The sequence below is a fragment of the Tachypleus tridentatus genome, chromosome 2 (assembly GCF_004210375.1).
Source record: "Tachypleus tridentatus isolate NWPU-2018 chromosome 2, ASM421037v1, whole genome shotgun sequence".
Taxonomy (NCBI): Eukaryota; Metazoa; Arthropoda; class Merostomata; order Xiphosura; family Limulidae; genus Tachypleus; species Tachypleus tridentatus.
Genome location: NC_134826.1, coordinates 37,016,743 through 37,088,831, shown reverse-complemented (window position 1 = coordinate 37,088,831; position 72,089 = coordinate 37,016,743). Strand labels below are relative to the sequence as shown.

Here is a 72,089-nt window from a genome sequence, read left to right as displayed (position 1 = left end):
AACTGAGCCTTCGTGGTTGTTCTTTCTGTACTAGATATCTACATCTACAAGATTCTAATTGATCCTTTGTTGGTTTTCGTCCAGGATCACATATCACAATTTACCAGGTTTTAAATGATCCTTAGCTGTTGTTCATCTTGTGCTACATATCTCTATCTACCAGGTTGTAACTCATCCCTAGCTGTTGTTCATCCTGTTCTATATATCTCAATCTACCAGGTTTTAACTGATTCTTAGCTGTTGTGCAACCTGTATGATATATTTCAATCTACCAGGTTCTAACTGATCATTAGCTATTGTTGATCCTTTACTACATATCCACATTTGCCGTTTTCTTACTGATCTTTAGTTTTTCTTTATATTGTACTACATTTCTCAATATACCAGGTTCTGGTTGATTTTTAGCTGTTGTTTTTCCTCTAATACCTATCTCAATCTACCAGGTTTTAACTGATGCTTAATTGTTGTTTATCTCCAACTACATGTCTACATCTACCCTGTTCTAACTGATCCTTAGTTGATGTTTATTCTGTACTACATTTCCCAATCAATCAGCTTCTAACTGATCCTTAGCTGTTGTTTATCATGCACTACATATCTCAATCTACCAGTTTCTAACCGATCTTTAGGTGATTTGCGTCCGGTATTACATATCTCAATTTACCCGGTTGTAACTGATCTTTAGCTGTTGTTCATCCTGTGCTACATATTTCAATTTAACAGGTTGTAACTGATGCTTAGGTGTTGTTCATTAAGTATTGAATATCTCAATCTATCTTGTTCAAACTGATCCTTAGTTGTTTTTATTTTTTACTACATATCTCTATCTACGAGGTTCTAACTGCTCATTAGTTCTTGTTCATTCTGTACTATATATCTACATCTATCTGTTTCAAAGTGATAGTTAGATATTGTTTTTTTCTACTGCAAGGTTCCAACTGAGCCTTAGTTGTTGGTCATTGTGTACTAGATATCTACATCTACAAGGTTCTAACTGATCCTTAGTTGGTTTTCGTCATGTATTACATATCTCAATTTACCAGGTTTGAACTCATTTTTAGTTGTTGTTCATCCTGTAGTAAACCTCTACATCTTCCATGTGCTAACTGATCCTTAGTTGTTGTTCATTCTGTACTACATATCTACATTTATTAGGTTCTATCTGAGAGTTAGTGGTTGTTCATTCTCTACTAGATATCTACATCTAGAAGGTCCTAACTGATCCTTAGTTGGTTTTTGTCCAGGAATACATATCACATTTTACTAGGTTCTAACCGATCATTAGCTGTTCTTTATCCTGCACTACATATCACAATCTACCAGGTTCTAACTGATTCTTAGGTGTTGTTCATCCTGTACTACATATCTCAATGTACCTGGTTCTAACTGATTCTTAGCAATTGTTTATCATGCACTATATATTTCAATGTACCAGTTTCTAACTGATCCTTAGCTATTGTTCATCCTGTACTACATATCCACATCTGCCGGATTCTAACTGATCCTTAGATATTCTTCTTCCTGTACTACATATTCACATCTGCCGGATACTAACTGATCCTTAGCTATTGTTTATCATGCACTACATATTTCAATTTACCAGTTTCTAACTTATCCTTAATTGTTGTTTTTCTTGTACTACATATCTCAATCCACCAGCTTCTAACTGATCCTTTGCTTTTTTTTATGATGCCCTACATATCTCAATCTACCAGTTTCTAACTGATCTTTAGTTGATTTTCGTCCGGTATTACATATCTCAATTTACCTGGTTGTAACTGATCCTTAGCTGTTGGGCATTCTGTGCTACATATTTCAATTTCACAGGTGGTAACTGATCCTTAGGTGTTGTTCATCCAGTATTGAATATCTCAATCTACCTGGTTCTAACTGATCCTTAGTTGTTGTTTATCTTCTACTACATTATACAATCTACCAGGTTACGACTGATTTTTAGCTGCTGTTTATTCTGTACTACATATCTCTATCTACCAGGTTCTAACTGATCCTTAATTGTTGTTTATCTCAAACTACATGTCTACATCTACCAGGTTCTAACTGATCTTTAGTTGATGTTTATCCTGTACTACATTTCCCAATTTTTCAGGTTATAACTGATTTTTAGCTGTTGTTTATCCTGCACTACATACATCAATCTATCAGGTTCTAACTGATCCTTAGCTATTGTTTATCATGCACTACATATTTCAATTTACTATTTTCTACCTGATCCTTAGTTGTTGCTCATTCTGTACTAAATATCTCAACCTACCAGGTTCTAACTGGTTCTTAGCTGTTGTTTATCATGCACTACATATCTCAATCTACTTATTTCTAACTGATCTTTAGTTGGTTTTCTTCCGGTATTAGATATCTCAATTTACCAGTTTCTATCTGATCTTTAGCTGTTGTTCATCCAGTATTGAATATCTCAATCTACCTGTTTCTAACTGATTCTTAGTTGTTGTTTATCTTGTACTACATATCTCAATATACCAGGTTCTGACTGATTTTTAGCTGTTGTTTTTCCTCCACTACCTATCTGACTCTCCCAGGTACTAACTGATCCTTAGCTATTGCTTATCATGCACTACATATTTCAGTTTACTAGTTTCTAACTGATCCTTAGTTCCTGTTCTTTCTGTACTACATATCTACATTTACCATGTTCTAACTAATCCTTAGTTGTTGTTTTTCTTATACTACATATCTTAATCTACCAGCTTCTAACTGATACTTAGTTGTTGTTTATCTTTTACTACATATCTCTATCTACCAGCTTCTCTCTCATCCTTAGCTGTTGTTCATCCTGTTCTATATATCTCAATCTACCAGGTTTTAACTAATCCTTAGCAATTGTTCATCCTTTACTACATATCCACATTTGCCGTTTTCTAACTAATCTTTTGTTGTTGTTTATCTTGAACTACATATCTCAATATACCAGGTTCTGACTGATTTTTAGCTGTTGTTTTTCTTCTACTACCTATATCAATCTACGAGGTTCTAACTGATTCTTAGCAATTGTTTATCATGCACTACATATTTCAATTTACCAGTTTTTAACTGAACCTTAATTGCTGTTCATTCTGTACTACATATCTCAGTGTACCAGCTTCTAGCTGATGCTTAGCAGTTGTTCATCCTGTACTTCATATTTCAATCTACTAGGTTCTAACTGATCCTTAGTTCTTGTTCATTCTGTACTACATATCTACATCTACCATGTTCTAACTAATTCTGAGTTGTTGTTTTTCTTGTACTATATATCTCAATCCACCAGCTTCTAACTGATCCTATCCTGTTTTTTATGATGCCCTACATATCTCAATCTACCAGTTTCTAATTGATCTTTAGTTGATTTTCGTCCGGTATTACATATCTCAATTTACCTGGTTGTAACTGATCCCTAGCTGTTGTGTGTCTTGTGCTACATATCTCAATTTAACAGGTTGTAACTGATCCTTCGGTGTTGTTCATCCAGTATTGAATATCTCAATCTACCTGGTTCTAACTGATCCTTAGTTGTTTTTATCTTTTACTACATATCTCTATCTACCAGGTTCTAACTGACATTTAGCTGTTGTTCATCATGTGTACATATCTGAATTTACCAGGTTTTAACTGATCTTTACTTGTTAATCATCCAGAATTGAATATTTCAATCTACCTGGTTCCAACTGATACTTAGTTGTTGTTTTCATGCTACTACATATCTCAATCTAGCAGTTTCTAACTGATCGTTAGATGTTGGTTTTTTTTTGTATTGCCTATCTCAATTTAGCAGGTTCTAACTGATCTTTAGGTTTTCTTCATTCTGTATTACATATCTACATTTATTTGGTCTTAACTGAGTTTTAGTTGTTGTTCATTCTCTACTAGATATTTACATCTACAAGTTTCTAACTAATCCTTAGTTGGTGTTCGTCCTGTATTACATATCTCAATTTAACAGGTTTTAACTGATTGTTAGTTGTTGTTCATCCTGTAGTAAATCTCTACATCTACCATGTGCTAACTGATCCTCAGTTGTTGTTTTTCTTGTACTACATATCTCAATCTACCAGCTTCTAACTGATCATTAGTTGTTGTTTATCCTGTACCTCATTTCTCAATCTACCATGTTCTAACTGATCCTTAGTTGTTGTTTATCTTGTACCACATATCTCACTCTACCAGGTTCTGATTGATCCTTGTTGTTGGTTATCTTCTGCTACTTGTCTACATCTACCAGGTTCTAACTGATCCTTAGCTGTTGTTCATCCTGTATGATATATTTCAATCTACCAGGTTCTAACTGATCTTTAGCTATTGTTCATCCTGTACTACATATCCACATCTGCCGGTTTCTTACTGATCTTTAGTTGTTGTTTATTTTGTACTACATATTACAATCTACCAGGTATGACTGATTTTTAGCTGCTGTTTATTCTGTACTACATATCTCAATCTACCAGATTCTAACTGATCCTTAATTGTTGTTTATCTCAAACTACATGTCTACATCTACCAGGTTCTAACTGATCCTTAGCTATTGTTTATCATGCACTACATATTTCAATTTACTATTTTCTACATGATCCTTAGTTGTTGTTCATTTTGTACTAAATATCTCAACCAACCAGCTTCTAACTGGTTCTTAGCTGTTTTTTATGATGCCCTACATATCTCAATCTACCAGTTTCTAACTGATCTTTAGTTGATTTTCGTCAGGTATTACATATCTTAATTTACCTGGTTATAACTGATCCCTAGCTGTTGTGCGTCTTGTGCTACATATCTCAAATTAACAGGTTGTAACTGATCCTTCGGTGTTGTTCATCCAGTATTGAATATCTCAATCTACCTGGTTCTAACTGATCCTTAGTTGTTTTTATCTTTTACTACATATCTCTATCTACCAGGTTCTAACTGACATTTAGCTGTTGTTCATCATGTGCTACATATCTGAATTTACCAGGTTTTAACTTATCTTTAGGTGTTGTTCATCCAGAATTGAATATTTCAATCTACCTGGTTCCAACTGATACTTTGTTGTTGTTTTTCTGCTACTACATATCTCAATCTACCAGCTTCTATCTCATCCTTAGCTGTTGTTCATTTTGTTCTATATATCTCAATCTACCAGGTTTAAACTGATCCTTAGCAATTGTTCATCCTTTACTACATATCCACATTTGCCGTTTTCTAACTGATCTTTAGTTGTTGTTTATCTTGTACTACATATCTCAATATACCAGGTTCTGACTGATTTTTAGCTGTTGTTTTTCTTCTACTACCTATCTCAATCTACGAGGTTCTAACTGATTCTTAGCAATTGTTTATCATGCACTACATATTTCAATTTACCAGTTTTTAAGTGAACCTTAGTTGCTGTTCATTCTGTATTACATATTTCAGTGTACCAGCTTCTAGCTGATGCTTAGCAGTTGTTCATCCTGTACTTCATATTTCAATCTACTAGGTTCTAACTGATCCTTAGTTCTTGTTCATCCTGTACTTCATATTTCAATCTACCATGTTCTAACTAATCCTAACTTGTTTTTTTCTTCTACTATATATCTCAATCCACCAGCTTCTAACTGATCCTATCCTGTTTTTTATGATGCCCTACATATCTCAATCTACCAGTTTCTAACTGATCTTTAGTTGATTTTCGTCCGGTATTACATATCTCAATTTACCTGGTTATAACTGATCCCTAGCTGTTGTGCGTCTTGTGCTACATATCTCAATTTAACAGGTTGTAACTGATCCTTCGGTGTTGTTCATCCAGTATTGAATATCTCAATCTACCTGGTTCTAACTGATCCTTAGTTGTTTTTATCTTTTACTACATATCTCTATATACCAGGTTCTAACTGACATTTAGCTGTTGTTCATCATGTGTACTTATCTGAATTTACCAGGTTTTAACTGATCTTTAGGTGTTGTTCATCCAGAATTGAATATTTCAATCTACCTGGTTCCAACTGATACTTAGTTGTTGTTTTCATGCTACTACATATCTCAATCTACCAGTTTCTAACTGATCGTTAGATGTTTTTTTTTTTTGTATTGCCTATCTCAATTTAGCAGGTTCTAACTGATCTTTAGGTTTTCTTCATTCTGTATTACATATCTACATTTATTAGGTTCTAACTGAGTTTTAGTTGTTGTTCATTCTCTACTAGATATTTACATCTACAAGTTTCTAACTAATCCTTAGTTGGTGTTCTTCCTGTATTACATATCTCAATTTAACAGGTTTTAACTGATTGTTAGTTGTTGTTCATCCTGTAGTAAATCTCTACATATACCATGTGCTAACTGATCCTCAGTTGTTGTTTTTCTTCTACTACATATCTCAATCTACCAGCTTCTAACTGATCATCAGTTGTTGTTTATCTTGTACCACATATCTCACTCTACCAGGTTCTGACTGATCCTTGTTGTTGGTTATCTTCTACTACTTGTCTACATCTACCAGGTTCTAACTGATCCTTAATTATGTTTTTCCTGTACTATATTTCCCAATCAACCAGGTTCTAACTGATCCTTAGCTGTTGTTCATCCTGTATGATATATTTCAATCTACCAGGTTCTAACTGATCTTTAGCTATTGTTCATCCTGTACTACATATCCACATCTGCCGGTTTCTTACTGATCTTTAGTTTTTGTTTATTTTGTACAACATATTACAATCTACCAGGTTATGACTGATTTTTAGCTGCTGTTTATTCTGTACTACATATCTCAATCTACCAGGTTCTAACTGATCCTTAAGTGTTGTTTATCTTAAACTACATGTCTACATCTACCAGGTTCTAACTGATCTTTAGTTGATGTTTATCCTGTACTACATTTCCCAATCTCTCAGGTTATAACTGATTTTTAGCTGTTGTTTATCCTGCACTACATATAACAATTTAACAGGTTCTAACTCATTCTTAGGTGTTGTTCATCCTGTACTACATACATCAATCTATCAGGTTCTAACTGATCCTTAGCTATTGTTTATCATGCACCACATATTTCAATTTACTATTTTCTACATGATCCTTAGTTGTTGTTCATTCTCTACTAAATATCTCAACCTACCAGCTTCTAACTGGTTCTTAGCTGTTTTTTATGATGCCCTACATATCTCAATCTACCAGTTTCTAACTGATCTTTAGTTGATTTTCGTCCGGTATTACATATCTTAATTTACCTGGTTGTAACTGATCCCTAGCTGATGTGCGTCTTGTGCTACATATCTCAAATTAACAGGTTGTAACTGATCTTTCGGTGTTGTTAATCCAGTATTTAATATCTCAATCTACCTGGTTCTAACTGTTCCTTAGTTGTTTTTTATCTTTTACTACATATCTCTATCTACCAGGTTCTAACTGACATTTAGCTGTTGTTCATCATGTGTACTTATCTGAATTTACCAGGTTTTAACTGATCTTTAGGTGTTGTTAATCCAGAATTGAATATTTCAATCTACCAGGTTCTGACTGATTTTAGCTGTTGTTTTTCTTCTACTACCTATCTCAATCTACGAGGTTCTAACTGATTCTTAGCAATTGTTTATCATGCACTACATATTTCAATTTACCAGTTTTTAACTGAACCTTAGTTACTGTTTATCCTGTACTACATTTCCCAATCTCTCAGGTTATAACTGATTTTTAGCTGTTGTTTATCCTGCACTACATATAACAATCTAACAGGTTCTAACTCATTCTTAGGTGTTGTTCATCCTGTACTACATACATCAATCTACCAGGTTCTATCTGATCCTTAGCTATTGTTTATCATGCACTACATATTTAAATTTACCAGTTTCTATCTGATCTTTAGCTGTTGTTCATCCAGTATAGAATACCTCAATCTATTTGTTTCAAACTGATTCTTAGTTGTTGTTTATCTTTTACTACATATCTCTATCTACCAACTTCTAACTCATCCTTAGCTGTTGTTTATCCTGTACCTCATTTCTCAATCTACCATGTTCTAACTAATCCTTAGTTGTTGTTTATCTTGTACCACATATCTCACTCTACCAGGTTCTGACTGATCCTTTATTAATGGTTATCTTCTACTACTTGTCTACATCTACCAGGTTCTAATTGATTCTTAGTTGATGTTTATTCTGTACTACATTTCTCATTCTATCAGGTTATAACTGATTTTTAGCTGTTGTTTATCCTGCACAACTTATAACAATCTAAGAGGTTCTATCTCATTCTTAAGTGTTGTTCATCCTGTACTACATATATCAATCTACTAGTTTCTAACTTTTAATGAGCTATTGTTTATCACGCACTACATATTTGAATTTACTCTTTTCTATATGATCCTTAGTTGTTGTTCATTCTGTACTAAATATCTCAATCTACTAGATTCTAACTGATCCTTAGCTATTGTTTATCATATACTACATATTTCAATTTACCAGTTTCTATCTGATTCTTACTTGTTGTTCATTCTGTACTACATATCTCAATGTACCAGCTTCCAGCTGATGCTTAGATGTTGTTCATCCTGTACTTCATATTTCAATCTACGAGGTTCTAACTCATACTTCGCTGTTGGTCATCCTGTACTACATATCCACATCTAACAGGTTCTAACTGATCCTTAGTTGATGTTTATCCTGTACTATATTTCCCAATCTATCAGGTTATAACTGATTTTTAGCTGTTTTTTATCGTGTAATACATTTTTCAATCTATCAGGTTATAACTGATTTCTAAGTGTTGTTTATCCTGCACTACATATAACAATCTAACAGGTTCTAACTCATTCTTAGGTGTTGTTCATCCTGTACTACATATATAAATCTACCAGGTTCTAACTGAACCTTAGCTATTGTTTATCATGCAATACATATTTCAATTTACCATTTTCTAACTGATCGTTAGTTGTTGTTCATTCGGTACAAAATATCTCATTGTACCAGCTTTTAGCCAATGCTTAGCTGTTGTTCATCCTGTACCTTATATTTCAAACTACTATGTTCTAACTGTTCCTTAGCTGTTAATCATCCTGTAATTCATATTTCAATCTATCAGGTTCTGACTGATTTTTAGCTGTTGTTTATCCTGCACTACATAAAATAATATAAGAGGTTCTAACTCATTCTGAGGTGTTCTTCATCCTGTACTACATATATCAATCTACCAGGTTCTAACTGATCCTTAGCTATTGTTTATCATGCACTACATATTTCAATTTACCAGTTTCTAACTGATCCTTAGTTGGTATTCATCCAGTATTACATATAAAAATTTACCAGGTTCTCACTGATCCTTAGCTTTTGTTCATCCTGTGCCACCTATCTCAATCTACCAGTTTCTAACTGATCTTTAGTTGGTATTCGTCCGGTATTACATATCAAAATCTACCAGGTTCTAACTGAAATTTAGGTGTTGTTCATCATGTGCTACATATCTCAATTTACCAGGTTTAAACTGATCTTTAGGTGTTGTTCATCCAGAATTGAATATTTCAATCTAACTGGTTCCAACTGATCCTTAGTTGTTGTTTTTTTGCTACTACATATCTCAGTCTACCAGTTTCTAACTGATCGTTAGATGTTGTTTTTTTTTGTACTGCATATCTCAATCTAACCGGTTCTAACTAATCTTTAGGTTTTCTTCATTCTGTACTACATATCTACATTTATTAGGTTCTAACTGAGTTTTAGTTGTTGTTCATTCTGTACTGGATATTTACATCTACAAGGTTCTAACTAATTCTTAGATGGTGTTCGTCCTGTATTACATATCTCAATTTAACAGGTTTTAACTGATTGTTAGTTGTTGTTCATCATGTAGTAAATCTCTATATCTACCAGGTTCTAACTGATCCTTAGTTATGTTTTTCCTGTACTACATTTCCCAATCAACCAGGTTCTAACTGATTCTTAGCTGATGTTCATCTGTATGATATATTTCAATCTACCAGGTTCTAACTGATCCTCAGATATTGTTCATCCTGTACTACATATTCACATCTGCCGGTTTCTCACTGATCCTTAGTTGTTGTTTATCTTATACTAAATATCACAATCTACCAGGTTCTAACTGATCCTTAGTTTATATTTATTCCGTACTACATTTCCCATTCTATCAGGTTATAACTGATTTTTAGCTGTTGTTGATCCTGCACTACATATAACAATCTAACAGGTTCTAACACATTCTTAGTTGTTGTTCATTCTGTACTAGATATCTACATGTAGAAGGTTCTAACTGATCCTTAGTTGGTTTTCGTCCAGTATTGCATATCACAATTTACTAGGTTCTAACTGATCCTTAGCTGTTCTTTATCCTGCACTACATATCACAATCTACCAGGTTCTAACTGATTCTTAGGTGTTGTTGATCCTGTACTACATATCCACATCTGCCGGATTCTAATTGATCCTTAGCTATTGTTTATCATGCAGTACATATTTCAATTTACAATTTTCTAACTTATCGTTAGTTGTTGTTCATTCTCTACTAAATATCTCAATGTACCAGCTTTTAGCTGATGCTAAGCTGTTGTTCATCCTGTACCTTATATTTCAAACTACTAGGTTCTAACTGATCATTAGCTGTTAATCATCCTGTAATTCATATTTCAATCTATCAGGTTCTGACTGATTTTTAGCTGTTGTTTATCCTGCACTACATATAATAATCAAAGATGTTCTAACTCATTCTTAGTTGTTGTTCATCCTGTACTACATATATCAACCTACCAGGTTCTAACTGATCCTTAGATATTGTTTATCATGCACTACATATTTCAATTTACCAGTTTCTAAATGATCTTTAGTTGATTTTCGTCCGGTCTTACAAATCTCAATTTACCCGGTTGTAACTGATCCCTAGCTGTTGTTCATCCTGTGCTAGATATGTTAATTTAACAGGTTGTAACTGATCCTTAGGTGTTGTTCATCCTGTATTGAATATCTCTATCTACCAGGTTCTAACTGGTCATTAGTACTTGTTGATTCTGTGCTATATATCTACATCTACCTTTTTCTAACGGATCGTTAGATGTTGTTTTTTTGTAATGCATATCTCAATCTAGCAGGTTCTAACTGATCTTAGTTGGTATTCGTCCTGTATTACATACCTGAATTTACCAGGTTCTAACTGACATTTAGCTGTTGTTCATCATGTGCTACATATCTCAACGTTTCAGCTTCTAGCTGATGTTTAGATGTTGTTCATCCTGTTCTTCATATTTCAATCTACTAGGTTCTAACTGATACTTAGTTCTTGTTCATTCTGTACTACATATCTACATCTACCATGTTCTAACTAATCCTTAGTTGTTGTTTTTCTTCTACTACATATCTTAATCTATCAGCTTCTAACTGATCCTTAGATGCTGTTCATCCAGTATTGAATATCTCAATCTACCAGGTTCTAACTGATCCTTAGCTGTTGTTCATCCTGTGCTACATATCTCAATCTACCAGGTTCTAACTGATCTTTAGTTGTTGTTCATTCTGTATTACATATTTAAATCTACCATGTACTAATTGATTCTTAGGTGTTGTTCATTTTATTGTACATATCTCAATCTACCAGGTTCTAACTGATCCTTAGCTGTTGTTCATCCTGTGCTACATATTTCAATCTACTAGGTTTTAACTGATCCTTAGCTGTTATTCATCCTTATGATATATTTTAATCAACCAGCTTCTAACTGATCCTTTCCTATTGTTCATCCAGTATTCAATATCTCAATCTACCTGTTTCTAACTGATCCTTAGTTGTTGTTTATCTTTTAGTACATATCTCTATCTTCCAGGTTATAACTGATCCTTAGTTTTTGTTCATTCTATACTACATATCTACATTTATTAGGTTCTATCTGAGCCTTAGTGGTTGTTCATTCTGTACTAGATATCTACATCTAGAAGGTTCTAACTGATACTTAGTTGGTTTTCGTCCAGGATTACATATCACAATTTACTAGGTTCTAACTGATCCTAAGCTGTTCTTTATCCTGCACTACATATCACAATCTATCAGGTTCTAACTGATTCTTAGGTGTAGTTCATCGTGTACTACATATACACATCTGCCGGATTCTAACTGATCCTTAGCTATTGTTCATTCTGTACTACATATCTCAATCTACCAGGTTCTAACTCATTCTTAGCAATTGTTTATCATGCATTACATATTTCAATTTACCAGTTTCTAACTGATCCTTAGTTGTTCTTCATTCTGTTTTACATATCTCAGTGTACCAGCTTCTAGCTGATGCTTAGTTCTTGTTCATTCTGTACTACATATCTACATCTACCATGTTCTAACTAATCCTTAGTTGTTGTTTTTCTTGTACTACATATCTCAATCTACCAGGTTCTATTTAATCCTTACCTATTGTTTATCATGTACTACATATCTCAGTCTACCAGGTTCTAACTGATCCTTAGCTGTTGTTCATCCTGTGCTAGATATATCAATCTACCAGGTTTTAACTGATCCTTAGCTGTTATTCATCCTTAAGATATATTTTAATCAACCAGGTTATAACTGATCCTAACCTATTGTTCATCCAGTATTCAATATCTCAATCTACCTGTTTCTTACTGATCCTTAGTTGTTGTTTATCTTTTAGTACATATCTTTATCTTCTATGTTATAACTGATCCTTAGTTTTTGTTCATTCTGTACTACATATCTACATTTATTAGGTTCTATCTGAGCCTTAGTGGTTGTTCATTCTGTACTAGATATCTACATGTAGAAGGTTCTAACTGATCCTTAGTTGGTTTTCGTCCAGTATTGCATATCACAATTTACTAGGTTCTAACTGATCCTTAGCTGTTCTTTATCCTGCACTACATATCACAATCTACCAGGTTCTAACTGATTCTTAGGTGTTGTTCATCCTGTACTACATATCACAATCTACCAGATTCTAACTGATTCTTAGCAATTGTTTATCATTCACTATATATTTCAATCTATCAGGTTTTAACTGATCCTTAGCTATTGTTCATCCTGTACTACATATCCACATCTGCCGGATTCTAACTGATCCTTAGCTATTGTTTATCATGCAGTACATATTTCAATTTACCATTTTCTAACTTATCGTTAGTTGTTGTTCATTCTCTACTAAATATCTCAATGTACCAGCTTTTAGCTGATGCTAAGCTGTTGTTCATCCTGTACCTTATATTTCAAACTACTAGGTTCTAACTGATCCTTAGCTGTTAATCATCGTGTAATTCATATTTCAATCTATCAGGTTCTGACTGCTTTTTAGCTGTTGTTTATCCTGCACTACATATAATAATCAAAGATGTTCTAACTCATTCTTAGTTGTTGTTCATCCTGTACTACATATATCAACCTACCAGGTTCTAACTGATCCTTAGATATTGTTTATCATGCACTACATATTTCAATTTACCAGTTTCTAAATCATCTTTAGTTGATTTTCGTCCGGTCTTACAAATCTCAATTTACCCGGTTGTAACTGATCCCTAGCTGTTGTTCATCCTGTGCTAGATATGTCAATTTAACAGGTTGTAACTGATCCTTAGGTGTTGTTCATCCAGTATTGAATATCTCTATCTACCAGGTTCTAACTGGTCATTAGTACTTGTTGATTCTGTGCTATATATCTACATCTACCTTTTTCTAACGGATCGTTAGATGTTGTTTTTTTGTAATGCATATCTCAATCTAGCAGGTTCTAACTGATCTTAGTTGGTATTCGTCCTGTATTACATACCTGAATTTACCAGGTTCTAACTGACATTTAGCTGTTGTTCATCATGTGCTAGATATCTCAATGTTTCAGCTTCTAGCTGATGCTTAGATGTTGTTCATCCTGTTCTTCATATTTCAATCTACTAGGTTCTAACTGATACTTAGTTCTTATTCATTCTGTACTACATATCTACATCTACCATGTTCTAACTAATCCTTAGTTGTTGTTTTTCTTCTACTACATATCTTAATCTACCAGCTTCTAACTGATCCTTAGATGCTGTTCATCCAGTATTGAATATCTCAATCTACCTGGTTCTAACTGATCCTTAGTTGTTGTTTTTCTTGTACTACATATCTCAATCTTCCAGCTTCTAAATGATTCTTAGCTGTTGTTTATCCTGTACTTCATATTTCTATCTGCCAGGTTCTTACTGATCCTTAGCTGTTGTTCATCCTGTGCTACATATCTCAATCTACCAGGTTCTAACTGATCTTTAGTTGTTGTTCATTCTAAAATTACATATTTAAATCTACCATGTACTAATTGATTCTTAGGTGTTGTTCATTTTATTGTACATATCTCAATCTACCAGGTTCTAACTGATCCTTAGCTGTTGTTCATCCTGTGCTACATATTTCAATCTACCAGGTTTTAACTGATCCTTAGCTGTTATTCATCCTTATGATATATTTTAATCAACCAGGTTCTAACTGATCCTTTCCTATTGTTCATCCAGTATTCAATATCTCAATCTACCTGTTTCTAACTGATCCTTAGTTGTTGTTTATCTTTTAGTACATATCTCTTTCTTCCAGGTTATAACTGATCCTTAGTTTTTGTTCATTCTGTACTACATATCTACATTTATTAGGTTCTATCTGAGCCTTAGTGGTTGTTCATTCTGTACTAGATATCTACATCTAGAAGGTTCTAACTGATACTTAGTTGGTTTTCGTCCAGGATTACATATCACAATTTACTAGGTTCTAACTGATCCTAAGTTGTTCTTTATCCTGCACTACATATCACAATCTATGAGGTTATAACTCATTCTTAGGTGTTGTTTATCATGCACTATATATCTCAATCCACCAGCTTCTAACTGATCCTTAGTTCTTGTTCATTCTGTACTACATATCTACATCTACCATGTTCTAACTAATCCTTAGTTGTTGTTTTTCTTGTACTATATATCTCAATCCACCAGCTTCTAACTGATCCTTTGCTGTTTTTTATGATGCCCTACATATCTCAATCTACCAGTTTCTAACTGATCTTCAGTTGATTTTCGTCCGGTATTACATATCTCAAGTTACCTGGTTGTAACTGATCCCTAGCTGTTGTGCGTCCTGTGCTACATATCTCAATTTAACAGGTTGTAACTGATCCTTAGGTGTTGTTCATCCAGTATTGAATATCTCAATCTACCTGGTTCTAACTGATCCTTAGTTGTTTTTATCTTTTACTACATATCTCTATCTACCAGGTTCTAACTCATCATTAGTTCTTCTTGATTCTGTACTGTATATCTACATATACCTATTTTTAACTGATCGTTAGATGTTGTTTTTTGTACTGCATATCTCAATCTAGCAGGTTCCAACTGATCCTTAGGTTTTGTTCATTCTGTACTACATATCTACATTTAATAGTTTATAATGGATCCTTAGTTCTTGTTCATTCTGTACTTTATATCTATATCTACCAGGTTCTGACTGACTTCTAGCTGCTGTTTATCCTGCACTACATATCTCAATCTACCAGGTTATAACTGATCCTTAATTGTTATTTATCTCCAACTACATGTCTACATCTATCAGGTTCTAACTGATCCTTAGTTGTTGTTTATCCTGCACTACATATAACAATCTAACAGGTTCTAACTCGTTCTTAGGTGTTGTTCATCCTGTACTACATATATCAATCTACCAGGTTCTAACTGAATCTTACCCTTTGTTTATCATGCACTACATATTTCAATTTACCATTTTCTAACTGATCGTTAGTGGTTGTTCATTCTGTACTAAATATCTCAATGTACCAGCTTTTAGCCAATGCTTAGCTGTTGTTCATCCTGTACCTTATATTTCAAACTACTAGGTTCTAACTGATGTTTAGCTGTTAATCATCTAGTAATTCATATTTCAATCTATCAGGTTCTGACTGATTTTTAGCTGTTGTTTATCCTGCACTACATATAATAATATAAGAGGTTCTAACTCATTCTTAGGTGTTGTTAATCCTGTACTACATATATCAATCTACCAGGTTCTAACTGAACCTTAGCTATTGTTTATTATGCAGTACATATTTCAATTTACCATTTTCTAACTTATCGTTAGTTGTTGTTCATTCTGTACTAAATATCTCAATGTACCAGCTTTTAGCTGATGCTTAGCTGTTCTTCATCCTGTAATACATGTTTACATCTACCAGGTTCTATTTAATCCTTACCTATTGTTTATCATGTACTACATATCTCAGTCTACCAGGTTCTAACTGATTCTTAGCTGTTGTTCATCCTCTGCTACATATTTCAATCCACCAGCTTCTAAATGATCCTTAGTTCTTGTTCATCCTGTACTACATATCCATATCTGCCGGATTCTAACTGATCCTTAGCTATTGTACATACTGTACCTTATATTTTAAACTACTAGGTTCTAACTGAACCTTAGCTATTGTTTATCATGCAGTACATATTTCAATTCACCATTTTCTAACTTATCGTTAGTTGTTGTTCATTCTGTACTAAATATCTCAATGTACCAGCTTTTAGCTGATGCTTAGCTGTTGCTCATCCTGTACCTTATATTTCAAACTACAAGGTTCTAACTGATCCTTTGCTGTTAATCATCCTGTAATTCGTATTTCAATGTATCAGGTTCTGACTGATTTTTAGCTGTTGTTTATCCTGCACTACATATAATAATCTAAGATGTTCTAACTGATCCTTAGATATTGTTTATCATGCACTACATATTTCAATTTACCAGTTTGTAAATGATCTTTAGTTGATTTTCTTCCGGTGTTACAAATCTCAATTTACACGTTTGTAACTGATCCCTAGCTGTTGTTCATCCTGTGCTAGATATGTCAATTTAACAGGTTGTAACTGATCCTTAGGTGTTGTTCATCCAGTATTGAATATCTCTATCTACCAGGTTCTAACTGGCCATTACTACTTGTTGATTCTGTGCTATATATCTACATCTACCTATTTCTAACGGATCGTTAAATGTTGTTTTTTTGTAATACATATCTCAATCTAGCAGGTTGTAACTGATCTTTAGTTGGTATTCGTCCTGTATTACATACCTGAATTTACCAGGTTCTAACTGACATTTAGCTGTGTTTCATCATGTGCTACATATCTCAATTTACCAGGTTTTAACTGATCTTTAGGTGTTGTTCATCCAGAATTGAATATTTCAATCTACCTGGTTGTAACTGATCCTTAGTTTTTGTTTATCTTGTACTACATAAAACAATCTACCAAGTTTTGATTGATTTTTAGGTGTTGTTTATCCTGTACTACATGTCTCAATCTACCAGGTTCTAACTGATCCTTAATTGTTGTTTATCTCCAACAACATATCTACATCTACCAGGTTCTAACTGATCCTTAGTTGATTTTTATCCTGTTATACATTTCCCAATCTATCAGGTTATAACTGATTTTTATCTGTTGTTTATCCTGCACTACATATAACAATCTAACAGGTGCTAACTCATTCTTAGGTGTTGTTCATCCTATACTACATATATCAATCTACCATGTTCTAACTAATCCTTAGTTGTTGTTTTTCTTGTACTACTTATCTCAATCTACCAGGTTCTATTTAATCCTTACCTATTGTTTATCATGTACTACATATCTCAGTCTACCAGGTTCTAACTGATCCTTAGCTGTTGTTCATCATGCACTAAATATTTCAATTTACCATTTTCTAACTGATCCTTAGATATTGTTTATCATGCACTAAATATTTCATTTTACCATTTTCTAACTGATCCTGAGTTTTTGTTCATTCTTTACTAAATATATCAATGTACCAGCTTTTAGCTGAAGCTTAGCTGTTGTTCATCCTGTACTTCATATTTCAATCTACTAGGTTCTAACTGATCCTTAATTCTTGTTCATTCTGTACTACATATCTTCATCAACCATGTTCTATCTAATCCTTAGTTGTTGTTTTTCTTGTACTACATATCTCAATCTACCAGCTTCTAACTGGTTCTTAGCTGTTCTTTATCATGCACTACATATCTCAATCTACCAATTTCTCACTGATCTTTAGATGGTTTTCGTCCGGTATTACATATCTCAATTTACTAGGTTCTAACTGACATTTAGCTGTTGTTCATCACGTGCTACATATTTGAATCTACCAGGTTTTAACTGATCTTTAGGTGTTCTTCATCCAGAATTGAATATTTCAATCTACCTGGTTCCAACTGATACTTAGTTGTTGTTTCTCTGCAACTACATATCTCAATCTAGCAGGTTCTAACTGATCTTTAGGTTTTCTTCATTCTCTATTACATATCTACATTTATTAGGTTCTAACTGAGTTTTAGTTGTTGTTCATTCTGTACTAGATATTTACATCTACAAGGTTCTAACTAATCCTTAGTTGGTGTTCGTCCTGTATTACATATCTCAATCTACCATGTTCTAACTGATCCTTAGTTATTGTTTATCTTGTACCACATATCTCACTCTACCTGGTTCTGACTGATCATTTGTTGTTGGTTATCGTCTACCACTTGTCTACATCTACCAGGTTCTAACTGATCCTTAGTTATGTTTCTCCTGTACTATATTTCCCAATCAACCAGGTTCTAACTGATCCTTATCTTTTGTTCATCCTGAATGATATATTTCAATCTACCAGGTTCTAACTGATCTTCAGCTATTGTTCATCCTGTACTACATATCCACATCTGCCGGTTTCTCACTGATCATTATTTGTTGTTTACCTTGTACTACATATTACAATCTACCAGGTTATGACTGATTTTTAGCTGCTGTTTATCCTGTACTACATATCTCAATCTAACAGGTTCTAACTGATTCTTAGGTGTTGTTCATCCTGTACTACATATCTCAGTCTAACAGGTTCTAACTGATCCTTAGCTGTTGTACATCCTGTGCTACATATCTCAGTCTAACAGGTTCTAACTGATCCTTAGCTGTTGTACATCCTGTACTAGATATCCACATCTACCAGGTTCTAACTGATTCTTAGTTGTTTTTTATCTTTTACTAAATATCTCTATATACCAGCTTCTAACTCATCCTTAGCTGTTGTTTATCCTGTACTTCATATTTCTACCTACCAGGTTCTTACTGATACTTAGTTCTTCTTCATTCTATACTACATATCTACATCTACCAGGTTCTAACTAATCCTTACCTGTTGTTTATCATGCACTACATATCTACATCTACCAGGTTCTAACTAATCCTTACCTGTTGTTTATCATGCACTACATATCTCAATCTACCAGGTTCTAACTGATCCTTAGCTGTTGTTCATCCTGTTCTATATATCTCAATCTACCAGGTTTTAACTGATTTTTAGCTGTTGTGCATCCTGTATGATATATTTCAATCTACCAGGTTCTAACTGATCCTTAACTATTGTTCATCCTTTACTACATATCCACATTTGCCGTTTTCTAACTGATCTTTATTTGTTGTTTATCTTGTACTACTTATCCCAATATACCAGGTTCTGACTGATTTTTAGCTGTTGTTTTTCTTCTACTACCTATCTCAATCTACCAGGTTTTAACAGATCCTTAATTGTTGTTTATCCTGTACTACATTTCCCAATCAATCAGGTTACAACTGATTTTTAGGTGTTGTTTATCCTTCACTATATATATCAATCTACCAGGTTCTAACTGATCCTAAGTTGTTTTTCATTCTGTACTACATATCTCAATGTACCAACTTGTAGCTAATGCTTAGATGTTGTTCATCCTGTACAAGAAGTCTACATCTACCAGTTTCTATTTAACCCTTACCTATTGTTTATCATGCACTACATATCTCAATCTACCATTTTCTAACTGATCCTTAGCTGTTGTTCATCCTGTGCTACATATTTTAATCTACCAGGTTTTAATTGATAATTAGCTGTTGTTCATCCTGTTTGAGACATTTTAATCAACCAGGTTCTAACTGGTCCTTGGCTATTGTTCATCCTGTACTACATATCCACATCCGCCGGTTTGTAACTGATCCTTAGTTGGTGTTTATTATGTACAACATATCTCAATCTACCAGGTTTTGACTGATTCTTAGCTGTGTTTATCCTCTAGTACATATCTGAATCTACCAGGTTCTAACTGATCCTTAATTGTTGTTTTTCTCCAACTGCATGTCTACATCTACCAGGTTCTAACTGGTCTTTAGTTGATGTTTATCCTGTACTACATATAACTATCTAACAGGTTCTAACTCATTCTTAGGTGTTGTTCATCCCGTACTACATATATCAATCTACCAGGTTGTAACTGATCCTTAACTATTGTTTTTCATGCACTACGTATTTCAATTTACCAGTTTTTAACTGATCATTAGTTGTTGTTCATTCTATACTATATATCTCAATGTACCAGCTTCTAGCTGATGCTTAGCTGTTGTTCATCCTGTACTTCATATTTCAATCTACCAGGTTCAAACTGATCCTTAGTTCTTGTTCATTCTGTACTACATATTTATATCTACCATGTTCTAACTAATCCTTAGTTGTTGATTTTCTTGTTCTTAATATCTCAATCTACCAGCTTCTAACTGATCCTTAGCTGTTGTTCATCCAGTATTGAATATCTCAATCTACTTGGTTCTAACTGATCCTTAATTGTTGTTTTTCTTGTACTACATATCTCAATCTTCCAGCTTCTAAATGATTCTTAGCTGTTCTTTATTCTGTACTTCATATATCTACCTGCCAGGTTTTAATGATCCTTAGTTCTTGTTCATTCTATACTACATATCTACATCTACCAGGTTCTAACTAATCTTTTCCTTTTGTTTATCATGCACTACATATCTCTATCTACCAGGTTCTAACTGCTCCTTAGCTGTTGTTCATCCTGTTCTACATATTTCAATCTACCAAGTTTAAACTGATCCTTAACTGTTGTTAATCCTGTGCTACATATCTCAATCTACCAGGTTCTAACTGATCTTTTGTTGATGTTCATCCTGTATTACATATTTTAATCTACCATGTACTAATTGATTCTATGTGTTGTTCATTTTATTGTACATATCTCAATCAACCAGGATGTAACTCATACTTAGCTGTTGTTCATCCTGTAATTCATGTCTACATCTACCAGGTTCTATTTAATCCTTACCTATTCTTTATCATCTACTACATATCTCAGTCTACCAGGTTTTATCTGATCCTTAGCTGTTATTCACCTGTATGATATATTTTAATCAACGAAGTTCTAACTGATCCTTAGCTATTGTTCATCCTGTACTACATATCCACATCTGCCGATTTCTAGCTGATCCTTAGTTGTTGTTTATCTTTTAGTACATATCTCTATCTTCCAGGTTATAACTGATCCTTAGTTTTTGTTCATTTTGTACTACATATCTACATTTATTTGCTTATATTTGAGCCTTAGTGGTTGTTCATTCTGTACTAGATGTCTACATCTAGAAGGTTCTAACTGATCCTTTGTTGGTTTTCGTCCAGGATTACATATGACAATTTTCCAGGTTCTAACTGATTCTTAGGTGTTGTTCATCGTGTACTACATATCTCAATCTACCAGGTTCTAACTGATTCTTAGCAATTGTTTATCATGCACTATATATTTCAATCTCCAATGTTCTAACTAATCCTTAGTTGTTGTTTTTCTTGTACTACATATCTCAATGTACCAGCTTCTAACTCATCCTTTCTTGTTTTTTATGATGCACTACATATCTCAATCTACCAGTTTCTAACTGATCTTTAGTTGATTTTCGTCCGGTATTACATATCTCAATTTACCTTGTTGTAACTGATTTCAAGCTGTTGTTCATACTGTGCTAGATATCTCAATTTACGGGGTTATAACTGATCCTTAGGTGTTTTTCATCCAGTATTGAATACCTGAATCTTCCTGGATCTAACTCATGCTTAGTTGTTGTTTTTCTTTTACTACATATCTCAATCTTCCAGCTTCTATCTGCTCCTTAGCTGTAGTTTATCCTGTACTTGATATTTCAATCTACTATGTTCTTACTGATCCTTAGCTGTTGTTCATTCTGTGCTACATATCTCAATCTACCCTGTTTTAAATGATCCTTAGTTGTTGTTTATTTTTACTATATATCTCTATCTACCAGGTTCTAACTGATCCTTAGTTTTTGTTCATTCAGGACCAAATATCTACATCTACAAGGTTCTAACTGATCCTTAGCTATTGTTCATCCTGTGCTACATTCCTCAATATACCAGGTTTTAACTGATCCTTAGCTGTTGTTCATCCTGTATGATATATTTCAATCTACCAGGTTTTAAGTGATCCTTAGCTGTTGTTCATCCTTTGCTACATATCTCAATCTACCAAGTTCTAACTGGTCCATAGTTGTTGTTCATCCTGTATTACATATTCCAATCTAACATGTTCTAATTGATCCTTAGCAGTTGTTCATTTTATGATACATATCTCAATCTTCCAGGTTCTAACTGATCTTTAGCTGTTGTTAATCCTAAGCTACATATCTCAATATACCAGGTTTTAACTGATCTTTTGTTGGTTTTCGTCCGGTATTACATACCTCAATTTAACAGGTTCTAACTGATCCTTAGCTGTTGTTCATCTTGTGCTACATATCTCAATTTACCAGGTTGTAACTGATCCTTAGGTGTTGTTCATCCAGTATTGAATATATTAATCTACCTGGTTGTAACTGATCCTTAGTTGTTGTTTATCTTTGACTAGATATCTTTTCTACCAGGTTCAAACTGATCATTAGTTCTTGTTTATTCTGTACTTCATATATACATCTACCAAATTCTAACTGATACTTAGCTGTTGTTTTATCCTGTACTTCATATTTCAATCTATTAGGTACTAACTGATCCTTGGTTATTCTTTATCTTGTACTACATAGCTCAATCTACCAGGTTTTAACTGATACTAAATTGTTGTTTATCTCCTACTACATTTCCCAATCTACCAGGTTCTAACAGATCCTTAGCTGTTGTTTTATCCTGTACTTCATATTTCAATCTATTAGGTACTAACTGATCCTTGGTTATTCTTTATCTTGTACTACATAGCCCAATCTATCAGGTTCTAACGGATTTTTAGCTGTTATTTATTCTGTACTACACATCTCAATCTACCAGGTTCTAACTAATCCTTAGTTGTTGTTTAACTTCTACTACATATCACAATGTACCAGCTTCAAACTTATCCTTAGCTGTTATTTATCCTGTATTTTATATTTCAATCTACCAGTTAATTACTGATCCATAGTTGTTGTTTTTCTTCTACAACATATCTCAATTTCCCAGGTTCTAACTAATTTTTAGCTGTTGTTTATCCTATACTACATATCTCAATCTGCCAGGTTCTAACTGATCGCTAGTTGTTGTTAATCTTCTACTGCATATCTCAATTTACCAGTTTCTAACTGATCTTTAGTTGGTGTTCGTCCTGTATGATATATCTCAAACGTCAAGCTTCTAACTGATCCTTTGCTTTTGTTCATCCTGTACTACATGTTTACATCTACCATGTTCTAACTGATCCTTATTGTTGTTTTTCTTGCACTACATATCTAAATCTACCAGGTTCTAACTGATCCTTAGTTGTTCTTTATCCTGTACTACATATCCCAATCTAACAGGTTCTAACTGATTTTTAGCTGTTGTTTATCCTGAACTACATATAACAATCTTTTAGGTTCTAACTGTTTCTTAGGTGGTGTTCATCCTGTTCTACATATCTAAATCTACCAGGTTCTAACTGATCCTTAGTTGTTCTTTATCCTGTACTACATATCCCAATCTACCAGATTCTAACTGATTTTTAGCTGTTGTTTATCGTATACTACAAATCTCATTTCACAAGGTTTTTACTCATCCTTTGTTTGTGTTCGTCCTGTATTACATATCTCAATTTACCAGGTTCAAACTGATCCTTAGTTGTTGTTCATCCTGTATGATATATTTCAATCTCCCAGGTTCTAACTCATCCTTAGCTGTTGTTTATCTTTTACTACATATCTCTATCTACCAGGTTCTATCTGATCCTTACCTGTTGTTTATCCTGTACTTCATATTTCATTCTACCAGGTTCTTAGTTTTTGTTCATTCTGTGCTACATGTCTACATCTACCAGGTTTTGAATCATCATTAGATGTTTTTAATCTTCTACTACATGTCTACACCTACCAGATTCTAACTGATTTTTAGCTGTTGTTTGTCCTGCACTACATATAACGATCTACCAGGTTCTAACTGATCCGTAGTTGTTGTTTATTCTGTACTACATATCTTAATCTAACAGGTTCTAACTGATTTTTAGCTTCTGTTTATCCTGCACTACATATCCCAATCTACCAGTTTCTAACAGATCTTTAGTTGTTGTTCATCCTGTACTACATATTTACATCTATCATTTTCTAACTGATCCTTAGTTGTTGTTTTTCTTGTAATACATAACTCAATTTACCAGGTTCTAGCTGATCCTTTGTTCTTGTTCATTTTTACAACATATATACATTTATTAGTATCTAACTCAGCCTTAGTTGTTGTTCATTCTGTACGAGATATCTACATCTACAAGGTTCTAACTGATTCTTAATTTGTGTTCGTCCTATATTACATATCACAATTTACCAGGTTCTAACTGATCCATAGCTGTTGTTCATCCTGTGCTACATATATCTATTTATCATGTTTTAACTGATCCTTAGCTATTGTTCATCCTGTATGACCTATATCAATCCACCAGCTTCTAACTGTTCCTTAGCTGTTGTTTTTCTTGTACCACATATCTCAATTTACCAGGTTCTGACTAATTTTTAGCTGTTGTTTGTCCTGTTACATATCTCAATCTACCAGGGTCTAACTGATCCTTAGTTATTATGTATCTTCTAGTACATATCTATATCTACCAGATTCTAATTGATCCTTAGATCTTGTTTATTCTGCACTACATATCTACATCTACCAGGTTCTAACTGATCCTTAGCTATTCTATATCATGCACTACATATTTCAATATTACAGGTTCTAACTGATTATCAGTTGTTGTTCTTTCTGTACTACATATCACTATCTACCTCATTCTAACTGATCCTTAGTTCTTATTCAATTTGTACTACATTTTTACATCTACCATGTTCTAACTAAACCTTAGTTGTTGTTTATCTTCTACTACCTGTCTACATCTACCAGGTTCTTACTGATCATTAGTTGTTGTTTATCTTCTACTACATATCTCTGTCTACCAGATTCTAACTGATCCTTAGTTCTTGTTAAATTTGTACTACATATTTATATCTATCATGTTCTAACTAATCTTTAGTTGTTGTTTTTCTTTGGCTACATATCTCAACCTACCAGCTTTTAGCTGATCCTTAGCTGTTGATATGGTGCACTACATATCTCAATCTACCAGTTTCTAACACATCTTTAGTTGGTGTTCGTCCTGTATTACATATCTCAATTTACCAGGTTCTAACTGATACTCAGTTGTTGTTCCTCCTGTACTACATATCACAATCTACCAGGTTTTAACTAATCCTTAGTTGTTGTTCATCCTGTATGATATATTTCAATCTCACAGGTTCTAACTGATTTTTAGTTCTTGTTCATTCTGTAACACATATTAACATCTACCAGGTTCTACCTCATCGTTAGTTGTTGTTGTTTATTTGTACTACATATCTCAATCTACTAGGTTCTAACTGATTCTTATCTGTTGTTTATCCTGCACTACATATCTCAGTCTACCAGGTTCTAACTGATCCTTATCTGTTTTTTATCCTGCACTACATATCTCAGTCTACCAGGTTCTAACTGATCCTCAGCTGTTGGTCACCCTGTACTACATATCAACTCAGAATTAATTTGCGCGTCGTGGACCTGGATCGTCGATAAAATATTTTACTCAAGACTAGATAGAAGATTGAATATTCTTTTGAGTTTTTAAAATTTTCGGATTTTAATAATTATTTATAATAACTATCAGTAATAACTGTTGTTGTAAACTGCATTGTTTTTCTTTTGTATATCAAATTATGTTTGTGTTAAGAAACAACATTGTGTGTATCAATGTTGTTGGCAAATATCATAAATTTAATACATATTAAGATTTAATTGACTTCTAGATTCAAATTAAATTTCTGTCTATTTAATTCGTAATATGTAGACATTCGCGATATAATAAATTGTAGATTTGTCTGAAATAAATTATAATACGTAACAGGATGTATTTATAGCCGTGATTGTAACTAATGGAGGGGTTTAATCGGTCCATTGAAGCTTTAGTAAATCATCAGAAGACTTGAACATCTCGGCGAAGTGCGAATATTTTATGTCAACTCCCTGAAAAAACACAGACGTTATGTTAGCTAATTGTGTGTCAAGAATAATGGTTTGAACCAAGTAAATTCAGGCAATTTTGCAGCGAGCAGATAACAAGAGCTATTAATTACATCTAAATGTAAAGACGCGTAAATGATATCTCTGCCGTAATAACCTGAGTGTGACGTAACATTATATGTTCTACTGGTCTTACAAGAGTCAACTGAATAGTAATGTGTTTTCTTTTCTTTCATAGCAGGTTTATGATGTTAATTTATCGTGTTGTTTATTTATTTTCACCAATTTAGCCTGATTTGAAGGAAGAAGATTTCCCAGATAAGCTTTAGCATTGCAGACATAAAGGTCCACGGCTTCAACATCAATAAACATTTGTGAATCTTCTCAGAGTGTTAGTTTCACAGGCTTTTTAGTTCATGCGCAGCTTTCAGTAGCAGATTTCCACCCAGGTTTATTATTCAGATTGATGTGAGCTGTGAATTAAGTTAGTTCTATGTCTTGGTTATGAATATATATAAATAGTTTATTCGGTTTGTTTTGAATGTTGAGAGCTACTTGCGCTAGCCCTCCCTAATTTATCAGTGAAAGACCATAGGGGAGGTAGATAGTTATCACCACTCACCTTCAACTTTTGGGATACACTTTTCCCAACGAATAGTGAGATTGATTGAACATTGTAAAGCCATTCATGGCTGAAAGGATGAGTATATTGAGTTGAACTGGAATTCGAATCCACGACTCTCATTTTGCAAGTCGAGTGCCCCACCTGCCATGTCGGGCCAGATATTAATGGTACTCAGTCAAGTATATTTTTCCCTTCCGAATATTTTTTGGCCAAACTACAACATTGATACAACGAGTAGTTGGATTTACAGCAATGTAACTTATACTTTTTGTCTCACAAATTGCAAGTTACATCTGTTCATGTTGCATCATTTTTGGATTAGCCGAGTACCATCGTTTCGAGCTGTTTTAGCTCTCATTAGCTCATCTTTAAACATGATAACTTAGAACTTGGTGTATAATTTTTTTTATTTTCATCAACAAATGAAGGTTAAAATAGCTCGAAACTACGACTCTCAGCTGATCTAAAAATCTGTTCATTGTGAACAAATAATATTTCATAGATTGTGAGACAACACAAGTCTCACACCTGTTTATGTTTGCTCTGTTAATGGTGATAAAACATTAAGTATTTTTCTATTTAATAGACTAAGTTAGTATAGCGAGGGATCCTAGCTTAAGAATTAAACCTTTCAAATGTATTTAGCTCAATATTAACAATATTCAATATTTTTTGGTAGACAATCAGAAGGAAAGCACTTTTTTCGAATATGGTTTATTCTTCGACCGCTAGCACTTTATCATCAATATATACAAACTACCCAACCTGGAATTACTGATGAAGTCCATCTCTCACTCCTTTTTAACCAATGTATCTGAAGCATTTGTTCACTTCATTATTTGTGGGTGTATGACTTTGTTACAAAGTTTGTGATAATATATGAATAACGTATCAAATGTAAATAAAATTACTATCAATATTGCAAGTAGAGTTCCCCTCTGAAATTACTTAGAAAATGAATATTTTCATATAATGTTTTTTATTAGTTTTTTACACTGAGTTTTGCATCAGGCAAAAAAAGAACACACATAAATATCTTTAATAAGATACGATATTTAAATGGCCACATATGGATAATTGTGTTTTGCTGATCGTGCTTTGATGACTACGTGTGAAGGTTTGTTTTGCTGACCGGGTTTTGATTACTACATGTGAAATTTTGTGGATCGGGTTTTACTGAGTATATAAGAGCAAGAGTTTTTGCTGGTTGTGTTTTAATTACTACACGTAATATTTGTGTTTTGTGGATTGGGGTCTCCTGACTACATGAATGCAAGTGTGTTTAAACGACCACGTGTGACAAATTGTGTAATGCTCATCGCTTTTCACTACGCACATGAAAATAAGCGTATTAGTTGATCAACATTTGATATTTTCAACCGTAGCTGTTTCTTATGCAATACATGATCTGTTCGGTCAGTTCGGAGTCTCCAAAGCTCAGACATATCGGTTTTAATTTAGGATTACTGGCCAGCTTACAAGACTTCTCTTAAGCAAATGACAGCATTGACTTTCACTTTTATAACGCGCGCATTGCTGAAAGTACGGAGTGTGTTCTATGGCATAATAAGATCTCGAACCTTGGACCTGCCACAGTATGGCATATCAATCGATCGTATGTGGTTTTGCACCTTTTGGTGACTTTCTATATAGTGTGTGTTATGGCATCTCATTTTACTTTAAAGTTTTTGCAGAATTACTGTAATTGCTAACTCCCAAGAAAGGGACAGTAACATTGATTAGATTTATATGTATTCTATACACATTATTGCGTAAGTGTTCGTATATGAATAGTAAAAAAGACAGTGAAACCATAAGTTTATATTTAGTTGATGATATTAGAATTACTTTACGTTTCCTTTCCTTGATTCTCTCGCTGTAATAGGTGCTTTGAAATGTTGAAAATAATTCATGCATACGTTACTTTTTTTGTTTTACCGTTTTTTCTTGTCTAACTTCTATTTCCAGCATGCGAATTTTTTATAAGAACGGAAAAAAAAATGATTCTGGACTGTAGTACTTATCACCAACCAATAGGAACGAAGCAGATATGATCTCAGCTGACTTGTTTGCTGGGAAGGCAAGCGGCTGTCCTTATAGTGTGAAAGCTAAAGCCATTAGAACACACACACATGTGTGTGTGTTCGTCTATATAGTTCGTAATCTAGCTTGTTTTACGGAAAGTCCAGGTCTTGGCACGAAAGCAAGTCATCAAAAGAGCTCTCAGATATACACTCAGAGTTAATATAACAAAGTGTCTGATCATCGTCTGAAGTAGTACACGTTGCAGCGTATACTTCACAAAAGCAATTGCAATACGTGAAGTTTTCTTTCTGTTGACAGTAACAATAATACAAGGTGTGTATACTTTCATAACGCCGACTGATTTTTAGATGTTTAAAAACCTTACAGCTATAACTGTTGAAGCAATAAAATATTTGCTTTAATTATCTGAAGATTTTAAAAGAAGTATTCGTGAAGTAATTAATAAAGTACTGATTTATACTGCGTTGTTAATTAGTGTAAGTAATTTTATTTATCCTTAATTGTTTCAGGACTGTAACAGTTTTAACGTGATCTTACTTCTATTTAAATTGACAAAGTTGGAAACGGAAAGAAAAGGTAAGCCTCTTTGCATCATTTCTTTTGAATTTCTGTCTTTCTTGTCTTATTCTCAAATGTTTTTTTCATTATCCAATGCTTGTAAGCATGGAATAAATAACAACTTTGGAACTGAACATTGTAAAGACCCGTAACGAGATAGAATGTTTTATACTCGATTTGAGAACGGTTAATAACAACGACACGTGTGTTCAGCTTTTAAATGAACCAGTAAGAAAATGCGTGTGTCGTTAATGGTATTGAGCGTATTGAAGACTTCTATTCTGTTGCAGCTTTTCAGATTGTATTTGTTTGTGTTTAAAGGTTAATGACCTCACAGAAAGCGTATACTTTTGATGTTTGATCAATGTACTCAAATGTTAGCATTTGAATGGTGTTGTTGATGAGAGTGCGTTTGGAACCTGGAAGAAATTATCAGAACCTTAAACTTTTATAGTTGGACTTTGATGAAGATTTATAATAGATAGGAGAAAATCAGTAAACGTCTAAGATTTGCATGATCATAAATGTTATTCAAACGTAATAACCCAAATTTCTTTACATTTTTTATACTAGTTTGAATAGTTCTTTTCATATTAGTTACTGATCTTTCAGTCCCACGCTGGTACAGTGGTAAGTCTACGGACTTATAATGCTAAAATCAGCGGTTCGGTTCTTCTTGGTGGACTTAGCAGATAGCGTAATGCGGCTTTGCTGTAAGAAGAAAACATGCGCACTTATCCTTCATATGTACTTGATAGGATTTCAGGCGATAAGTAAATAATGTAGAATGATGTTTTTGTTTGGAACTAAGCAGAAAGCTACACAATGAAATATCTGTGCTTTGCAACCAAGGGTATCGAAACCCGGTTTCTAGCAACATGAATCCGCAGAATAAGGGGATAAAGAACAAATTTTGTGAGCACCTAAAGACAGGTTTAACGATGCATCTAATGATCAATATCTCTCTTTATAATATTAATAGTATAAAATAGTGAGCTATAACTTGCATATTACAGACACGTTACTAAAGGTGTTGATAAGCTATTTTTATATCAAATTATATTTAGTTTGTTTGTTTGTTTTTGAATTTCGTGTAGCTTTGTGCGTGTACCACCCACCGCCAACTCTTGGGCTACTCTTTTACCGACGAATAGTGGGATTGACAGTCAAATTATAACGCTCCCATTGCTGAAAGGGCAGGTATGTTTGGTGTGACGGAGATTTGAACCCACGACCCTTAGATTATGAGTCGAGTGCCTTAATCACCTGGCCATGCCGGGCCTATATGTAGATAAAAAGCAGATTTTTTTGCAAAGCAAATAAAAACCTGGGAACTCTTAATTTTTTAACATTTTATGAAACGTTTTTAACGGGTTAAATGAATTATCCGTTGTATTATCCTTATATCAACATGAGATTGGAAAATAAACAAATAACCTTTTGTAATTTTCTTCAATCTTTTTATTCATACTTAGTAAATTTCATAAAACGAAATAGTTGTGATTCTGATGTATATATTAACATTCAAGAAGTGTTTGTTTCGTGTTATTAATCAAGTACAAATCATTATTCTAATATATGGATTTTCACTTTCCAGTTTTAAGTTATAGCCCTTGTTTACCGTTGAAAGCCTCGTTCAATATTAAACTATTTCTAAAATGTCTTCTTTCTTGCGGGTTCGCGCCCGCGTCGCGCTAAACATGCTCGCCCTCCCAGCCATGGGGGCGTATAATATGACGGTCAATCCCACTTTTCGTTGGTAAAAGAGTAGCCCAAGAGTTGGCGGTGGGTGGTGATGACTAGCTGCCTTCCCTCTAGTCTTACACTGTTAAATTAGGGACGGCTAGCACAGATAGCCCTCGAGTAGCTTTGTGCGAAATTCCAAAAAACCAAAAACAAACAAACTTCTTTCTTATTCCAACACCCAAATTCGAAGAGAAACTAACGCTCATTAACTGTTTTTTTTATATATAGTTTGTATATTCTGTTCATGTGACCCACGTGTCGATATTCTAGTCTTTGTTACACCTCCTGTTTTTCATAATTGTCTTCAACACGCATGCGTTAACTACTCTGTAGGATCTCACACTTTTGAGAAACGCGGACAGCGCATGAGCTGTCGCAACTTTCGAGAATTTGAAAATTCATGTTTTATATTTATCTAGCGGCCTGCCCTCGACTTTTTACCATTTTACTTATATAAATCCACATCATGAAACTAAGAAATTCGATAAAGAATAAATTTTGTAATTATTATGAAATTATTAAAAATATTTGTTGAATGTATCAACAATTTCCAATATTATGCTAATTCGTGATAAATTCAAAGTGATACTAGTGTAAGAAACGTATGGGTCTCTAGTCTCACCTACGGAACAAAAGCATTATGAGTGCAAAGACACTGATTTCCCGTTATGTAAGATTCAAAGGGTCTTGAATACAATTTCAAACTCACTTTCATTAAGGCAGTCCTAAGTCACAGATTTTATTTTTCTCATGTGTGAATTTCATTTGATGTTTAATTACATTAACTTTACTACACAGTTTACGCAGAACATTTGTGGAACATTTTTTTCCTTGACCAAGTGAATTACTTTACAAACCATAACTATGTGTATTTGTTTCAATTATAATCCATTAAGAATATATCTAGTTTAGATTAAGTTACTTTTTGTATCTAGTTGTTTAACATAATGAGGGTAAACAGTAGTGTTAACGTCTGTGATATGATTTATTTTATCCTTATTTCATCCAACATAATGTCATAATGAGGCTCAACATATCCCATCAGAGTGTCATTAGAAGTGATTCAGTCCATTATGGGTTTAACTTTTGTTTTTTAGAACAATGAGTGTTTCTAGTTCGCTAATTGTCTTAAGTAATCTATGAATTACTTTTAGCTTCAATCAAATAATTCGATAATTTTAATTTACTTTTTTCAGTATCTCTCTTAGACTATAGTTTAACCATGTTCTGACTCCATTCAGTCTTCTATAATTTGACAATATTGAAAGTAAATTATAGAAACTTTAAAACTATAATATATATTAAACATAGAATTACAAATTAATTCTAAAATAAAACAACAGCAACTTTTACTGTAGACAGGTTCGAAGATTAATTATTACGACAGCTCAGCAGGTAGTGACATTTTAATGATTACAACAAACAGTGTCATTTCAATGATTACTCTCGTGACTTCTATAAATTTACTGTTAACTATATTTATGATTTAATCACTTACATTGTTCATGAGTAAACATAAGATCGAAAACTTGACTTATTAGTTGTTAATTGTATAAACTCAAATTACTATATTTCATCTAATCTAGTCAAAGACTGTCTAATCTGATAAAAGAACTAATCATAATTTAATCGAACATAACAAAGTTCAAAACGTGTTTTGTAATAGTATGTACAGAAATAGAACACTTATTTCACCAATGATTTTGATTATAAACATGTTACTATGAACTATGTAAACATGACAGCTCATTATTAGAATCAAACAACTACCTAGACTTGTTATGTTGTGAAAGACTATGTAAACATCACATCTTTAAAAATCAAATAATGTAATGCATGCATGTGGAGGTTACTTGTTTTTAATAAAACTATATTTACAGAAACATGAAACCATTTTAACACAGCCACCAATATAAAACAGGTTTTGCTCTGAAACTGTACATTATACATTAAGATATGATATTTGTCCCATCACTGAAAATCCCTTAGTTTAAGCATTGGCTCAAAACTGGGTATTTTCAGTTGTGTGACATACCACAAATAGTTCTATACTAAAATAATTTGTACCTGGTTTATAATCCATCAGTTGTCAGATATTATTTCTGACAATATATGTCATGAAAATAAGAATAAACTAAGATTAACTTGCACAAAGAATAAACTAGATCTGTTTCGCTTTGTTCAAAAAAATCGTTAGATAGTAACTGTGGTCTGACTAAGTTTGACTTTCATATTTCAACTTGCAGACAGTTAAAAAGTGAAAGTCTACAGCTAGAGGAGGAGTTTGAGAAAGAGGTTAAGACAAAGTATTGATTATCTATGGAGAAAGAAGAACTCCAGTGGAGACTGAAGCAAGCAATGGAAGAAAATGCTTTGCTGTCAACAATGTCTGATTGTATGTATTGTTTTATTTTACTTACAATTGCTTTGCTGTCAACAATGTCTGATTGTACGTATTGTTTTATTGTACTTACAATGGGAACAATGTCTGATTGTATATATTGTTTTCTAGTATTAAAATGGATGCAAGTGCTTTGTTATCAACAATGACTGATTGTATGTATTGTTTCACTGTACTGCAATGGGGATAATTTCTTTGTTGTGAACAATATCTGATTGTATGTTTTGTTTTACTCAACTACAATGGGGACAACATCTTTGCCATCAAAAAATGTCTAATAGTGTGAATCGTTTTACTGTACTTAAAATGGAAGCAAGTGCTTTGTTATCAACAATGACTGATTGTATGTATTGTGTCACTGCAATGGGGACAACTGCTGTGGCATCAAAAATGTCTGATTGTATGTATTGTTTCACTGTACTACAATGGGACCAATTGCTTTGTTGTGAACAATGTCTGATTGTACATTTTGTTAATAAGATAAATACATAAATGAAAAAATTGTAGCCCCAAAACAAATACCCAGTACCAGGACATGAATGTGGTGGGTCATTATGTAGAATGCTGGGGGAGAGAACATCCACTACCTAGTTTAACCTCATATGCGTAGTATAAAAGAGAAAAGAAACAGTTGCATCTTCACATTCTTTCACTGTTTGCAGAGAAAGGGTGGCTATTGAGAAAAAAATTGAATGAACATTTAGAACATTCAAAAAACCTTTAAGATTCATTTATGACTTTTAAGTATATAGAACATTATGAATATCTAACCTTATGAGAACTTTGAAATCTTTATCTAGAGTCATCGAAAATCCTGGATAAACCATCTACTGAATCCTGGTAGACCATCTACTGAATCCTCACCTTTTACACCTACTCCAAAAAAGATTCGACATTCCAAGCAACCTGATTCTGTTAATGGTACTCTCAAACAATCCCATTCAAACAAGTCATTAACACAAGAAAGGGACAGAAACGATTATTCTAGTGAAGCCCCTGACGATCAGGATACAAGAAAAGGACATATAGAGAATGACGATCAGACATCAAAACAACAGAATAATCTCAATTTGAACGTGCCTCACCCAAGAAATGATGAACGTGAAGATGAAAAAATCAAGTCCAGTGACAGGTCATCACCATTATTCTGTAAGATCGGATGCCTTTTGCCCAAAGAGTAGGACACCTTCACTGAGCGTTTGTTTAGATGAAGGTTCCAGACCAGAGGGAGAGCAGCTAGTCTAATATTACCACCAACCGCGAACTCTTGGACTACTCTTTTAACAAAACATAGAGAGATTGACGGTCACGTTATAACGAGTCCACGGCTGAAAGGGCGAGCATGTTTTGGTGTGACGGGGATTCGAACCTGTGACCCTTGGATTACGAGTCGAGTGCCTTAATCACCTGGTGATTCCAGGCCAGGTAGATTAGAGGGAAGGCACCTAGTAAACCGTACCCACACCCCTGCCGACTCATAGACTAATCGAATAATGAAATTTGACAGTGACTCTTATGACCCCTAAGGCTTTTTCCGCAGAATGTTTTATTCTACTCAGTAGTCAGTTAGGCCTACTGACTAGATATATGTGATATACTTGGTTACAGAGTGTGACTGAGCATCTCTTAGGTCTCTAGATGAAATCTAAAGAACAACCAAGATAAAAATGTATATTCACAGAAACAAACAATAATACAATCACAAAATAAAAACATAAAAAACAAGGGCAACTGGGTGCGTCGAACATGCACGATTACTGTTAAACTTTGATTGAATTCTCATTAGCTACGTGTTTCTTCCACTCTGTAAATTGTACTATCACTAAAACTGAAAACAAACAAACAAATATCCATGTTGTTAAAAGTTAAAACCTAAATGTTATTCAATGAAGAATAATAAAACCATTATGAATCATAAATGCAGCACTATTAACCTCAGCAAACCAATGGTAAGTAACTTATAATTAAAGCAGAAGTCAACTCTTCCCAAAATCTTTAATAAAACCTCATGAAATTAGTAAATTGGAAATAGAGGTTGCTGGTGTTGTATTTCTTAGATGCGTGTATAGGTGCTTATATTTTCACATAAGCAGGCAAGTAGTGATTTTGTATATACGCACTCAGGTGTTTAACTCGGTAGATGCGCGTGCTGCTACTTATTTTCGTACTTACGCGTAGAATTGCATAAATACGAACATGAACGTGCATGTGCTAACTATTTACTTGCACGTGCACGTACTTATTTTTGCACGTGAAAGCAGGTGGTTATTTTCGCACCTGAGTGAACATGTGAGTAAACTTGTAGATGAGCATGTAGGTGCCTAAATTTGTATATGCACTCTTACGTACTTGTTTTCGTACATCATGCACAGGTAAATCAGTCAGTACATGCACGTGCATGTGTTTACTTTCTACTTGAGTGCACGTATTTATTTTTGCACATGTACCCATGTGTTTTAGTACAAGAGTGTTCAGATGAGTGAACTGGTAGGTGCACATGAATGTGCTTATTTTTGAACATGCATGCGCTTGTGCGTAATGTGGTAAAGCGTGTGCAGTTTGTTATTTTTGATGATGTGTGTATAGTTGTGTAAATTGCTTGATGCATGCTCAGTTGCATAAATTTGTACATGTTCATGTAGGTATTTGTATTTAAACTGGATCATGCACGTATATAGATATATACATGTGAGCACAGGTATTTAGTTTTGCACAGTCATGTGCAGTTGTGTAAATTGGTACATGTCCATGCAGGTGCATAAATCAAAAGATGTGTGTGCATGACTTATTTTGTTACTTACACGTGCAAGTTTATGAAATTTTGTAGTTACGTGTGCAGGTACTTATTATTGAACATGCTCGTGAAGTTAGTAAATTGGTGGATCTGTTGACAGCTGTTAAATTTCATAAATGCATGTACAGGTGTTTATTTTCTAACATATGCGGAAAGTTAGATTTTGAATTTCTGAGATATATGTAATGGTTCTTATTTTTGTACATAATCTTGCAGATGCTGATTTTGTAGATGCTCTTTCAGGTGCTTATTTTCTTATTTGCGTGCACAGCTACATGAATTGGTACATGCAGGGCATGTTTTTACTTTTTGTACACTAGCGTGAAAGTACTGATTTTGTTTGATACTCTCTCAGGTGCATAAAATGGTAGATGCACGAGGAGGTGGTCATTTTAATACATGTTTTGATTTTGTAGTTTCTTATGCAGGTCTTATTTTCGTACATGTGCACACAGATGCCTAAATTGGTACATGCACGTTCAAATGCTTATTTTAGCACATGCGCTAGGAGATATGTAAATTGGTAGTTGCACGCACATTTACTTATTTCCTACACGCAGATGCATATGCATAAATTCGTAAATGCGGGCACAGGTGCTTTTTTCTACATGGTCGACTACCTGCGTAGATTGGTCGATGTGCATGCAGTTTCCTACTTTTGCACAGGCACACGTCAGTATGTAAATTCATACATGCACTCGCAGGTGTTGATTTTATGGGTGCTTATTTTCGGATTTGCTCACGCAGTTAAGTAAATAGGTACATGCACATGGAGGTGTTGATTTTCTACCTGCTCTCGAATGTGCTTATTTTGGTACTTTTGCGCAGGTGCGTAAATTAGTACGTACAAGCTCAAATGATTATTTTAGCACATACATGCAGATCTGTACACTGGTAGATGTGCACACATGTGCTCATCTTTATTCATGCACGTGAAGGTGCATAAATTGGTAAATGCATTTGCGAGTGCTTATTTTTGATCATGTGCTCGTAGTTGCACAAATTTGTACATGTGTGCATTGATATTTCTTTTTGCACAGGGATGTGCAGGTATGTAAATTGGTACATGTGCATGCAAGTATGTAAATGAGTAGATATGTGGGCAGGTGCTTGTTTTGTTACTTATGTGCACTGGTGCATAAATTGGTAAATTGGCATCTGTGTTCTTATTTTCGTACATGCTTGTGTAGTTGCATAAATTGGCTGATGCATGTGCAGTTGTGTAAATTTGTACATGCATGCAGAGGTATTTATGCAGGTATGTAAATTGGTACATATGCATGCAGATATTTATTTTTGTATAGATGCATGCAGTAATATAAATTGGTACATATATATTGGTAGATGCACGTGCAGGTGTTTAGTTTCAGGTGCCCGAGTAGTTGCTTATTTTCTTACATGTGCATGAAGTTAGTAAATTGGTAGATGTGCATGCAGGTGTTGAATTTCGTATATGCGCGTAAATTGGTAGAGCTTGCAAGTGGTGATTTTGTAGTTGCTCTCGTAGGTGCTTATTTTCGTACATCTGCGCGAAGTTAGTAAATTGGTATATGCGCTCGTCAGCGTTGAATTCCTAAGATACGCACGCACATGCTTGTTATCGTACATGTGTGTAAATTGGTTCAATGGTCTACATATATCAGCAAATAACATAGATTCATAGTTTTAGCTTTCATTAAAATTACTCTAAGCTTTTAATTATTTCTTAATATGTACTGACTAATGAAGTTGGTAAGCCCAACAACGATTCTAGTCGTCTTTTTCCCGATTAACAACCATGTTATGCACAAAATCCTAAAGATTGAGATCACGGAAATTGGTGGCTCAGGAAATGACAGGAGTTTCTTCAAATCTTAGGAATGACGAATGTTATCTCAGAAGTAGCTGTCCTCATTGCTAGATATAGGTATAATTAGAAAACAATAGACCAGATAATGGTATCAGACGGCGGGCAATATTGTGATGATGTTGAAACACGTGATGAAAAACTTGTGATTTTATTATTAAAAAAGGTACGAGATTAATGAGAAGAGTGGTATACTTTCTTAAAGTTAACAATTTGTAGTTTTCAGCCTTCAGATAAAAACAATCCATAACAGCTTTCGAGTATGAAATTTAGTAGAGGTTGAGCACTAGGGAACAGTAACTAAGAGCTATAAATTGTATTTTAAAGATTGTTCCAAAAAGAAGTATATTAAAAACTAAGCTTAGAATGGGAAGTATTGAGTGTTCATGTGATAGGCAAAATACATAAAAAACTGTTTAAAACAGTTTCTTTAAAGTTATTGCGAGATTTCATGTAAGGTTGTGTTTAACATTCACTCAATAATTTCTTTTATTGTTTAGTTTAACTATAAATTTTAGTTGTAGTAAATTTCTAAGTGATCTTTCAACTGACCCTTAGAGGAAAGGATGATAAGAAAGTTATAGGTGAATCTTTGACATGTTTTGTGGATAGAATAATTTGCATGATAAATAGGAAGAAAAGAATCAGAATGTGTTACACAGGGACACAGGTGGAGGATATAACTGACAGAGAAAGAAATATCATAATGTGGGCCAGCAGAGATGCAGTTTTTGAAATGCATAGGCCAGAGGAGCTAATCAATCAGTACAAGATGTTTATAAAGGTATTTAAAGTAAAAGTCCATAACATAATTTTGTTAGGGAAACTGTCCAGAATTAATTGTGGGTATGAAGTTATGAGTACATAATTAAGCCTTTCTACTATGTTTTCGCTAGTATTAGTATGTAAGGATGAGCAGATTGGCTGGTTGTACTCGTACATGTGCGTGCAGGTGTTTATTTTTTGCAGATGTCCTTGCAGATGCATAAATTGGCAGATGTTTGCAAAGGTGGTTATTTTCGTATATACGCGTTCACATACGTAAATTGGTACACGCAAACGGTGATTTTTTAGTTGTGCACATAGTCGCTTATTTTCGTACATGCGTGCACAGGTGCATAAAATGGTAAATTCCCTCGAAGGTGCATAAATTGATACCTTTGCGTGCAGAGCTTATCTTCATACACGCTCGTGCAAATGCCTATTTTCGTACATGCGCGTGCAGTTGCGTAAATTGGTACACGAGTGTACAGGTGCTTATTTTAGAACATGTGTGCACAGAAGTATAAATTGTTAGGCGCTTAATTTTGTACATGCACATGCAGATAGGTGTACTGGTATATGCGCTCGCACGTGTTCATTTTGTAGTTTTGCGAGAAGGTGTTGATTCTGTAGATGTGCGCATAATTGCTTATTTTCATACATGAAGGCGAAGTTATTAAATGGGTAGATACACTCGCAGGTTTTGAATTTCTTAGATGCGCACGCAGGTGCTTATTTTCGTACATGCACATACAGATGCTTAAAGTGGTAAATACCCTGGCATGAACACAACTAAGCACCTGCCCACGCATCTGCCAATTTCCGCACCTATGCGTGCATGTACGAAAATAAGCATCTGCGTGTGCAACTACAATATAAACACCTATGTGTACAGATGTTGATTTTGTAGTTTCTCGCGCACGTTCTTATTTCCGTACATTCTCACGCAGGTGCTTATTTTTGTAAATGCGTACACAGGTGCATACATTCATAGATGCGTGTATTGCATATACATTGCATTAAGAAAATAAGCACCTGCATGTTTATGTATTAATTTACGCACCTGCGCGAACACAGGTTTATTTTCTAGTTTCACAAGCAGGTGTTGAATTTGTAGATGCGCACACAGTTTCTTATTTTTGTACTTTCGCCAATAGATGCTTATTTTCGTACATGTGCACGAAGTTAGTAAATTGGTAGATGGACTAGCAGGTGTTGAATTTCTTAGATGCGTGCGTAGGTGCTTATTTTTGCACATGAGTGCACATGTGTCTATTCTATATAGCGCACGCAGATTCGTAAAAAGTAGGTGCGCGCGCATGTGCTTATTTTCTTCGTACATGGACGCGCAATTAATAATTTTCATACTTGCGCGAGTAGTTGCGTGAATTGGTACAGGAGTGCATAGGTGCTCATTATGGTACATGCACGCCTAGGTGCTTATTTTTGTAAATGTGCACAAAGGTGCTTATCTTATATGCATGTAGTTGCGTATTTTTGTACATGCATGCTCAGGTCATATTTTAGTACATGCGCGCGCAGGTGCTTACTTTCGTACATGCGTACCCCGGTGGGAAAATTCGTATATGCGCGTGCATCTGTTGATTTTGTAGCTGTGCATGCAGATGTTGATTTTGTTGTTGCGAAATGTAGGTTCTTAGGTGTGCTCACAGGTGTTGAATTTCTTAGATGTGCACGTAGGCACTTATTTTTGCACATTATTGTGTGGGTGTTAATTTTGTAGATGCACGCACAGCTACTTATTTTCAAACATGCGTGTGCAGGTGGGTAAATTGGTACATGCACGCGCATGTGTAAATTTTGGAGATGCGCGCACATGTGCATAAATTGGTAGAAACGCTCGAAGTTGCTTATTTTCTGATACGCTTGCTGGTGTTAAAAGTAAAAGTGTTTTCTCAGCCCAAACGAGCCGTTTTTGCATATAAATTTCTCAACAAGTGGGTTTCTCGTCATCACTGATTATTATTTCATCACTAGCTGCCTTCTCTTTATTCTTACACTGCTAAATTACGGACAGTTAACGAAGATAGCCCTCGAGTATCTTTGCGCGAAATTCAAAAAACAAAAACAAATAATGTAAAACATATCATAAAGTCTCAGTATTAAGACGTGTTTTACGACATTAAACGCACGGAAGATTAGTACATAACAAGGTAATAACTCTAAAAGATATTTAAGTCATGAGTTTTTGTATAACGGTGTTCAATCTCGCAATCAAAACAACAAACACCCTGTTCTCATATTTTACATGACCTCAAGCAAAGTTGTGCCTAGTTACTGAACCACAAGAAAATTACATTTCGTATTTTTCCGCTCTACTGCATTTGTTTCTTTTGTGTTATTTATAATGCTTGCTTTTATTTTATTGGTTTCGATCAGTATTAATTTAACCAGTCTCACGTCAAGAAAAAATAGACCTTGTTTCACCGTAACAACTTCGCTGATTTTTAGTGGGGTCATAAACCTCAAAGTGATTTTTTTTTTTTTAGAAAACTGGTAATTCGTTTGGAAAGTTTCAACTATTGTTTGGGTATAATTAGAAAAAACCGCAAAATTATTACAAAAACGAAAATTAGCTACCAACAAGATAAAATTACTTGGGGTGTCATATAGAACTCCGCCCTTGAGTGATACAGCCCCCATGTCTCAGTACAATATCATATGAACATTTCTACCCCCACCCACTTAGTACTTAAAAGCAAACCTAACCTAATCTCGTTCAGTATTGATGAAGGGCCACTAGGGTGTGATAGAATGGATCATTGATATTGCAACGGTCATATGTTTAACAATTTTGGAAATGAAAGTCTTGTGCATTAGTAAAGAGTGCATTTTCACTTACAACCGAATGTATTATTAAAACAAGTTTTCGTGTATAATTTGTGCGTGGCTTCAAGTATGAATAATTAACATGTTATATTTACTAGCTTCGTGAGATTATTACTCCTCAGGTTTTTATTATTATTTACAGTGTCTCCCGGTGAGTAAGGGTAAATCTGAGGTCTGAGGTTCGATCCCCCGCTGTGGCCACATCAGACAGCTTAATGTAGCTTTGCTCTCTATAAATTAGCGTTAACATTGTCATGGATATAAAGAAAAAAAATTGTTAGATGTTGGTAGTACCATAACTTGCACCATAGCTTCACTGACTAAAAATGCTTTTTTTACTTTTCTTATAATTGTGTATTTTTGTAACAGTATGAAGTGGAACTTCCTCTAGGACTGTTACAGGGAGCTATGATTTAACGGAAACAGTGTGGGAAGACTGGGGGGACTTTTGTTTATTTTCTTAATAGAAATCGTGAAAATTAATCAGCTACACCATGTACTCTCTTCTTCTTCTTCTTCTTTTTCCCGTAAAGTATGGTTTTATTTAACAAAGATTTCATGATAAGAGTAAAAGTTGTGAAAACCAGTCTTGCCTGCTGCTTGAAAATGTTTAAATAATAATAACTTCCAATTAGAGTAAGCTACTCTATTTTGAGCGAAACTAAAACATCAGCCATATCAATCGCTGTAACTAATTCGTACATTTCTACCTGCAAAAGCGATAATACATCGATTCATCAGTTGTGTATCTTCGCTGTTAATATTTTTGGCCTAATCCCAGTAATATCTCACGAGATTTTGCTAATTTCTTAAGAAATTTAGGTTGGCCTCAAAGTCAAATTCTATGCTAACAGTCTGATACAATGTTATTAATAAAATTATGATAATGAACGACAAATGAAAATAAAACATAATTCCAGTCAACGTACTATCCAGTTTAAATAATATATATATAATTATGTATCCTTCGTTTGGTAGCAATTTGTGTTTGTACATCTGTTCAAGTGGTTTATCTGGATTTCCAGCTGTGACAGTCACGTAACAGAAATCAAGATTCATTTGACATTTTAAACAAAATAATACTTAATATTTAGCTACAATCATCAAGAAATTTTAAGTTTCGTTTTAATTTAATTTAGATTTCCTCATTTATAAGTTTTACACAGTCGTACTAGTTTTACACAGCTAAATTAGGACGGTTAGCCCTCGAGTAGCTTTGCGCGATATTCAAAACAAACAAACAAACAAACAAGTTTTAGTTTAAGTAAATAGTCATTAGTGCTGAAAATGTTATGAATTAACCTCAAGCTAGAATATGATATAAAACCAGTCACGTGATATAATGTCATGTATATAGCAGCATGGAGTATTCGTTTTTTGAATACAACTTTGGGAGTATTTATAATTCTATTCGAACACTTTGGTAGGGAAACTGAAGTACTTATACTAGTATTCGAAATCAGTGACCTAGTATTTATATTTAGTGAATTATTAATGTTGTAAGAGCAAAGGTCAATTTTGTATTTGTCAGATTATCATACTGTTTTTATTACATTCGCAGTACGTTAATTTCTTCTCTTTCAATACAAATTTTGTTCTTACGGGAAACTTTCGTGAAAGCAGCATAACATTATAGCCATTTTGTATTAAAAACCTTAGCTTTTTATTTGTTATAAATAATTTACGTAAAAGAGAACTATTGACAAATCTTGAGACTACGTGGTAGGTGGGTGTGTTAATAGGGGTCTGATTTTCTATTTGATGGCTATGTAACCAAACGAAATTGAAAGTTGTGAAAATTATTCTTTGCTTGAGTGATGACAATGTTATAATAAATAAGTTATATTAAATTTTGTACTTCTTGAGGGGTGGTAAATAAATTAGAGAAGAGAGTAATCCAAGAGAAAAAAAAGTCACATTTCTCACACTAGAGGAAATTCAAAATTAGTTTTTCAATATTCCATTGTAAAATTATGAACTGAAAACTTGTATACTATTAAAAGAAGCATTATTAGATACGATCTTATGCTATACTAATTCGTTTGGTTTGTTTTCAATTTCGCGCAAAGCTATCTGCGCTAGCCGTCCCTAATTTTACAGTGTAAGACTAAAGGGAAGCCAACTAGTCATCACCACCCACCGCCAAATTTTGGGCTGTTCTTTTACCAACGAATAGTGGGATTGATCGTCACATTATAACACGTCCATGGCTGAAAGCGCAAGCAAGTTTGGTGCGACAGGGATTCGAACCCGCGATCCTCAGATTACGAGTCGAGTGCCCTAACCACCTGGGCATGTCGGGGCTAAATACGAAAATATTTCTACTGAGGAAAAAAACCCACTTCCTGACGCATATGAAGGTAAGCCTTTTTATTATTTTCGTTAATATGAAATATATTCTATCGAAATTATACAATATAATATAAGTAAACTAAATTTCTTGTGTGTGTTAAACTATATTTTTTATTTATTTTCATTCATTTAGTGTTATATCTTTTTATTATTTTTATTATTATAAATACATTTCTCATGTTTTGAGCTACATTCCACAGTTTTATTTACCATTATATGCTTTATTATTTTTATTACAAAATTATATTTTTATGGTGTTCAGAGAACAAATGCTCATTGTGTAGCTTTATGCTTAGTCGCAAACAAACAAATATAAAATAAATTCTGTATTATATGATTGAGATACTTATATTTATAATCTAATGATGACGCAGAGCTACATAGTCTACAAGTGATTTTGGTATTTCCGCTCAGATGCTGCAGCTATTGTACAGAATGAACTAAATATAAAAATACACATCCTCTTCAGAAGCACATCACGACAAACTCGTCAATTTTACTCCCGATACATTACAGCCTTTCTCAGTGGTGGAGTAAAAAGATCTTCAGGATCTAATGATAACTTTGGATTCACGGTATATTCTTCCCAGTTGCAAGCATATGTCCATAACGTTGATTTTGAGCAGGTTTAACGAAGTTCAACAAAAACTCATCTCTCTACTCCAACTTGTACCCAACATCAATGTCATTGTGGATATCTGGAGTAGCAAAAAAAATGTGCTGCTTTCGTGAAGTCATTTTATACTTAACTGGAAAATACATATTGATTGTTCGTTTTGAATTTCGCGCAAAGCTACACGAGGGCTATCTGCGCTAGCCTTCTCTAATTTTGCACTGTAAGACTAGAGGGAAAAGCATATAGTCATGCTTTCATGTCGGCGTTTCAAAGTACGGATAACATTGTAGCTCAATATGATGAAATAACAAGTCACTTTGACATCAAAAACAAGGTGTTACATGTGACATCTAATAAACCCATTCAACATGAGCAAGGCTCTCTGCTTGCCTGAATCTGAACTACGAACACCACCTAGTGTGGGAGATGATGGTAACTCATTTTCAGATAGTAACTAAGAAAATGAACTTTTGAATAATTCTAAATCAGTAGACTATTTATCTGAATTTCTTCCTGAATATGACCTCCGCTTTTCCCACACGCTACAGTTTGTAGTTAGGGATATCATAAGAACAGATAGACCACTGCTGAAAGTAATTTCCAGAGCTTCAATCGTCGTGTTCTGCATTCGAAAATCAACACAAACAACTGATCTACTAAAGGGAGAGGCCAGAATTCAGTCAGAGACACCAATACCATGGAACTCGGAAATTAAGTTGATTAACTATTTATTCGAGATTCCCCATGAGAAGTTAGATAGTCTAGATAATGGTACATCGAATTTACTTTTCATAATCGTACTCTGCTTGCAAGTTTAGTGACAATACTGACACCTTTTGAAGAGGTAATAGATTTCACCAAGGGTCAGAATATTGTTACCTCCAGTTATATTTATGGGCTGAAAACTGGGATTGACAGCATGCAATCAAGATATAATTTCAGTCTTGTCCCTGCAGTGAAGAAATATGTTCACGCCAGGTCGTCTCACTGGCATGGCATATGTTCATAAAGAACAATAAACAATTAAGTCTCCTTTAAAAACATGTCTTTTGTTCTAAAACTTTGTTACTAAGTTCTGAAAAATAAAAGTATTGAACTTTTGTTATTTGTTGTTGAGTCTCTAAAAATTTTATTTCAATAAAATAAAAGTATTCAAACCTTATCATTACTGTATATTACCTAACAAAATATTCATGAATACATATTCCAGTACTTAGCATTTTTCTTTATTCATTTTCGTATTTAGGCCCAGCATACCCAGGTGATTAGGGCACTCGACTTGTAATCTGAGGGTCGCGGGTTCGAATCCCTGTCGCACAAAAGATGCTTGCGCTTTCAGCCATGGAGGTGTTATAAGTTACAATCAATCCCACTATTCGTTGGTAAAAGAGTAGCCCGAGAGTTGGTGGTGGGTGGTGATGACTAGTTGCTTTCCCTCTAGTCTTGTACCCCGCTAAAATCAGGGGTTCGATTCCTCTCTGTGGACTCAGCAGATTGTACGATGTGGCTTTGTTATAACAAAACACACCACACACACACACACACACTCTAGTCTTACACTGCTATATTAGAGACGGCTAACGAAGATAGCCCACGTGTAGCTTTGCGCGAAATTCCAAAAAGAAACAAACAAAATATTTTCCTACTCATGAAAATATGGGTTCGATTCCTCTCGGTAGGCTCAGCATATAGCCCGATGTGACTTTGCTATAAGAAAACACAACTAAAAATATGAAAGTATTCGCATTTGATCTTCTGTATTCATTCCATTCCTGGTATACAGAAAGAGTAAAGTGCATTAACCAAGCAAGTAGTTTTCGTTTGTGAATGGTATTAATCAGCCTTATATACTCGAGTTTCTGAGTTTGATTTAGGAAAGTAAAGCTAAGCATACATCGATGTATGTATTAAGTACCAATGCGAATCTTTGATGTGTTTATTTGTTTAATTAAAAATATGCAAATGACCAAAGAAATTATTTTTAATATAATATAATAATTTTGACTGACGAACTAAATCGTTAATTATTTTCGCAGCTCTCGATTCACATAGTATAGTACAATATTTTTGTTAATAATCATTTGGCTGATTTAGCGATTATAATTAAAAGAAACTCAACACCTTATGCATGATGAATTCACTATCACTGAATGCCATTTCTGTACAAGCTCTTTGAAAACAATTCGCGGAATTCAAATCACATTTCATGCTTGGCCTGCTACTTACACTCCCAGAATGAGATATAATTTCTAACAGTTATGAAACATTTTGTCTCGCAGATGTTTTTATAGCATAATGTAGTTTTAGCATTCAGTCAGATGAGAGAGGTAATGAAAAGAGGATTCGTTTGGTTTGATTTCTCACAGTCGTTTTTGTCTTTTGTGCAGTGTACACATTTTAAGTTACCGTATATGCTCGCGTACAAGGCGACTGGCCGAATAACAAGACCCCTAATTTTCAAGTTAAAGTGTAGTTTTCAGTATATATAAGACGACCCTCTGAATAGTGAACTTTATTTGTGGAACCAAATGAGCCTATGAGGAATTGCTGTCCGATAGTCCTTAGTCATCAGTATTCGAAAGAAAATAAAGTGTATATGCTTACCGAATATATTTAACACATTAAATACAAGTCATTTTATGATTTTATACACATTATAGGCAAATAAAACATTTTATAGGTTAATGTTTTTTCACGACTAAATCTCATTATTCAAATGACGATATAAAACGAGATGTTTTGTCGGGAAATTATCATCTTGATCCCAAACCTTATCATTAGGTTACTATCAAAGAATTTAGTTCATTGCTCAGTGAACAGTAATGTTATAAAATTCCTCCTAGGGCATCACTGATCCCCTATGCAAGGCCAGGATGTACCAATATAAACTTATCGTATACCACCGAATTAAAGGTTCATATTTCATACCTGGCGTATAAGACGACCTCTAGTTTTGAGGGATTGCTTTGTAGCTTCAAATGTCTGATACATCCGCATGTACGGTATTATGAAAACTTCAGGCCCAATCCTAGGTATTGAATGAAACACTTGGTGGCTCTCGAATAACTTGTTGTTAAACCTCGTTTTCTTACTAGGGTTTTATGAACTTCCTGTTCATTGATGTTAACTTAATGTTTACATAATCATGAGAGAGTTGTACTAGTTTCTGAAAGAGTCTGTATATTGATGTTAGATTAATGTTTACATTTTCTACTTCAGCCCATGGATTTTTCTTTTTCTTTTGAATAGTAGAAAAATTAATTTGCCACGTAAAGCATTTTTAATACTAAGCTTATAACTATTGTTTTTTTAATTTCCTATAAACGGTTATTTAATTATGTTTTCTAAGCTCTAATAACCATTTTCACTTTTAGTTAACCACTTTCTGTCACATATATACACATACACTGAATATATATTACTGCAAAACAACCTTTAATAATATTATTTTGTGACATTTTATTGTGGAAAGCCATAAAATGGCCAATGTTGTTTTGTAGTATAAATATTTACTCATTAATTTTTTATAATTATATATTACATGCTTGGATCTTAAAAGTAATCACGTCGTATATTTCATGTATTTGTGCAGCACAGCGGTATGTCTACGTACCTATAATGCTATAAACCGAGTTTCGATACTCTTAATAGGCAGAACACAGATGGCCCTTTGTGTAACTTTGTGTTTAACTCAAACAAACATAAAACAAAATTCATGTATTTGTATGACGTGAACAATTCATTCAAACACAACCCAGTTCACGTACCCGAAGCTAGAAAACTGTTGTAGCCTTTGGAATAAACAGTTTCTATCTATAAGTATGCATACGAAAATGGGCTTTTAAAGAGAGTTGTTAGTGGCTAGTTAGGAGTTTCGTATAGTCCTTATATTAGAAAACATGTGACGATTATTTTTGAAAATAAACTATAGAACATTCGAACTTCTTCATGGACAAGTGTGTCGGACACTGGACTCTCAACCTCCAGTCGCGGCTTCGAATCCCCATCACACTAAACATGCTCGCGCTTTCAACCGTGGGGGCGGTATAATGTGACGATCAATTCCACTATTCGTTGGTAAAAGAGTAGCCTAAGAGTTGACGGTAGGTGGTGATGACGAGTTGCCCTCCCTCCAGTCTTTCACTGCTAAATTAGGGACGGCTAGCATGGATATCCTTGTATAGCGTTGTGTGAAATTCTAAACAAACAAACAGTGAAACTGTTTTACATTGTAGCGCAACTATAAAATCTGTGTTGCTGGTTTGCTCGTTATGAGTGGGTTAATTAAATGAAATAATAATTAATAGTGGATGTTACATATATCTGCTTGTAGTACTATCTTCAAAATATATCATTATGAAATAATTATGTAAGTTTTAGTAAGATCATTTGTCATTTTTTTGTCATGGGAAAATAAGTTGAGAGTTCCTAATCTATCCGTGTGAAATAACTATTTCATTCCTAAAATCATACTAGTAGTTTTCTTTTAATTTTTTTCAATAATATTAACATAAACTGCTCAAAAAAATTAAAGGAACAAGTATGTTTTCTTATATAATTTATCTCAGTGTTCCAAGTGTGATTATATTTTTACTTTTGCAGGTAATTTGCCTCATTTTAGTTCCATCTGTATCCAATTTTTAATGTGTGATGAACTGTAAAACATGGAGAAATAAAATTTTTAAAAAATGACAAATATCACCAAAACTGATATCCCATATGAAACAATACTTTAAACAGTTTACATGCGTTTATTCAAGAAATGTTTGAAACATTCAATATCTAGTGTGACCTCCACGGGCTGTAACATACTCCTGACTCTGATTTGGTATATTTCGAATCAGTCTATCGATGTTATCATGGGATATGGCAGCCCACTCGTTTACCAGGGCTTGTCGGAGTTCCTGTACATTCTGAGGGCGCTGGCGTTCACTAACACGCCTTGTCAACATATGCCAACAATGTTCAATCAGATTTAAATCTGAAAATTAGGCGGGCCACTCAAAAGTCTCTGTCCTTGCCTTGTCAAGGAAGTCCATACACAGTCTGGCGACGTGAGCTCGCGCGTTAACCTGCATGAGAATGAACCCATCGCCGACAGTACTGACAAAAGGCCTCACAATGGGTTCCAGAATTTCGTCTCTATGTCGTGAGACACACCAAATCTGCTCTCGTCTGTCCACTGCACGGTCCTGCGCTGTCAGAATAATGCCTCTTGGAGGCCGTCTGGCTCTAAGGCATACTTTGTTCAGATGATAGCGAACTGTTTGGGTCGACACACGGGTTCCAGTGGAATGCTGAAGGCCATTTCGCAGTGACTGACCCGTAGCTAACCTGTTCCACTGAGTGGTAGTCACGATTTAGCGATCCTTTCTGGCTGTTCTGCAGCGATGACGGTCGTGACCTGGTCTCCTGCCATAAGAGTTCGTCTCCTGGTAGCGTCGCCAAAGTCGATTGATGACGCTTGGTGACACACTGACGCACTGTGCCACCCTCTTTTGGATCTGGCCGTCCTCCAGCATCTGGACCGCCTTGACCATCTTGTTCTCTGTCAGAAGGCGCCTGGTGTTTGTTTAGAGAATCAATAAGGAATGCATAGTTTTACGTAACAGCATTATATAGGGTATCTTAAGTTGTATTCTCCTTGAGTGAGGTGAGTTTCATTTGAGTTGCTTCAAACTTCACTCGCAAGCTTAAAAAACACCCTAGTAGACGAACGGATATGTTTTTCATACATAAATTTAGTTATGACAAAAATATACTGAAATATGTACTTGTTCCTTTAATTTTTTAAGCAGTATATCTTCTCCAATAAGGAGATCAAAATTGTATATATTATTACAAGTGAGGTCTAACTAGTGATTTGTACTGGAAGATTTAAGATTTATTGAAATTTTTTATCCAGTTTTTCATACTAAGTATTTCTTTGTAAGAAGTATTAAAACTAATAGGTTTGGCTTTTTCAAAATGATATAAATATACGAGTTCAAAACATCATTTTATATTAAGTTATTAAACCTTGCTACTATAAAAGTTCATTTCAAATTTGACAAGAGTATTTATGATCAGATAGACGATATTGCTATGTGCTCAAATGTTATGACATACTATAATAAACGTTTTGCTACTAAACTCATGAAGCAGAATAGTAAATAACTGTTTGGAAGATTTTAAACCTATTACATACCAAATGCATTTTAATAAGGAAGCATATTCTGCTAATATCGTAATAAGATGGCAAACCATAATTTATAAATATAATAAAGTAATTTATTTTGGTGAACACAATACATATTTTGACAGGATATTGGTCTATCAAAACATACACAGTTATGACAGAAAGTGTTCGTACACCTGTGTCGTGAGGTAGTTTTTTTTCATAAATTAAAAAGTATCACGATTAGGACAATGAAAGTAAAGTATATTATAAACATTATACTAACACTCATCTACATAATTTTTTATGTAAATTGAACGACAAATAAACTGTTTATAAACAAATAACCAAACATAGGAGGGGCAGAAAGTGTTCGAGCGTCTATTCTAAAGGTCAGTTGTGTAGTCTTTCAGGTGAATTACTTGGCACAATCTCTCCTCATAGCCCTCTCTTATCGTTTGACAGTACTCGACCGGTATTTTCTTCCATTCTTCTTCACAGAAGGCCTCCAACTCTTGCAAGTTTTTCGGATGACGCTGATAAACCCTGGTCCTCAACTCATGCCAAACGTTTTCAATTGGGTTGAGAGTGGGTGACTACGATGGTCACTACAAAACGCTTATATGCTTCTTCTGGAACCAGGATTGCAAATATTTCGATGTGTGCTTAGGGTCATTGTCGTGCTGAAAGATCTGAAGACGCCCAAGCCGCAAGTGTCTAATATATCAACGTACTCTTCTTTTTTCATGATTCTGTTGACGCGGTGAAGGCTGCCTACACCAGAAGAGCTGAAGGAAACCCCATAGCATGATCGAGCCACCTCCGTGTTTAACTGTAGGGACGGTGTTTTTTGGAAGATTTCGTTCCTCCTTTTTACGGAAAATATAGCGAACATCATTGTAGACGAAAAGCTCGATTTTAGTCTCGTCCAAAGAATACTCTTCCAATAGGTAAAGGGTTTATCTACATGCTTTCTGCATACCTCAATCGTGCTTCTAAATGAACAGGCTTTAAATATGTTCTACGAGGACGGCATGCTTTGAATGCAGATGAATATAACATGTTCGTAACATTTTTTTCTGGCTAAATTCCAATAATTATGAACCAAGTGTCTGGTTCTGAAATGGTATAATGTAGTTTATTTGCCAAAATAAAGAACATTTTCACGGTAATATCAGTTTTTTTCACACGTTCTGAACTGTACGAACACTTTCTGCTCCTCCTATTTTTGGGTATTTGTTTATCAACAGTTTATTTGTCATTTAATTTACATAAAAATGTATGTAGATGTGTGTTAGTATAATATTTATAATATATTTTACTTCTGTTAGCCTACTCATGATGCTTTTTTAAATTATGAGCAACAAACCACTCGGGACGCAGGGGTACGAACACTTTCTGTCGTAACTGTATGTTCCTCCACAAAATAAATATATCACTTCATTATTATTATAATTCTTTGATTGCCAACTCTTTGTAATACCATAGGTATGTTAGTGATACTTTTGTTGTTTTTAAGAAACAAGAGCACTTAAATAAATTACATTCTTGTATTGTGTTTATTGTTGAAAAAGAAAATGTTCTAAATTTGTCTTATTTTTGTTCTTAACATTTGCACATTTGGTGATCATATGGAAATGAGAAAACATCATAATCCAACCTACGAGATTGTACACACTTCTGCAAATTAATTGGAACAAGACGGAAAATTACGATTTTTTAAAATTTTTTGCGTTTTATTTCTGAGAGTCCAAACAATACTCACAAATTAATACATGATATGACCGCCTTTATTTTTCAGAAGATCATTAATCCACTTTGGCATCGAGTCCACGAATTGACTGCAATCTTTACTAATTTTTGGATCGCGGTACCACACCTCAATTATGGCCTTAATTAGCTTATCTTTCGTAGTACACTCTTTTCCCCGAAGTCTTTCTTTAAAAATCGCCCAAAGATTTTCAATAGAATTTAAGTTCGGAGAGTTTCCAGGCCAGTCCAGCACCTTTATTCGCGTTGTATTTATAAAATTATTCACAAGTTTCTATGTGTGGCACAGAGCCAGATCTTGCTGAAAAATGCCAGATCAATCTGGAAATCTTTTTCAATTCTGGAACGACTCTTCTCCACAAAACTTCGATGTACTGTGGTCCTCGCATCATACCTTCTACGATATGTAAGCCTCCGATGCCATAGTAGCTGAAAAACCCCAAAACATCTTCTTCAAGGGATGTTTTACGAACTGATTGATGTGAGATTCTCGAAGTTTCTCACCTGGAGATCTGCGAACATGCAAACTTCTTTGACCCTGTACGAAGAAATGAGTCTCGTCACCTTCTTCCATTGTTCTTGCGTCCAGTTCTTGTATTTCAGACCTCATTGATACCGTTTTTTCTTCATTGAGTTGGTAAGAAGGTATTTTTTGACTGGTCTCCTTGCCCTTCTAATGCAATTTCGAATGACGTAATATTCCTGAAAATTTCGTCATATGTCTCACAAATAGATTGGCCGTACTGCAAAAAAAACAGCTAATGACGCCGTCTGTGTGAAAAAATGACTATTAAAGGAAATCAGCGGGTCCAGCGAACCTACACCGGCCGCCATGCTGAAAATATTGTAAAATGACCATTTGTTTCAATTGATTTCCACAAGGGTGTATTTATATCTGTTAAATAAAAAAATCAATTTCATATTTTATAGAACTTATCATATTACCAATGGCTATTATTATTCCCATTGTTGTTTTGTAATTAATAGCCAGCAGTTTGTCTTACCCTTTGTTAGCAGCTAAATTTTTGGATGGAAGCACTTAGCCTTAGTAAATTTGCCATAAGTAAACCTATGGTGTCCAGATATTCAGGGTCCACATTTTCATAACTATGTAATGAATTAACTGTTGTGTAAACATAGATGTTTTTAAATTAAAGAGGAGAAATATATTACTTGTGGAATCGAATTACAGAGAAAGTGGTCAGTAGGGAGAATATATTTAACTCAAAAGTGATAAGTTAAGAAGTCACCCCTGTTGTATTGTAATCACTAGTTATTCCTCTGTATAGATAGGTTTATTTCATTGTTTATTTGTAATTTGTTTTTTTTAGTTTTGGATTAATTTAGTGTGTGCACTTTTTTGTGTGTGGCTGATCTGGATGGCAAGAAACAACTTTTATCTTAGGATATAAGCTTTCCAACTATTCTTGCCAACTTCTACAACTCTAAATTTGAACCTAGTTATCTCCTTGTACTGTATGAATATTTGTTTTGAAAGGAAATGTTTGAAAACTAAATATACAAGTATTATCTGCAGTTTAAGCTGATTTATGAAGCTTGCATTATCTTGTTTCAGAGGTACCACTAAGAAGTATTACAACAAGAAGCACATTCATTTTTATATATAGAAACTGTAGCAGTGAGTTTTGGTGTGTGAAAAAATGCTTAAAGGCAAGATTTTGTTGTCTTCTTAGTGCGAAATTACATAGAAGACTAACTATCTGTATTCTGTACACCTTGGGAAACCGATTCTCAGATTTTTACAGACTCAAAACCATTGTTATTAAGTGAACATAATAGATCTTTGCAAAAACATGGAAATTAGGGTCACATAATTCATAAATCTAGTTGTGATATTTGATGAGAAAGTGGTAGACAGCAGCCTGTTGTAACAGACCATAGGCAAACATGAAAATAGCATAAAACAAGCATTTTTCATTGAGAATCTTTTGGTTTTCATCTCCTTACATTTGAAGCCAAGATGTGTTGTTCTGTTGTTTTTTTAATTTCATAGGACTTACTTTATGAAACTGTAGTGTGAACTATACTTTTACAGTAAGTAAATACCATAAACGTTTGCCTTTATAATAAGTCTATATTTCTTCTTTCCAGCAAGACAATGACCTAAAAAAAGAAGACCAACTAACCAGCAGTACAGAGAAAGTTTTCAAAGTACGACAGAAATGGAAAGTCAGTTTGTTTTTCTTATAACTGTTTTCTTATAACTATAATCAAATCAAATAATTTCACTTGTAATAAAATAGAGGAAGTTGTGGTTCAAATGTTTCAATTTTATTACTTATGTTTATTTATCTCAGCCTCTTAGACTGGCATTGGTCATAAGCTACTGATTAGTAAGACAGTAAGAATGATCAGACAGGACTTGGCAGAGCAATTTGTTTTATAGTTTCTTTCCTTCTTGTCTATCAATTTAAAATTAAGGAAGGCTTATGCGTATAACCCCTTGTGTAGCTTTGCACACAAATTCTTAAACTCTGACTGTTCTTTACACTTGCCACATGATGTTTTATAGAGTATTCTTGAGGAAGTCTCTGTAGTAGACACCTTTTCTTTAAAATTCTTTTTTGAAAATTAAAAACAAAAATTAAATAAATTATATTTTGAACACATGTTTCTGTTCTGAATCTTCTTTTATACATTTTGTAGCACTGAAAGTAATTTTTTTTTTATATTGAGAACTTTCTGGAATACATAATATGAGTTAGCTACACAAGTGGTGCCATTGGACTCTTACAAGTTGAGTTCATATATACTGTTATTTCTTAACTGGAGCAAACAACAACAGCTGTTCAAAAATAACTTTCTGAAGATATTTGTTATGGGTAGATAAATTCTTGGATGAGAAAATGCAGATATGTCAGAAATAAGAAAGTTTAATTATCCAAGTTTTTTTGGAAATGTTTGGTGTTTGTTTTAATTTTATTAAAACTTAGCAATTGCTGGAACTTGCTCTTGTATCACTGTCTAGATGAATCAAATTAACTAATGTAACTCATAAATATTTAAATAATATTAAGAAAAAGAACACAGTCATTAATAATGATATTAAAAGTTAGCTGGTATGCATTACATTTTCTTTTCCATGTGACTTTCTCTTTCTCTCTTTTTTTTTTTTCAGCTACTCTTCCAACTTATCATGCTGTGTAACCGCTTGTCTAAAGGTGTCAAGTTGAAATGTCAGAGCAGTGGACCTTTACAGGATGTTGAAGCTTCATATAACCAAAACATAGCATATCATTACCTCCACAGGGACAGCTGGGTTCTGGTAAGTTTTTATAAGCACTTTGTCCTTCTTTCCCTTTCTCTAAATACTGAGCATTTGGAAAAGAAGATAACTAAACTTTGTTTATTTATTTGATTCATTTAAGTGTATTTAAATATTATGAGATTTTAAATATATACTTTAATGCTATTATTCTAAAGTTAGGAGTATCAGTAACAAAGTGGATAAAATCAGAGCTCAAGTTGAAATAGAAGACTATGAAGTATTGAGAGTTATTGAAACTTGACTAGATTTGAGAAAACAATAATAATATACAGTAAAACCTATAAAATAATTATGAAAAACATCCAAAAATACCTACCACAAATTTTAACATATATCATGAACTCTATCAACCATGGATAAATTCACAGTACTACACATCAATATCCAGAGTGCTATTGCTTCCAAGAAACATGAGATTGAAGATATAACCAACACCATAAAACCAGATGTTTTTGTAATTAGTGAAACAGCCTTCTATAACTACCACAGATTTAAAATAAAAGGATAATCTGTTATCAGACAGGATAGAAAGTATAAGGGAGATTCAAACCGAGGAATTTTATTACTGTATAAAACTGAACTTATAGTTCAGGAACTAAGAATACCTTCCTTCAATGAATCAGCAGTAATAGACGTAAGAAATCAAAAGAATACTGAAGTAACAGTGGCGGGCATTTACGGCTCACCTAGCAAAGTATTAGATGCAAATATATTACATTCCATATATAATCACAACCCCAATATAGTAATTAATTTAAATAGTAAAAGAGGCTCGGCATGGCCAGGTGGGTTAAGGCGTTCGACTCGTAATCTGAGGGTCGCGGGTTCGAATCCCCATTGCACCAAACATGCTCGCTATTTCGGCCGTGGGGGTGTTATAATGTGTCGGTCAATCCCACTATTCGTTGGTAAAAGAGTAGCCCAAGAGTTAGCGGTGGGTGATGATGACTAGCTGCCTTCCCTCTAGCCTTACACTGCTAAATTAGGGACGGCTGGCGCAGATAGTCCTCGAGTAGCTTTGCGCGAAATTCCAAAAACAAACAAACTGACAAATAGTAAACATATCACCTTGAACTGTAGATGTACAAACCCTAATGGTAAAACACTTTATAAATTTCTAACTGAAACTAATATGATTTTGTTAAATGATGCAACACCGACACATATCTCGTACGCACATGGCACCAGTTAAATACTGGACTTATGCCTGTGTTCGTATAATATGAGTCGCAAATTCGTAAACGTTTCTATTGGTCACGAAATGAATAGTGACCACCTTCCAGTCTGGTGTATCTTCAACTTCACCCCCCACTTAAACAAAATTAAAGTAAAAGATAAACTAAATTATAAAAAAGCTAATTGACCAATATTTCAATCAGTCATAGACCAAATTTTACCAACTGAAGTACTAAACTTCGACGCGGACGCATCAGATATAGATGCATATAGTCATATAATCTCTGAGTGCCTAACACTCCACATTAACACACATATGCCAACCACACCAAGAAATAATACACCTAATAAAAGAAAGAAGAAAACTACACAGACAGTACATACAAAATCGAAATCCGACACTAAAAACACAAATAAACACTATAAGAAATAAAATAAGACATCAAATCCGACAACAAAAACAAGACAGTTGGGACACCTTCTGCTCACAATTAAATCATAAAACAGATCCAAAAACAATTCTGGATACACTGGAAGAGATATACCAACACAGGGAAAACAATCAAAGAGTACCCATCACTCGAATCACATGGCAAAACAGCTTATACTAACCTAGAAAAAGCAGAGATGTTTAAAGACCACCTCAACACACGTTCAAAATACACCATGAACCAGGCATGAACAGATACTTCTACAATAAAGTCAATAACTTCATTGAACAGAATAAAACCATATACATGCCAAAGTTCCCAGTAAACACATCAATAAAACCAGAGAAAACAATAGACTGCAGCACTCATCAACTAATAAAAGATATAACAGTAACAGAAGTATTAATAGTCATCAAAAACACAAAAAAACAAAACTCCTGGAGATGATGGTATACAAGCCATCCTCCTAAAAAATGGTACTCAGAGATTATACGAACACCTAACAGCTCTATTTAACTTATCACTTTTAGCTGGATATATCCCTGTTTCTTGGAAGAAAGCAATAATTTTAGTGTTCCAGAAACAAAGAAAGCCAGCAGATGAACCAAACAATTACCGCCAAATTAGCCTAATCAGTTGCATCCGCAAAATTTTAGAAAAAATAATTAGTAACCGACTATGTATATACTTAAAAGCAAATCCAAAATTATCCGAAATTCAAAATTGATTTAGAAAATATAGACAAACTACAGACCACCTAATCAGATTAACTAAAACAATTACAGACAGCTTTAACATAAACGAACGCACTGTAGCTTGCTTTCTCGACATTGAGAAAGCATTTGACACGGTCTGGCATAACGGATTACGTCACCGGTTAACGGAAATGTATTTACCCCAGGGAATTATTGGCTAGCCAACTAACTTTCTGGACAATAGAACGTGTAAAGTAGATGTGAATGGGGCCCACGCAGGATCCTTTTCACCTGAGGCAGGAGTCCCACACGGGAGGGGTAGGTAGCCCTATATTATTTATCATATATGTGAGTGATATGCCTCAGCAGATAGCCCAGTGTGGCTTTGCTATAAGAAATACACATGTGAGTAATATGCCACTGTCGGACCTAAATTTAGGTTTTGCATCACAATTTGCTAACGATGTAGTGGTCTGGATAAGGGTCCCCACTCCTTCAATAGCAACAACAAACCTCCAACCAGTCCTGAACAATTTAGAATACTGCCAAAAATATAGAATAAAAATAAATATTCCGAAAAACCATGTAATTCTATTCACCAGATTAAATAAACTGAAAAAAGATCCACCAAAGTTATACATGAACGGATCACTTTTACTGACTGCTACTTTGGCTAAATTTTTAGAATTAACTTACGATACCAAATAAACGTGGATACAGCACACTAACAATATTCTGACAAGAATCTGGAAAAGGGCAAATTATGCATGAAGTCTTTCAGGTAAAAATCAAGGCACATCACCTGATAATATAATAAAAATCTACAAAACACACATTAGACCTATAATAAAATACGCATGTCCAGCCTAGATAAGCTATACACAAAAACAGTTACACAAACGACAAAAAATACAAAATTGAATCTTAACTTCAGCTTATAAAGTACCACGTAGTACTTCATCCACATTCATGCACAAGTATGCGAACATAGAGACAGTATCTGAAAGACTCTTATGTAATATCGACAGATACTATGTACATAGTCCTAAGTACCTCTCTCCTCTAAATATAGGCCCCCGCTAGTGCAGCGGTATGTGTACGGATTTACAACGCTAAAATCAGGCGTTCGATTCCCACCGGTGGGCTCAGCAGAGAACCCAATGTGGCTTTGTTATAAGAAAACACACTCACCTATGAATATATGTTTAAGAAATATAAATCAAGCTGGCCACCATGCACTAGACGCTTAAAACTAGTATAATATTCATACTTTTATTATAATTATTTTTACTCTCTTCCTTTTTCTTTCTTTCTCTTTTTCCGTTAAATATATATATAAATGATTTAAAAAAATAAATAAAAGTAATAATGGAAAATATATATATATAAAAGAAGAAAATAATAAGTAAATAAATAAAGGAGCAAATCAAGACAATACATTGACATTGCCCTGAAAAGGGCTGGAGTAGTGTGGGTTACTGTGGCCCAAAAGCACTACAGCAACAACATAGTAGTAGCCGATATGGAAGTCAGGGATGGAGGAAGAGGTCTTGTGCACCTGACTCTCCTGGGTATCTAAAATTCAACATACCCAAATACCCACAAAGAAGAAGAGAAGCGAAGAATATACCACACATAAATATATAATGAATAATTTTCAAAAAAAACACAAACACCTACAAATTTAACACGAATTGACACAGATGCCAGCAACAACACACAAAACCTCATAAATAATGGAATAATGCTTTGGTATTAAATATACCAAGTTGAACAATTAAAAATTCCGACAGTTGTAGTAATTCAATGCTACAATTGCCAAAGATATAGGCACGGTTTTGTGGCATGTCTATTTACGGGATACCGAGGCGCTGCACCTGTGGCGGGGAACAAGAAACACTTAAATATTGTAACTGTGGACAAACCCATACAGCCAATTACAAAGGATGTGACAAATACAAACAAATAAAACAACGTATATATCAGATAAGAACAACAACGACAAAACAGGAACAACTAAATATGAGTACGCAACAAACAACAGACACAACAACATAAGTTAGCAAAACACCGAAATAAACGTATGCACAAATGTTAAAAGGAAACAAAACACCTCAATACAAACACAAAAATCACAAGAAAACAATACCACACTCCTAGAAGCAAGTGCTAACACGCCTGACAAAACAAGCCTATTGACTACCATATTCAAAAACATAATAACAGAATTTATAACAGAATACACAAAACCAAATCAAACAACCAACTGTATTGATATGATAAGCAACATCCTGAAAAAAACACATTATACCTCATATGCCACACATAATAACAATACTTACGGGATACCTACTGACAACGTAAAGTTCACAGTAGTATATATCAATATCCAAGATGCAATAGCTTCCAAGAAACATGAGATCGAAGACCTTATACAAGAAACTAACCCCCACGTTATAATAATAAGCGAAAATTTAATATTGAACAACAACAGGTTTAAGATACTAAATTACACAACAATAAATAAAGATAGAATACACAAAAACGATGAAAATAGAGGTATAATGGAGGATGTATCTTACAATTTATAGATGATAATAATACAGCCGTAATGAACGATAACCCCACCCCTCACACACACACAGACAGCGTATGCCACTAACACCAATGACTATTAGATATGTGTCTTAGTACAAACAATATGAGCCAGAAGCTAATAAAATTTCAGGTGGGAAGATATGTTGATAACGATCATCTATCAATATATTGAGTCTTCGATCTCGCCCCCCATAAAAATACAATCTACAAAAAATAAAAATTCGATTATAATAAAACAAATTGGCAAAATATATTTAAAATGCATACTGATCCAGATATAGATGCTTATTTTTACAACAAAGTCACAAATTATACACTAAACAATGAAGAACAATTTGAACCAATTTTTCCAACAAGTATATCTGAGACAAATACAAGATACATAACAAACTACAAAGACACGATCCTAATGAATGAAATATCCATACATGAACTTCATAAAGCAATAAAAAAAAATCTCCGGGTGAAGATGATGTTCAAGCCATCCTCCTAAAAAAGGGAACTTCGAAATTGCGTGACCACCTAAAAGTACTTTTTAACTTATCACAATACTCTGGATACATACCAGTTTCTTGGAAGCATGCTAATATATAAATGTTCCATAAGGAAGGAAAGCCAGCCAATAACCCAAATAGTTACCGACCGATCAGTCTGACCAGCTGTGTAGACAAAAATTCTTGAGAGAATAATCAGTAACAGACTCTCCACATTCTTGGAGACAACATCAAAATTACCAGAAGAAAAATGTGGATTCAGAAAATTTAGACAAACAACTGACCACTTAGTCAGACTAACTGAAGAGATAATAGGTAGCTTTAACAAAAAAACAATACTGAGTACTTTATTCCAGAAGTTGGCGCCCCTAAGGGATGGATGGTTAGCCCTATACTCTTCATCATGTATGTAAACAATATGCCATTGAAGGATCTTAATCATGGATTCTCCTCACAGTTCGCTGATGATGTGGCAGTCTGGAAAGGTGCCAGAACACCAAAAATAGCAATCATAAACATACAACCACAACTAAATAGAATAAGCGAATACTGTCAGAAATACAGGACAAGCACAACTTGTCGTCTTTACAAAACTGACAAAACACAAAAAACTACAGCCTGAAATATATATGAATGGAACGCTACTTCAGAGTGCCACATCGGCAAAATTTCTAGGTCTAACTTATGACTCAAAACACAATACAAGGATTAACCGTGTAAATGAAGTAAAAATAAAGTCTGACGAAGAACCAATTATGATAAGAGTCTAACTAGCAAGAATAGTGGAGCATCAACAGACAACATACTAAAAATTTACAAAACATACATTAGACTAGTAATCGACTATACAGCTCCAGCAAAACAATTAACACCAAGCTACAAACAATACAAAACACACTCCTCACAACAGCATACAGAGTTCCCAAAGCAACATCATCTAAATTCACACACAAATATTCAAATATACCAGTTATACCAGATAGACTCATACATACTACAATAACGTATTTTGATAAAAATTGGATGAAAAATGAATTATTATGCTAGCTAGACAGGTACCTCATACACGATGAAGATAGTCTTAAACATCTCTCCCCTATCAACATATATTTTATATGTAAAAATAAATAAAATAAAATAATAATAAACATATATATAGAGGGGGGAAAAACAGGCCACTATCAAACTAGACTTCCTACTGATAGGAAAATAATATCTGTAAATGTATACCATGGGTCGGAGCAATTCAGCCCACTCTGACCCTAACACCAACCAACACTGCATGACTATACAAGTAAAGGAAGGAGGAAGAGGTCAAAGAGCACCTGACCCTCCAGGGTATATATATGATACCCAAAACCCGAGAGAGAGTGGCCTTCTGATGCCCCTTAATGGAACCATGATGTCTCCACTTCTTTTGCTAAGTCATATTATAACTATGATTTCATTGCCTCTACACTCATAACTATCGCCTGAGGCAACCAATTAGCGAATTATCGTTCAACAGCTGTGTTAACTACTAACAAATTAATGAAAATTGCTTGTTCGTGAGATTTTAGACGAGCAAGCTACTTATTAGCACCAAGAAGTTTAGGGAATGCGTTTGAAACAAGCTTATCTCAGTATCCAAGAGACTAGTACATGTTAAATAAAAAGTCCATTTTGGGCATTTCAAGGTGTTACAAATTGAAATACCGATCTTAAATGGCAAAAAAAAAAAAAACCACCAACAAAACTATCTATACATCTCCATCAAAACTTGACCGGGTTTGGATAAGATATAAAAGCTAAATTTTCTACGTATTCATTAAATACACTTATGGCCAATTATGATACATGTGATCCCACAACTATATTTAGATTGGTTAACTTTTGTGACTATTAGTTAAATGTGAGCTGGTAAATTATCGCCTTTATTAACCTATACGTTACTCCCAAGTATTTAGCTGCTAGTTTTTTAAACTTATGCAAATTTTTGTAGTATTAAAGAATTGTATTACATAAATGTTTAAACTTGTTTTTCATCATGGCTGAAAACTTTAATCAGGTCTACGAATGCTATTTCTTGATTTTAATGTTATAAACAGCAAGGCATTTAGGCAGTATAAGAGCACTTGGTTTTGGGTTTCTAAACTAGTCTTACACGTACAAAACATTGTATTCTTGAATTTGCTAATGTCAATAAGCTATGGATGATGGCTAATTAAAGCCTATGGTAAATATATCTTTCAGCAAAAGTTTAATCGAAAGTATTTTAGTCTTTTTCTCTTACTGCATTATTCTAACCCAAAGTTAGAAAACATGACAATACACATAAAGAGAAAATCTTACTTTTCAATTTCTTAAAAGCACACATGTATCATGTATCATTAATTTATCTGCATTACTAACAAAAATATCTGTGTGGCTTTTATTACAGAATATTACAAGCTCTTCTACAGTTTCACAGACTCAAGCCATAAATAAATATTTTTGATGAAACATATGACAGTATTTGAGGGAGAAGAAAATATTAGAAATTAAATACATACATTACTTAAAATACTGCCCTCAGTTATGAACTCTGTCTTATTTATGTCAGCAACAGAAAAGAACAATATTTCAATGACTAATTATTGATGAATTAAGCTATTTTAATCAAAAGGATGTTCTGTTTCTTCTAGAAAGCCAAGATCCTGGTTTACCAGTTTTTAATTACTTAGCATATTCCATTTTGGCTTTATGATACATTGAAAACAAAGATAAATTTTAATATTCTTTCAGTTTTTAAGTGACTCCTTTACAAATCCTGGGTGAGAAGAGAGTTAGGTTATAACAACATTACTCTAAAGCAGACATTCAAGTGATCCAACCTTAATTATAAAGTTGTTAGCAGAGTTCAATTGCTGGATCCTGTACTGGGAATGTTTGGGCCACAATACAGACAAAAACATGCTTCTTGATACACATATGGAAACCTAACCCAAGTTATTTGTCATTACTTTAAAAGCTTCCATCTTTTTTTGCAAAATTGAGCAGTGTGTAACAAACCACAATAACTTGTGCCTTTGCACTCAAATACAAACACAGTCATACGTGTCATACAGTCTTTTTTGGCAATAGCACTCGGAAACACTAATTTAAATAAGTCAACAACATCATTCTTTTTCATATGAGTAATACTGAAATGTTAGCTTATATAATTGTCCTGATTAATACTATTTACCTTATAAATGTTTGTTTTTGAATAATATGACAAAATTAAGTGACACTATTTGAATTAACAATCAATTTAAAACAAAGACCTTTTACCCACACTAATACAAATACTATATACATGGAACACAGTATACAGTTAATATATACACATACACAATTAATCTCATTTACTGAGTTTATCTTTGCTCTTCTTGGCACGAAAGCATGGTCCCAGTTTGACCCTTAATTTAATATTAATCAATTCTTACACAGAAAAATTTACACCAAGGTCACTTAAATAAACAGGTACAAGGAAAAAGTCTTAAATGTACTAGTATTTTATTACATGATAGATGACAAACCACAAGTTCTGAAACCATACTACTAACTTATAACTTTAGCGATTACAAATAATAAAATCTTTAAAACATTGTGTGTTATAATAAATAAAATTCAGTATGTTTATTTCACTTTCACACACTAAAAATACAAGCTGGGCAAATCCCTTTGGGTGTTACAAAAAAATGGTAAGTTTATTTTGTTTATTTAAAAATATGACAACAAAAAATGTGGATAATTTTACACTTTTACCATGTTACCACTGAATAATTTGCTGCTGGTAAATCCAAGTGACAGTGGGTTTGATAATCACTTGCATGTAATTTTTTTTAATTACATTAAGTTAGTTCACACATTGTTCTGCTTTACAGCAGCATAAAGTTTCTACATGAACAGATAAGATTCTCAGTTTATTTACAGAGCGGAAAATTATCCCAAATGAATGAAATCAGGTCTGAGCCCTGATTACTAAAACATAAAGTTAACTTCAGAAAACAGGTAGCAACCATTTTCCTGTCAGACAGTATATAAATTCATCAGGAATTACAAAGTATTGAAAAGTGGACAAATTGAAAAAGTCATAAAACAAAATCAGCCTGATCCTAAGGTGGCAGAAGATTATGGTATCCATATAGAAGAAATGATACCTAAAACTGATGAATATGTGTTTATCAAAATGTATGTGATAATAAAATATTAAGCTAATTTCACTTCTCAGTATTTGTATTTCCAATGAGACTCTAGATTTGTTACAACAATGTTGTATGTTTGGGTCAAGTTATTAATTTTATATAAGTTATTTCTGATTTTTTTTTCAGAAAAAGTATTAAATTTAGTTTCACTGTTAATAAAATACTAAATTGAGAAACAAATCTGCATTTATTTAGCTATAAACTGTTTTATGTTATATAAATTAACAAAGTTGAGGGAAGTTTCTCCAAAAGTTAAAGTGCTAACTAAATAAATACTGAACAAAATGATAAATAAACAACTGTAATTACACATTAGATAGTGACTAAAAGCTGGACATATGGTGGTACCTGTTCTATGAAGTTAGCTTTTGTTTTGGTAATTAATATATACGAGGGATATTTTGATTTTAGTCCACTAATACAATTGTATAAATACAGTGTATATGTACTGGTATCTATCACTAATTTTTATTTCAACAAGAAGCTTTTTGATGTTACAACCAGAACACAAAGTTTAAAATGACCTGTGTACCAATACCATTCATACCATACTACTGAAGACATCCAAAAAGGATTGACAGTAAGTTGTTGCTACAGTAATGATATGTTTTAAAACGAAATCAACTTTATTGCATATTTCCTTTAAAGTGAAAAGTCTATATGTGTTTCATGATATAACCAAATGATCATAAATGTTTCATGAATCATACAAATTACTCAGGATGTAAAAAAAAATAATAGAATTTGGAGTAACATGCTGTTTGTTATTTTCAGTTTTTCTCAAAAAGTAGTCATTTGGAGTTTGGCATCAATAAATTACTTTGCTTTTCCACACCTCTCTCAGCAGTATGCATACTTAATCCCAAATTTAACATGAATTTCAACTATAAATTAATCCAGATGAAGATACTTAAATGATTTTTCAAGGATCAAATCACAATTGTTTCAACATATTGCACAGTTTCCCCAATATTAAACATTGTTTTTAGATCAGTCACACATTAATTATCTTCATTTCCAAAAAAATCCTCAGTAAGAACAAACTTCTAGTTCAGAGTTCATACATCATTTTTTTCTGTATTATTGTGTGATCAACTATGCAAAACAGTAAGTTTTATTTAGCCAAAAAATATGACAAAAAAGTAATGAAACCTCAAGCTCAACAGCTTAGACTCATAACAACTTTTATGGTGAGTAACAAGTAACAGCCTCACACCATTAAAAAGTACTTTTAGATGATACAAGCCATAGGAAAAATCAGGCATATTATACCAAATTTATATTTTTCAAAGAAATAATCTTCACTAACAGTAGTTCAAGTGAATACCTAGTTTTCCATGTTTCTTAAGTAAATTATACCATTTATTTACATTATTTTTAACACTATTTGTTATATTATTTAGTAAATAGAATGTAATTACTTTTTAATTTTATCTTTACTATTATGCTTTTATTATAGAGATTAGTTTGCATTCTTAGCCTTAAATAGGTATTAAAGACTAAACTAAATCCAATAAAATGGCTGAACCATATAAATTAATCAAAATTACAACCAAAAATATCATCAACAGCAAAGTTACCTGACTGATAAAACAATTCTGTATTATTATAAAAATCCAAAAGTGCATTTAATTAGCTCTAATGGTTTCTGTAATTTTTAGTTTTGCTCTGATCACAAATATTAATGTATCTATAAAAGATTTGTTTTATTATATTTACACAAAAATATTTTGTATAATTCTGGTCCAATAAATGTACAAATAAAGTTGTTATACCATCAGGCCTGCAACTCATTAAGCATACAATGTGTCAAACATTTAATTACACATCTAAATTTTTAACAGCAACTCAATAGATATTTTAACATTAGGTGGCTTTTAAATACCTTAATGGCTGTATTTTACAAGACATGTTAGAGAACTCTTGATTAGTTCTGAGTGAGCTCTCAATTTAAACATCTGTATTTATTGATGTAGCAGTATATTTTCAATTTTTTAATGGCACCATTTTCTTACTACTAAAGTTCAGCTGGCTATAACCTCTGATTTAACAGCATGTTTGAGAACTATCAAAAAGACAGTCATACAGCTACTAAATGTGTTTAGTTAGTTAGGTATAATATTTGATGTAAAAACATATAGAGATACAGTCATACAGCTACTATATGGGTTTAGTTAGTTAGGTATACTATTTGATGTAAAAACATATAGAGATCATTTTATTATACTAATTTTGACAACTAAAAATTAATTAGGTACATTTATCTTTCAGTGATATGTGAAATATATGGTTTTTAAACTTATTCAAATAAAGAAATTACTTCAGAAAAATTGACATTTTACAAGAAACACATCTTTTCTTTATAAAAGTCTAAAACATGAGGCATGTAAACCTGTTTCAAAACAGCTTTAATTACTATAACAGGTTTTAACCTGAGGTATGTATGCTTAATTGTAATTGAAATAATCTTGATAAACTGGAACCTAAGCTTTATGTTAAACTAACATCACACAAGTTTGTTTCAATCATAAAGAGGTTGAACTCCAAGATATGTTAGATATGTATTTTAATACTATCGTGACAGATTAGAGCTGGATGTGTGCGAGCCTGCCCCTACAATTACAGTATCTTCTACAACAGTTTCCATTTCTGATGGCCGTACTTTGAAAAGAGGTCCACATTTCAATATTATCTGAATAGCATCTTCACGTCCTAACTCTTCCAGTTTACTGAGAAGACTCTTTACAGTACTGTTTGGATTTTTTGACCACTGTTCCAGTGTTCGAGCTGTGGGGCTGTTCCTTGAATTTTCTCCAGGGTCGATATGTGGAAGTTCATCTGTCATCCCAAGCCGGACTCCCAACATGCACCAATCTCGACCCATGGATTCTGGAGGATCCAGTATAGCACACAGCTTCTGACGAATCAGTACTGATAGGTGAGACACATGAATATCAGGTGCAAGAGTTAACCCAGGGGAAACACCTGAATCAGGATTAAGGTACCTCTGGAGCTCAGTAGCACCACTACAAAATAAGTCTAGAACTTTTTCTTGTACATTCTCTCTTTCAATCACAGCATCTGGTCCATTCTTAATCAATTGTTTCATTACTATGTCTGGTGGAAAACTGACTGGATTATCCACATGAGACTGTAACTGAGAAGCACTAAGAAAATGCTTTTCCACCATAAGACCAGGACAAATGTCACCAAGAACTTGATCTACCACACAGAGCAAATCTTCCAAAAAGTAGAAACTATCAAACAACAAGTAAACAGTTAAAAACCATACTTTGATCTTTGTAAACAAATGAATAAAAGTTTTGTTAATAAGCATAAATTAACTTCTTATTGCTTTAACAAAATCATTTTCAATAGTATAAAAATAACTTAAATTTATTTGAGTAACTACAAATAAAAATATTAATGCAAGAATGATTTCATCAGGAATATAATTTTACAAGTACATCACAAAGTACTCCAATGTAAGGAAGGAAGGAAGATAAATGAATAAATAAAATTTTGACTAAGTTACTTTCTTTGAGAATTTCAAATTTCTCTGAAACACTTGCAAGTGAAACACTGTAAAACATTTTTTCTTGTGTGTTTACTATCCTATATAAGATTTAACTTGATTGTTTATAATAACTTGACTTTTCAATACATTAATATTTCCAGAGCTCAAAATTAGTTACTGTCAAATTTAGGAATTTTAGGTAGTTGGAATGACAAATAAAAATTTTAGTAAACTAGACATTCTGGTGTTTACAAAATAAACCAAAAGTAGTGCAGCCTGAGGATCATCACAATTTCTTGTAAGATATTGAAATTTCATTTTAAAAAAATCAATTAACTAACTATTAAATCCCCTTATTAGCTGATTATCTTACTTTCTATCAGATTCAGCTAACATTTTCAGCCTATTGACTTGATAATGCTATCTTTCATAAAAATATTTTTAAAACTTAATAAATGCTATTTGAAACAATGAATGTCTACTTGCTTTTGAAAATATATACTCTTCCATCACTTAAACTAAAATTTTGATGGATTCAACAGAACTTTCAGGAGTATTATTACCAGATAAGAAACATGTTGTTAAGCATTATTAAACAGTACAGGAATGCAAGTACCATTTTGAAAACTTAAAAATTTCTAGAAATAATATATATAAAACCAAATTTATTTACTAAAAATAAATAATATTTTGGATAGTTTAGACAAATTTCAAGTAATTTAATTCAGCATTAAAAAAAAATCCAAGTTCAGAGTTAACTTTCATTATCAATGTGGCAATATATAGATGGAGTTAAAACTTTGGTAAAGTCAGAAATTCAATAGAATTTCCCTATCCTATCAGTCTTTTTTTACTTCTGCAAAACAGGTGTTTATTAGAAACCTAGCATTAACAAATAACTTATTAAGAACTTGAGATCAAAATATATATTTACTGTAAAATTTACATTCTAATGTTTATATATTTCAACAAACAAAATACCATATAAATATTGTAAACCTTTCATATGACTATTATACTCTAAGAATACTACTACATTTTACATAAGACACAGATGTATGAAGTTTGTGAAAGGTTAAAGCAGTTTTGCTTTATGTATGTAAAGCCAATTGATTAGACCACTTACAATTTTGAACAGTGTATTGAGTTCAAAGCTATATAAAAGTTCATGTGGAACATCAACTCACTGTATATATTAGACATATTCACCAATATAAAATAGTTTCACACAAAATGTCTGTTATTTACTCATAGGTTTTGGCATGTATCAAAACAATGTAATAGCAAACTCACAAATACCAAAATAACAAGGTATGTTATTATTGAAAGTTTGAACTTTCTCATCAAACCCATTCAGTTAACACTGCAAGTTATCTTTAATGAAGTAGCTTTCTTATCAAATGAAAGTACAGGAAAAACAGATACAGCATTTTTGAGGGTTTAGATCAGAGAATGTTAAAGAATTAGAAATGTCTACATCCCTTATGAAAGAACACTATTAGGCTGTGTCTGAATCAAATTAAATGTGACATCTACCAACTAGTTGTGTGAACCATTAAATGATATACTTACCTGTCTATCTTACGACAACTTGGACCACGAACTTTAATTTATATTGCTTCCTGGTCAGTAAGAGTGATCATTCCCTCTAAACATCCACTACAGAACTTGCTCCCCAAATGCCACTGATAAAGATCATTTTCAGGATCTGGATGTTGATGAGTTGACCGTCTTAGTTGAACCTATAAAAACAGATTAGCACAGATTTAGAAAGTAGGAATACAAAATTACCACTTCGAGTCACAACAAAGTCTGAAGTACTGCCATTGGTGGTAGATGAAACCACGACATAATGAAGACAGTGGAAAATGAACATACAGGGAATGGTCCACATGCCAGATTGCATAATCTCCTCCACTAGATAACAAAGACAAGAAGCAAGAGAAATAGTGAGGGTTAGATCTTATAGGACAATAACTGGAAAACAGGTTAGGAGGAAGAATGGGCCAATCATACCACAAGGCAGACTCAAGTGGTAAAGGTACAAGGTGAAAGATCATGACATGAGCAAGATTGCCAGGGGATCAAGAGTCATGAATGTGGATCCCAGAAAGAAGCAATATGGGCTATACAAGAACAAAGAGTCTTGACTGAACACAGAAGTCCATCCACATCAGGTTGAGGGTAAAGAAGGAGACAAGGAGGTAGGAAGGATAGCCCTCCCGAGCCGCTCAGGTATCTGCAGAAGAAAAGAATGATCTGAATAAAGAACAAACCAGGTCGGATGATAAAACTTATGTTAAATGTCAAAGGCAAATAAATCCAACCTTTAACATTTACAGGCTAAGAATAAGGAATAAGTTCTATAAGAAAGATGAAACATGAAGTAGTAGTTCAAATGGTAAACCAAAGATGTTGAACTGAAAGAATGACCCAATCCAGAAGGGTAGAAAATGTACTTGTAAAAAATGTCGCAAGGAAGTAAAAAATTCACGGTAATGTAAAATGAAGGAAGACAATAAAAGGTCATCTAATATCTAGAAAAGAAGAAGACCAGAACCCATGGTTAAAGAATCAAGTGAAAATTTTACATTACAAGCTATTAGTTTGTCAGTAGGAAATTACCTGGTAGTAAACCAACTGAGAAACGTGTTTCATTTGCATGGGTGCATCTCCATGTATGGATGGAGCTAGCTAACAAAAAAAGTAACTCAATGTGTGAAACTGGATCATCTCATCAATGACCAGATTTAGATCAGATATAAAAAAACAGAACACAAAGTTGGGAAATGTAGAACATTTGACTGAGGTAAACGAAGAGAGGGAGAAGTGAATAAGGGACAGGGAGGAGGAGCAGTCTTTCTAACCT

General features: G+C 33.7%; 1 protein-coding gene across 2 annotated transcripts; it reads left to right on the top strand.

Moving 5' to 3' along the window:
• Positions 1–29,027: 29,027 nt before the first annotated feature.
• Positions 29,028–69,018, top strand: LOC143241013 (uncharacterized). Of its 2 annotated transcripts, none has more exons than XM_076484429.1 (7): positions 29,028–29,272; positions 29,470–29,536; positions 33,511–33,659; positions 34,466–34,814; positions 54,929–54,984; positions 55,952–56,098; positions 68,288–69,018. In XM_076484429.1, exons 3-7 carry the CDS (start codon positions 33,633–33,635, stop codon positions 68,354–68,356), a joined length of 648 nt encoding a protein of 215 aa, XP_076340544.1. In that variant the 5' UTR covers positions 29,028–29,272; positions 29,470–29,536; positions 33,511–33,632; the 3' UTR covers positions 68,357–69,018. The 2 variants fall into 2 exon arrangements, with proteins under 2 accessions (XP_076340544.1, XP_076340534.1); XM_076484419.1 differs by having other exon boundaries at positions 54,929–55,002.
• Positions 69,019–72,089: the final 3,071 nt, after the last annotated feature.

Coding starts and splice junctions, on each gene's coding strand:
- LOC143241013 (XM_076484419.1), top strand. CDS start 33,633: ATGCTTTGCTGTCAACAATGTCTGATT. Junction 34,815..54,928: donor CAGGTCATCACCATTATTCT/GTAAGATCGGAT, acceptor CTTTCCAGCAAG/ACAATGACCTAAAAAAAGAA. Junction 56,099..68,287: donor ACAGGGACAGCTGGGTTCTG/GTAAGTTTTTAT, acceptor CTATCGTGACAG/ATTAGAGCTGGATGTGTGCG.